This window comes from Gavia stellata, chromosome 39 (genome assembly GCF_030936135.1).
Source record: "Gavia stellata isolate bGavSte3 chromosome 39, bGavSte3.hap2, whole genome shotgun sequence".
Lineage (NCBI taxonomy): Eukaryota > Metazoa > Chordata > Aves > Gaviiformes > Gaviidae > Gavia > Gavia stellata.
Genome location: NC_082632.1, coordinates 415,940 through 483,250, shown reverse-complemented (window position 1 = coordinate 483,250; position 67,311 = coordinate 415,940). Strand labels below are relative to the sequence as shown.

The 67,311-nt window shown below is 52.4% G+C and overlaps 5 protein-coding genes, 1 long non-coding RNA gene and 3 other non-coding genes across 11 annotated transcripts in view; 5 read left to right on the top strand and 4 right to left on the bottom strand.

The window, feature by feature from the left end:
- Positions 1-5,427: 5,427 nt before the first annotated feature.
- LOC104260063 (E3 ubiquitin-protein ligase TRIM7-like) lies at positions 5,428-8,472 on the bottom strand. The gene is made up of 7 exons (XM_059833125.1): positions 8,038-8,472; positions 7,465-7,560; positions 7,151-7,381; positions 7,017-7,039; positions 6,491-6,606; positions 6,258-6,317; positions 5,428-5,969 (listed from the first exon to the last, which is right to left on the bottom strand). Exons 1-7 carry the CDS (start codon positions 8,452-8,454, stop codon positions 5,455-5,457), a joined length of 1,458 nt encoding a protein of 485 aa, XP_059689108.1. The 5' UTR covers positions 8,455-8,472; the 3' UTR covers positions 5,428-5,454.
- Positions 8,473-10,315: 1,843 nt separating this feature from the next.
- LOC104260073 (tripartite motif-containing protein 10) lies at positions 10,316-15,784 on the bottom strand. 2 transcript variants are annotated; one of them, XM_059833127.1, is made up of 13 exons: positions 15,730-15,784; positions 15,448-15,468; positions 15,165-15,185; positions 14,886-14,906; positions 14,449-14,469; positions 14,137-14,157; positions 14,001-14,021; positions 13,840-13,860; positions 13,708-13,728; positions 13,249-13,269; positions 12,727-12,747; positions 12,609-12,629; positions 12,346-12,380 (listed from the first exon to the last, which is right to left on the bottom strand). In XM_059833127.1, the coding sequence occupies exons 1-13, from the start codon at positions 15,778-15,780 to the stop codon at positions 12,372-12,374; spliced, it is 291 nt and encodes a 96-aa protein (XP_059689110.1). In that variant the 5' UTR covers positions 15,781-15,784; the 3' UTR covers positions 12,346-12,371. The 2 variants fall into 2 exon arrangements, with proteins under 2 accessions (XP_059689109.1, XP_059689110.1); XM_059833126.1 differs by lacking the exons at positions 15,165-15,185; positions 15,448-15,468; positions 15,730-15,784 and having other exon boundaries at positions 10,316-12,380; positions 14,886-15,049.
- Positions 15,785-25,178: 9,394 nt separating this feature from the next.
- On the bottom strand, positions 25,179-33,468 carry LOC132320589 (uncharacterized). 2 transcript variants are annotated; one of them, XR_009484570.1, is made up of 10 exons: positions 33,416-33,468; positions 29,464-29,605; positions 28,797-28,869; positions 27,497-28,079; positions 26,429-26,489; positions 26,087-26,107; positions 25,796-25,816; positions 25,688-25,708; positions 25,554-25,574; positions 25,179-25,199 (listed from the first exon to the last, which is right to left on the bottom strand). It is a non-coding gene; the product is annotated as an uncharacterized LOC132320589 (long non-coding RNA). The 2 variants fall into 2 exon arrangements; XR_009484571.1 differs by having other exon boundaries at positions 26,429-26,486.
- A 111-nt stretch (positions 33,469-33,579) lies between these two features.
- On the top strand, positions 33,580-37,570 carry RACK1 (receptor for activated C kinase 1). The gene is made up of 8 exons (XM_059833131.1): positions 33,580-33,744; positions 34,378-34,549; positions 35,119-35,266; positions 35,600-35,695; positions 35,865-35,975; positions 36,402-36,542; positions 36,973-37,083; positions 37,434-37,570. Exons 1-8 carry the CDS (start codon positions 33,636-33,638, stop codon positions 37,497-37,499), a joined length of 954 nt encoding a protein of 317 aa, XP_059689114.1. The 5' UTR covers positions 33,580-33,635; the 3' UTR covers positions 37,500-37,570.
- A 2,008-nt stretch (positions 37,571-39,578) lies between these two features.
- Positions 39,579-45,878, bottom strand: TRIM41 (tripartite motif containing 41). Its single transcript, XM_059833097.1, has 6 exons — positions 44,949-45,878; positions 43,147-43,242; positions 42,480-42,710; positions 41,772-41,794; positions 40,907-41,034; positions 39,579-40,184 (listed from the first exon to the last, which is right to left on the bottom strand). The coding sequence occupies exons 1-6, from the start codon at positions 45,876-45,878 to the stop codon at positions 39,667-39,669; spliced, it is 1,926 nt and encodes a 641-aa protein (XP_059689080.1). The 3' UTR covers positions 39,579-39,666.
- A 1,054-nt stretch (positions 45,879-46,932) lies between these two features.
- Positions 46,933-47,005, top strand: TRNAK-CUU (transfer RNA lysine (anticodon CUU)). The gene has a single exon. It is a non-coding gene; the product is annotated as a tRNA-Lys (tRNA).
- A 163-nt stretch (positions 47,006-47,168) lies between these two features.
- TRNAV-CAC (transfer RNA valine (anticodon CAC)) lies at positions 47,169-47,241 on the top strand. Its single transcript has one exon. It is a non-coding gene; the product is annotated as a tRNA-Val (tRNA).
- Positions 47,242-47,516: 275 nt separating this feature from the next.
- TRNAK-CUU (transfer RNA lysine (anticodon CUU)) lies at positions 47,517-47,589 on the top strand. The gene has a single exon. It is a non-coding gene; the product is annotated as a tRNA-Lys (tRNA).
- An 18,032-nt stretch (positions 47,590-65,621) lies between these two features.
- LOC104264844 (zinc finger protein RFP) overlaps positions 65,622-67,311 on the top strand; it is a 5,576-nt gene continuing 3,886 nt past the window's right edge. Inside the window, exons 1-2 of the mRNA XM_009822069.2 lie at positions 65,622-66,089; positions 67,179-67,271. Coding sequence (XP_009820371.2) covers positions 65,670-66,089; positions 67,179-67,271 — 513 coding nt within the window. The 5' untranslated portion in view covers positions 65,622-65,669. The remainder of the gene's footprint in view (positions 66,090-67,178; positions 67,272-67,311) is intronic.

Genomic DNA, 67,311 nt, shown 5'->3' with positions numbered 1-67,311 from the left:
GGACACAGGGATGGAGAGGACGGGCAAGGAGGGAAAGGGCCGAGCACAGAGACACCGGGGAAGGACCCAACGCCGTGCTGGACATCACGGAGACTCACCCAGTGCTGCAGCTTGTTCCTCTGGAAGGCAAATAAAATAAGAAGAATGTGTGATCAGAGGGGACAGCTTCTCCTCCCATGGCTGCTCCCACAGGAGCGGGCAGAGCTTGGGCAAACCCCAAACTCCTTCTGTTGGGGGAGTGGGAAAAGACCCCCAAACCCCGGGAATGGCTCCCTGCCAGCCTGGACACGTCCCACGGCCGGTGCCCAGGGGCTCTGGAACTCACGGAGACTCACCCAGTGCTGCATTTCGTTCCCCTGGAAAGCAAAACCAGAAGCAATGTGTGATCAGAGGGGACAGCTTCTCCTCCCATGGCTGCTCCCGCAGGAGCGGGCAGAGCTTGGGCAAACCCCAAACTACTCCTTTTTGTGGAGTGGGAAAAGACCCCCAAACCCCGGGAATGGCTCCCTGCCAGCCTGGACACGTCCCACGGCCGGTGCCCAGGGGCTCTGGAACTCACGGAGACTCACCCAGTGCTTTATCTCGTTCCGCTGAAAAGTAAAAATAAAGCAATGTGTGATCAGAGGGGACAGCTTCTCCTCCCACGGCTGCTCCCGCAGGAGCAGGCAGAGCTTGGACCCCAAACTCTCCTTTTTGGGGAGTGGGACACGAGCGCCTTGCTCCCGGGTAGGGCTCCCTGCCAGCTTGTCCCCCCACAGCCCACCCAGGTCCAGTTAATCCGGACTTCAGGAGCCCTCCAAAGCCACGTCCCTCCCAGGGGGCTCCTGTGCCAGGAGGTTTTGCCGGTGGAAGGGGCTGGAAGGACTCACCCAGCTCTCTGGACTGCGCCGCTGGAAAGCAAAGGCAGAGGAAGAGGCGGTCAGGAGAGCAGCGTGGTTCACCAGCGGGAACATCTCAAGAGGGTCCTGGGACCTCCCCGCCAGCCAGACGCACGGCCACGCTCCCTGTCCTCCCACCGCCCGCGTCCTCCGCCCCTTCCCTCCGTTGCCCAAAGAGCTTTTTAACGAAGGCAAAACATTCTTCTGGCACAAACTCACCTTTCCTTCTGAACAGGTAAGCGCTGAGGCCGAATAACACAACGGAAAGCACGAGGAACACGCCCAGAGCTGCCATCCAGGGCCGGGCATTGTGGAAAAAGGGAGCTGAGAAAGAAAAAAGTGTCAGGAAAAGGGCAAGGCAGCAACCCCCAGCCCTGCTGCCAGCGCCACAGGGGCCGGCTGCCGTCGTTGCACCTGAGATCTGCAGGGATGACTCCTGCTCCTGGTTGAGGCGGCTGTTCCTGACCACGCAGGACCATCTCCCATCTCCGTTCCCGGCCACGACGATGATGTTTTCGATCTCAAACAGGCCCCTCTCATCAGAGGAATGTCTCTGGGAGACCGAGGGGAGATGCTGCCCGCTGGGACCCTTCCACAGCACCTCCGGTTGCGGGTACCAGCCGGCCGATCGACACGCCACCCGGATGCCTCCGTCCTCGTAAGCCTCCAGAGAGAGCTGAGGGGCCGAGCCTGTGGCTGGGGGAAGAGCCCGTGGCTGCGGTGAGGTAGGGATGGACTCAACTCAATGGCGAAGACCGAACCCCACGCCAGACACACAGCAGGTCCCGAAGGGGCTGTGGGACCGGGCACGGCACACGCTCCTCACGCCACCAAAACCACCCCAACTCGCACAGGAACCGGAGAGCGCCGATGCCAAATGACCCCAGGTCTCCCATCAAACAGCCTGGCAGAGGAAGACCGAGCTTCAGCCTCAAGGCAGCGTCTCCGCACCGACCCGTCTTTGTCCGAGAAGCCCTGACGCTTCCAGACAACGCGCCAGGTCTCCTACGGCACAAGAAGCAAAGCCAAAGCTGCTCGGACCTGGGAAGAGGTCTCTTCCCAACTCCAGACACAGCGCTAGGTCCCATCCTTGGCACCGTCGGCAGCCCGGGCTGTGAGCCGAGGGAGCTGCTCCGCAGCTTGTGCCCTCTGCCTTCACAACGTCTCGAGGACACCCTGTACGGACATCATGGAGGCCCAGCAAAGCCACCGCGTCCGTGCAGCTCTGCCCCCAAACCCCCTCCAGCACCCCCTGCGTGCTCCCTCCTGGGCAGGGCCCCATGGGAAGAGCCCCTGGGACCCGACCTCTTTCGACGGCTCTTGTCCTTCGGCACTTCGTCGATGGACGAGAGGGTGGACAGAGGTCTGGGAGGGACACACGAACCCAGGGACACCTGCACCATCCCTGGAATCAGCGCACCGGCTACAAACCTGTCACCTCCAGGTCCATCGCAGCTTCTCCATAGGAGGCACCGTCTTGCGCAGTGCAGACGTACTGGCCAGCATCAGACAGTCTCAACCCGGTGATTCGCAAGTCCAGGCTTCCGCTGGAGAGACCATCTCTGACCAACTCTGTCCTCCCACCGTATTCCTCCATCTGCTGCCCGTACAGGTCCTTTCCGTTTTGGTAAAGGTGCACCGTTTCGGAGACCAGGTACCGGATCCACCTGATCTCCAAGCTCCGAGCGTCCATGCTGGGGGACAAGCGACACGGCAGCACGACCTCCTGCCCCACGGTGGCATGGAGAAGGTGGCCTGGTCCCACCACTCTGAAGTCCGCTTGGCGATGGAGAAGGACACAGAGAGACAGAGATTGCGCCTACGTTAATTTACGGCATGGCATGGCAAGGGGCGAGCTTGGCGTGAGCGGTGCTCGCTCCATCCCACGGATGTTGCTTTGCCCTCCCCGCGGTCCAAAGACCCTGAGAACCTGGAGAGGGAGTAGGAGGACTCGAAGGAGAAGGAGGTTTCCCGGGTGTGGGAACCTGCTCCAGAAAATGGCCTCCACCCCAGCCAGCCCTGGTAGAAGTGACAAAGGTCTGCAGGACGGGACGGACGACGTAGCCAGGGCAAGGGACGGATGGCACAAAGAGCCCAAGGGAAAGTGAAACCCATCCGCAGCCGAGCTCTGGGCTCGGCTCCCCCCGCCCCACGGCGGCTCCCCTGCCCCACATCTGCCACCGGAGCGGGCGAAAGCCCCCCCAGCCCTGCAGGATCCCTACCTGATCCCAGCCGGAGGACATGGAGAGCCACGAAATAACTCAGGAGGCCCCCGGGGCTGGCGGGGAACCGCATCTGCGTGTCCGGAGCTGGAGAAGAGGGTGGGAAGGGAGGCAGAGGGAAGGCAATGGGGGGTGGCAGCCCCGCAGAGGCGATGGGGAAGAAGGACTGCTCCTGCCCCGGAAAGAGGATCCGGAAATCCCACCAAACCACCTGCACGAGCAGCCTGAGGTTGGAAGAAACTGTTGCTCAAGGGCAGGACGGGACCATGCGCAGCTCCTTGGCACAGCCCCCAGCGCTGCCCCACTCCCCCTCACCAGTTCAACCCCTTACAAGACTCTAAATTAAATAAATACTCTAAATCCCCTGCGGAAAGGAAAGTCACTGACCGGATGGCTACGAGCCGCGAAGCTGTATCGACTCCTCTAACCTTTGCCCAGGTTCAGGGTGCGGCTTTATGGGCTTTGGATTGACGTCAGGCATCACACCCTACACCGTGAAAAAGAAAAAAAAAAAAAGGAAAAAGAAGGACGGATGGAAGGAAGATGATGTGCATTTGCGCGCCAACGGCTTAAGCTTCGAGCTTCGCCGTGATTTTTGGACGTCCGGGAGGGACCCAGCAGTGTCCCTGCAACGGCTGGGAGCTGGCGTGGAGCCGGGGAGAAGGGGACAAGATGGGGTGGGGGGCTTCAAATGACGGGACGTCCCAGCTGTGCCCTGTCCCTTTGCCCTGTCACCTTGTGGACCTCAGAGCCCTGGGGAGGACGTGTCCCCAACGTCCCATCCTCATCCGTACCCAGTAGAAGGGGTTCAGGGGGCCGAGGGGCTGTACCCATAGCAGGGTATGGGTACCAGGGGTGCTGGAGGGGCTATACGCAGCTCCACAGCCAAACCTGGGGAGGGGGACCGGGGGAAGCCCGTCTCTACCCCGAGGTGTTTTAACGAGCACGTACCCAGCCCCGGGGGGGGGTGGTCCAGGAGGAGCAGAGGGGGTCCCATCCCCACCTGGGTAGGAGCAGCAGGGTGGTCCTATACACAGCCCCGGGGCAACCCTGGCCCCAGCAGCATCCTGCCCCCGGTTCAAAACCAAACCCTGGAGCAGCAGCAACACTTGTTATTGCTAAATATTGATTTAAAATAGCCCCAGGTTGGGAAATTCTTTCTACGCTCCGATACCAGACACATCACAGGTCCCGAAGGGGCTGTGGTACCGGGCACGGCACACGCTCCTCACACCACCAAAACCACCCCAACTTGCGCAGGAACCGGAGAGCGCCGATGCCAAATGACCCCAGGTCTCCCGTCAAACAGCTTGGCAGAGGAAGACCGAGCTTCAGCCTCAAGGCAGCGTCTCCGCACCGACCCGTCTTTGTCCGAGAAGCCCTGATGCTTCCAGACAACGTGCCAGGTCTCCTACGGCGCAAGAAGCAAAGCCAAAGCAAAGGTCCAGCTGCTCGGACCTGGGAAGAGGTCTCTTCCCAACTCCAGACACAGCGCTAGGTCCCATCCTCGGCACCATTGGCAGCTCCGCAGCTTGTGCCCAGTGCCTTCACAACGTCTGGATTGGGCTCACAGTGCGCCGGACAAGGTCACCTGGATGTAGCTGGACGGCTCTGTGCTGGACACCGAGTCCAGTGCATCCCTTGGGTTTGTCCCCAAGCCACTGCCTTCCCAAAAGCCAGTCTGGGTCCTGCTCCTGGGGGTCTCCAGGAGCTTTTTCTGTCCTCCACCCAAATGACAGAGACCTTCTCTCCCCTCTTGCACGTTCCCCAACTTGGGCTCTGCCACCAACGGCAGCTGCGCCCCGGTGAAAGGCTCCCAGAGCCACTCTGAGGGCTGTGACGCCGCGGCCAGATGGGGCTGGGAGAAAGACACTGTCACCCTGTAGCTGCTCCGGACCTGCCTGCAGCCCTCCGGGTCCCCACGGCTGGGGGGCAAGTACCTGCACCCCTTTTCTTGCTGCACGCCGTGGCTTGCTCTAAGGACGGAGGCGACGGTGGGGCATGCAAACTCCCTGCGTTTCCACCCCAGGTCCCTTTGCTCTCTTGCAGGGGCCACAGCATATTCTGCTCCATCCTTCCTGGTGAGAGGAAAGTCCCGCTTTTCCTTAGGGAAAAAAGGGGGACATGATCCCAGTCCCTGCCTGGAGCCATCCCAGGGCTTGGCCCTTCCCACAGCCCCAGGAGCTGCCAGACAACATTAAACAAGGATAGAAAATTCCAAATTTTTTTTTTTTTTTTTTTTTGAGCAAATTCTCCTAGAAGAGATTCTCTTGCAACATCATAAAAAAGGAAAAAGGTGCACAACGAGCGGAAAAACACACCCCGAAGCTGGAGTTGGTGAGAGCAGGGAAAGCTCATGGGCAGAGGCGGAGGTGGGAGCCTCTCCCCACCCAGAAGAAAGGGAAGATACTCTCCCCACCGAACAAGGCTTTTTGGAACGTAAAGATGGGGGGCTCACGCTCGGCGAGGTAAAATGCCACTTGCCCCCCTCCATAGTCCAGAGCCACCCGCACCCTCCCAGTTTCCCCAGTGGCGGGGAAGGTGGTGATGGGGGAAGCGAAGGCGCGGTACTGATTCCCGCACCGCCCCATCGCCCAGATCCCCTTCTCCGGTTGAAACTCAAGCCAGCCCTTCCTGGGCACGGAGCATCGGGCCACCCCCAGCGCCCAGGTCCTGCCTCCGGCCACCTCCACCTCCCAGCAATGTCTCCCCACGGTGAAGCCTCGGCAGCCCAGCACGCAGCAGGAGGCATCGAATCGCTGGGGGGTGGCGGGCAGATCCTGCCCCACATCCGTCCATCTCACCCCCCGCCGGTCCCGGGACAGGATGAGCCGGGTGTTGGCAGTGTCAGGGTCCAGAGTCACGAATGCTGCCCGGGATGGAGAAGAAATGGGTGTTGGAGGAGGACATGACCCTCCAAAAAAGCCCTGCTCCAGCTGGGACAAGCCCCAGCATCACGGGAGCGGAGACATCTCCACGTCTTCCTGCTTGGGAAAGCCTTGCCTCATGCTGGAGGACTGGGCAGAGCTCCTTTGTATCTTCAGGAACCCCAAAGCGAGCTCAACCCCTCATTTCCCAGCCATTTTAAGCACCATTTTAGCTAAAAACCACTTTGCCGGAGCCCTCCCTCGTGGCTGCTCTTCCAAAAGAGCCTCACCTTTTCCATCTCCTCCTAGAGATGGTCCTTGCTCTTTCTCCAGCTCAGATGGCAAAATGTCTAGGGGATGAAGAAGAAGGGTTGGACATCACACTCTCCAGCTGGTAATTCTGCTCACTCTTGCTGCTGTCGTGTTTTTCCTGGGAAAACAGGAAAAACAGCAGCAGACAGAGCTGCCCCCACCCCAAGCAAAGAAAATACCCCCTCCTCGACCCAGTCACGCTCCACGGTACCTTGAAATCTTCCCAGCGTCTCTCTGAGGACATCATTTTGTCGAGAAATGACACGGAGCCTCTGCTCCAGGTCTGAGAAGGTCTCCATCACCCTCCGAGCGCTGCCCATCTCCCACCTGGATGCAAACCTTTCCCCTTAGATACGGGACTCGTCGTGATGCCATGAGACGCTGGGACCATCCCTCCTCCCCCTGCACCCTGGGTGACTTGGGGATGGTGGGTGAGCTGGCTGTCCCCAAAGTGTCCCTCTGTCCCAAGCTCAGAGATGCCAACCAGCTCTGTACAGGAGGACACTTGGGTCCCTGTTGCCCTGATGGCCAAGAGGACCTCCGGTCTTGGGGTGCTTTCTCTCATGGCATCCCCACATTGGGGTTCAGGGGCACCTTCTTGTCTCCACACCTCCCCAAGCCTCACTTCAAGCCCTGCCTGAACTGCCAAAATTTCCACCTCTGTTCCAGAAACCACGGGGATGCTGCCTGTCAGCCTTCCCCCACCATTGAGACGTGGGTGATGGAAGAGCACGTACCTGTCCAGAGTGCTTCGGGCATCCTGGAATAGAAAGAGAGGAAAAAGTCTCAGCCTCCCATCCCAAAATTGGGGGAAGACTCCAGCCACGGTGACGCTGGACCCTCTTCCGTCTTGCCCGGTAGAGCATCCGACCTGCAGGAATGTCCTCGCAGGTTGCTCAAGCATCTTCTCCATCTCGCAGATCAGGACATCGAGGAGTGAAATCTCCCCTGACATCTTGGTCTCCTCTTCCTCCTGCCTCCTCATCATCTCTCTGTCCAGCTCTCCCAGCCGGGCCAGGAGGACGAGCTCCTGGTCCTTCAGAAACCGGCGCAGCTGCCGAAATTCGGACACAATCTTCTGCCTCTCGACTTCCGTCTGCGTCTGCAGGACACGGAAAGACAACACCATGGACCATACTGGTCCAACACCTCTGTTTTTTCTGGGTGATGGCAACAGCTACTTACCAAAAAGTCCTGGCATCGCCTCTCTCCACTTATTTTCAATTCCAAAATCTCTTCCCTTTGTTTCTCGAGCTTCTCCAGGTCACTGTGTATTTGCTCCTGGAAGAAGAAAAATGGTTTGTGAGGGTATCTAGGGGGGAGTGGGGAAGGGATGGGATGCTTGGAAACACTCCCCCCACCACTTGGGAAAAAAAAAAAAATACCGCAGCGTGGGCATGAGGATGGAGAAGACATGGGAGGACAACAGAGGAGCCCGTTTCATTCTCACATAAACCAAATTGGAAAATACCTGTTGACTGATTTGGGGCAAAGGGTTTAGTCTGAAAAGTACTATTTTCATCTTTTTAGCCCAACTAAAAGAGTTGTCTGGTTTTGTTTTGGTTTTTTTTTTTTTTTTCCTAGCTCTCCCCAGTTATTTCCATTTATTTATTTTCTTGGTGGAAAAAACAATTTTAGAGAACTTCCAGGTGGCTCGAAGCCTGTGCTCCCGAGAAGCTCAAAGAAACTACAGCATCCCTTAAGGTGGTCAGAAGAATTTCAGAAAAGGAATAACCCAAACTTGGTCATGGACCTGACTTTGTCCTCTTGGGCAGATTCCTCTATGTAGGCTGTCGTGGGACCTCCGCGAGCCCTTGGTCCATCACGGCTGGAGGCAGATGCTTTTGCACCACCCTTGAAGGTGACCGTCTTCTTGCGCCAGGAGCAGAGATGCTCCTTCTCCTCCCTGCCTCCTTCCAGACCCAGGAGCTTCAGCTTCTCCTCCAAATGCTCCAAATGCAGTTTTGGCTGGAAATTCCCTTTCCTGAGCCGGCTTCGGTGGCTGACTGCCTCGGCATCTCCAAGCCTTCCTCGCTCCGGCCAGGATCGGGCTGTGCTGACTCCGCAGCTGGTAGAGTCACAGCCCAGGTACCCAGGATCCGGCCAATGCTGCAGGACAGTATGGTGGGAGCTTCCTTCTCCTCCTTCCCTTGCTCTAGATGAACCGGAGGCCATGGCAGCAGCTTCTCCAGCCTCTCTTCTTCCTCGTCGCCTTGCTGCCTGCAGCGGAGTGAACAAATAAAAGGTCTCAGCATGGGTAGAGGAAGGAGGAGCAGCAGAGGGAAGCTTTAATCTCTTTTAGACGTTAATTTTAGGAAGGGATGAATTGCCTTCTAGCAAGGCTTGGACTTTAACGTCCAGCTCTCGGGCATTGAGGTTTCTCTCGCCTACGTGCAAGCCTGCACCATGGGCATTGACATCTCAGGTTGGCGTCTCCACTCCTGGGACAGCCAGAGGAGAAGGAGCCAACCTTCTTCCCTCCTGGTGGGAGCTGTCATTTCGTCCCCAAAGCTCAGGATCTAACCTCCCTTGCTGGTACACGACCTGGTGTCCCCCCGTGTCCGCTCCCCACCCTTCAAAGCATGGCCCGAAGCCTTGGGGTGCACTTGCCAATGCAGAAACCCTCCGATGGTACACGCGTGCTCAGAAACCGTGGTGGAAAGCAGTTTTTATGTCTTCTTGCTGCTTTCCTTTTACTTGGAACCAATTTTCATTTATCTACGCAGCCAATGCAGAGCCTGAAAGGGTGCCCGAAACAGGCTCAGCAACATGACCCCCTCGCCTTGACAGCTCGCACTGTACGGACAGACCACAGCAACCCCAAATTTAACAGCCCTTCATCTTTACACTTGGAAAAACATCTCAGCGGTGCCAGGGTGGCTGGGACGCTGCCGGTTCCCCTTGCCGGGACATCCCCAACCATCCCAAAAAGAGACACTTACCCGTTAGGCAGCAGAACAAGGTCTTTGAAGAATTTTTTTTTTTAAGCGTGGGGTGATTTAGTCCACGGGGCTCTTCTCCAGCCACAAGGCTCGGAGTCAGATCACATGGAGGACAGAGGGAAAGTATCAGCCCTATTTAAGGAAACACGGAGAGGAATGCGCTGCCCGATGACTCCCTGCCAAGGAGAAGCTCAGTTACGTCCATCTGCGGATCAGCGTCCCCAACTTGGATTTTTCAAACCAAGATAAAGCTTGGATTGGAAATACCTCATCATTTTCAGCTGTAGGATAAAAGATCTTTGGCCGTTGGGCAAGATGGGGCATCTGCCACCATGCAAGGCAGCGACCATCCAAGCACAGCCACCTCCTGCGGGCTCACCACCCGCCTTGGCCGTCACCAGGGCAAAAAATAAGTACAGTGGTCATCCAGCTGCTTTAAATAAAGACGAAAAAGCTGCCCAGCTCTTGTGTCCAGCCTCCTTCATGGGTTACAAGCAGCACAGGAACACCTTCCGGATTGCAATGTTTTAATTATAGCAAACGCAGCTTTATAAACTCGCGCTTCAAAGTCGCTCGTGGTGATTTCCAGGGCGGAGGAAGGGCAGTTTCTCCTCTGTGGTGTTTCCCATATTGATAGTTACTCAGAAAAGAGGATTTTTTTTTTAATTATTGCATATTATTATCTATTTCCCCCCAAATTTCTGTCTGCTTCTGTCTGCGAAATTTCCTTCTGTCGAAGGAATGGTATTTTGAGCTGCTACAGCAAGCGTACTTCCTTAGCCAACACACGAGCATCTTGAAGCCCTCAGACACGAATAGTCTGTCCCTCCCCTCCCTCTTCCCCCTGTTTGGGTCTTCTCCTGCCTACCCTGCCCCGGTGCCACCACAATGTGGGTTGCAAGGGCAATAACGAAGGTTTCTGGCCTGATGAACTGCCGAAAGAAAAACTCAAGACCGCAGGACTGAGCCCCTGAGACGCTCCAGCCGTTGCTCGTGGGTGGGAGATGAGAGCATCCCTCCCTAACGGGATCACACAGTGGGATCCACCTCAAATGCCCCCCATGTTTAGGGGGGTAAGCGGAGCAAGATGCTGCGAGGGGAGAGCGTAGGGGCTGCAGGCATCACCTGAGAGGGCCAGGGGGGCTCTACGTCGAACTGGCTGGGAAAAGAAACCAAATGCTCTGGAGAGTCTCAAGTGGTTTATTGTCAGACGGGAACTACCAGTTGGCCATCCCATGGTGGGACAAGAGACAAGATTTATGGCTTTACAGGTGGCTAAGAACAAGCAGGGATTAACGAGGAATTCATCAGTGCTACCAAAGTGCAGTGAGATGTCGTGAAAGGTGAAGACCATGGTGTCCATCCCCTCTAGCAGCTTCGGTGGCGTCCCTAATCGCCTGCCTTCACGGACGGCTGGCCCCATGCTGATCTCAAGCACTGGCTTGACCCCCTCCATGAATCTATTTTTAGAGCTCCCAGTACCTTACTGGAAGCTTTATGGCAACACGATGCAGAGCTCCATGCTGGCTGAGCCTCTTCAAAGCGTTCATCCATGTGGTCTGGATGTTTGGCACCCCGATTTTCACCTGAGGGCATCATGCCAGCTTGGTCTTGAATCCCAGCTTCTCTCTTCTCCCAAAGGCTGAGCTAAACTCACGGGCTCTGGCTAACCCAGCTGGAATAAGATCATCTGCCCAGGCCAGGTTTAGAGTCAAATTTAGTCCTGCCGGAGGACATGGCTGCGTCCAGCTCTGGTATAAAGGATTACAGCAGCAATGCCTTGACCAGCAGCACAGTGGCCGGAGCATTTGGGGAAGAAACCCGTGGAGGTGTTGGTGCATGAAGCTGACAGCCTTGACCAGGTGCCTTGGAGCTCTGAGGATGAGCGCGGAGGGTTTGCCACGTCCTTTCTCTGGCCAAGGGCCAAGAGCCTGAATTTGTATGCAGGTTGGGCAAAGGCGAGTTGTTTAATCTCTTCCAAGTGTAGACGTCTTCAACAGTTGATGAAGAGAGTCCTTCAACAGTTGACCAAGAGAGATAAGCACACGGAAAGCACGATTTGCCTGTCCTGTTTCGATGTCTATGTCTAGATGAGATGAGTTGCCCACCAGAAGTGCTTATTTCCCTCTGCCTACTATAAAAGCGGCTCAAACGGTTGAAATCTACACGTCAACCACCAACCAACGAGAAGAAAATGCTGGTGGGAGCCCGGACTCCCACTCGGGTGATGCAGGCAGTGTGAACAGTGACTTACCCTGCTGCCCACCTCTTTCCATCAACTGAAGGAGGAGCCTACATCTCTCTGCGGGTCACTTGGTGTTCCTGTGTGCTGGAACTACAACTATGAGACATTGGGCCAAGGGCTGAGGCTGGCCAGACCTTCTGCCACCTTATGTTGAGGACATGCAGGATGGGCTGCCTTTCCTTTGCACGATGACAGTTGGAGCACTCGACTGGGAATGGGGGAAACTGAGGTTTGACGCTGCTCTTCCCAAGAGCATTTCTATCCTGGTCTCTATCCTGCTGCTCTTAACCACCTAGCTGTCGGTGTCTGGATGGAGTAAGGTGCTTCCACCACTCCTCCTGCCCCTCAGGCCACCCGCTCACCGCCGGCGCTGAGCTCTCTGCACAAGGAGGAACGCAAGGGTCATCGGACCAGAGAGAGCGAGCCCAACTCCACCCAGAACCACGGCCGGATCCGCTCCCCAGCGAAGGAAGCCGGAGGAAAAGTGAAGATCGGTATTTTGTTCTCGACGTCAAAAAACGCCACCTCTCCCCATTCGTAGTCTAGAGAGATGCGGATCTTTCTGGGGACCCGCGGCAGGTTAAGGAGGGTTGGAGGGGAGGTGAGGGCGCGGTTCTTAAATCCCCATTGCTGCACTGCCCAGATCCCTTCCTCGGGATTAAAGTTGATGGGTCCCTTCCTCTGCAGAGACTCTTTGCTGACCCCAACGGCGCAGTACTGTCCCTCTGCCAGATCCACCACCCAGTAGTGTCTCCCGGAGGTGAAGGCTTCGCAACCCAGCACGCAAGGATCGGCATCAAACCGCTCGGGGCTGTCAGGAGACTCCTGCAGCATGTATTCCCATCTCACACTCTTCTGATCCTTGGAGAGGATGAGGCGGGGGTGGGCTGTCTCTGGGTCCAGCGTCACGTTTGCTGTGGAAGAGGAAGAAGAGGGTGAGAAAGAGAATTAAACTTATTTAACCTGCCTTTTGTCCAGGGACCGGTGTCTTCTTGGAAATCTAATAGGGCGTTTTGTCTTTCCGTAGTTCAAGGCTCGATAATTCGTGCGACTTTCCCTACGCATACACGTGACACCTTTCAGCAAACCAGAGTACCAAATTACTTACCCATTTTTTCTTCATCTTTCTCTAAATTACTTACCCATTTTTTCTTCCTCTTTCCCTAAAAATGTACAATAAAAGATAAGTTATTAACAGTGACGTAAACTTAAACCCAAAAGCCAAACAGGTATTTGTAGAAGGGAGAAAAATGCACTTACTGTGCTCTTCAATGCATTTTCCTTAAAAGAAAAGAAAAAAAAAGTAGTTTTAATGAGGGGTTTTTTATTCCAAAGATGCCTCCAGTTCATGCTAATTTTTTATTCCCCTCCTTCCCCTAAAAAAGTGCTCCCCCCCCCCAAATTGTTGTGAAATGAGGCCTCATTGATACTTGTGTCTGTAACATGACTTGCCATTTAGATTAAACCTCAGGAAAAAAAAAAATACAGCTGCTTTAAACTAACAGGCAGAAGTCACCGCACAGAAAAAAAAAAAAAAGCTGTAATAGGTCATACCAGGAATTTCTGCTACAATTAGAGGGCATCGCTTCTCCAGTTTGTGGAGGGAGGAAGGTGCGTGGGCGCTCCAGAAAGCCATGACCCGTATTTTCACCTTCCGTGGGCAATTTCTGCGGCGCTGAGGCCCACCGCGGTTACCAATACAAAAATCTCACCTATTGCAAAATGCCCCCAAAACCTCACGCATCTTTTGCTGCTCCAGAAGGCGAGGAAAAGGACACTCACGCATTTTTGCTTTGTATTCCTCTGAAAAGAGAAGCGATAGAAACAGTTATTTGCACATTTCTCTTCCTTTTTGTGCTATGACTTTCTAAGACTTTCGTGGCTCCCAAAGCAAAAATATATTTCTGCGCCTAGTGATTATTATTGTTTGATTATAACTGTATTAATAATCTATTACTATATGCAATATAGTCATAGATAATTACAAAACCATTATATATTTTTATAATTATCTTAGATTGCATGCATCACAATTATAATTGTATATAAAATATATAATAATTATACATATAACTATAATTCTAATGCATATGCATCTTTTGACTTTATCCCCGTTAGCCCAGGTTTCCACAAAATTCCCCAAAGTAGCTCAGAAAAAGGCATAAGAAATTAAAAAAAAAAAAATACAGGAGACAAACATAGACTTGTGTATCTTTCTTTCCTGCAATCAAAGTGACTTACCAAGCTCTGCAGTGAGTTCATCTGAAAAGAGAGAAAAAAAGAAAGGATTTCCATTACGATTCACGCCAAGGCGATCATACGGATCTTACAAACACCCACAGTTCATGTCTCGGGAAGAAGTCTGATACTCACCAATTCTTCTATCGCGTTTTTCTAAATAAAGGAAAACAAGAAAAATAAAAAAATCAAAGTTTTTGTAATCTATTTTTTCCTTTATATAAAAAATAATACCAAAATACAGATCAGAAACTGCGTATATTTGTTTTGTTGGACGGCAGAGAAAAAACACTCACCGATTTCTGCAGACAGTTCATCTTAAAAGAGAAAAAAAATACTGGTTTTTCAGTATTATCATTATTATAATTGAAAGAAAAGTCATGATTCCATGCACCGCGTTCCATGGGATTCGGGAAGGGGATGGACACGTACCGATTTTGGTATCGCGTTCTCCTAAATAAGGAAGAATAGAAAGGAAACGGGGGAAAAAAAAGTTATTCCTAAGTACTCTCCCCTTCGCTGTGTGTGTTCGTCAACTGGAGATAAATCTGATATTTTTCTGTCCCGTATAGAGAACTATAATTGTAATTTGCATTTTGCTTCTGATTTTATATAGATTAACCCATCCCCAACTGACTTTCCTCATCTTAAAGCAAAGATCATGACTTGCTCCTACCAAACCCCAAACTAAATATAAACAAGATACTTCCAGAAATTTGATTCTTGTTTTTTTAAAGGACTTACCCAGCTCTGTAGTGAGTTCACCTAGAAAGAACGAAAGGAAAACTGGTTTTAACGATGCATATTTTTTTCCCTACAGATACGCACTAAATGGTTCACTGGGGGATTCTATGTTCCTCTTGAAGAACACGTTTACGGATTTTTAATTTTAATTGCTCTCAGTAGAATTAAGCAACACTGAATTGAAGGGAGCACTCGGCAACAGAAAACCAACCCAAAATATCTCCTTATAATCCCAAACGTAAGACAGAAGGGCATTTGGGCTGCCCAGGGAGAACAGAGGGAAGCAAACAAGTAGCATCCAACGGATGTGAAGTTTTTGAACAGTCGTTTCAGCTCATATTACAGGAAAAGACAACTGTTTCAGAGCAATATTTGCACCCACACGTGCCCTCCCCTCCTATTAAAGGCAGAAGGCTCGTGGAGATAACAAGGCTTACCGATCCGTGCGGTCTGTTCCGCTGAAAAAGGGGAAAGAAAGGAAAAAACAAACCTTAAAAATGCCCCCCATAATTTTTCGTGGTTTTGCATCACCTACAAACTGCACCTTGACAATTTCCCCGCAACATTGTTGGTTATGGTTATTATTATTATTTTTACTTTACCCATGATTTTTTTTTTTCTGAACTGAGACAAAAAAGAAAACACAAGACTCAAAACAATGTAAAAGAGTAAGAGGGAGGAAAAAGCATGGGAGGAAGGAAGGAGAAAAGACTTACCGAGCTCTTCAGCGATTTCCTCTTAAAAGGAAGGAAATGAATGAAATAATTAGGATTTCTTTGCTCAATTGGTACCTCGGGAGGGCTGAAAGAATACAAGATCTCAACAGAAATCTCATGAACTCTCCCAATATTCAAACAAACTTGGTATTTAGGGGTGGAAAAGCAGCTCCCTCGGCGATTCCGGGGATTGGGATTACACAGCCAGCATCCCTCCGCGCCGAACCCACCCAGAGCACCCAAACGTGCCTGAAAGGACCTGGGAAATGAGAACAAAACTCACCTCTTTTTTTATCACGTTCCCCTAAAACCAAGGGAGAAAACCAAGATTAAAATAATGTAAAAGTATCTGTTGATGTTGTATCAGAGACAGGACTTTTCCCCAAACACCGCTGCCTTATTAGTAATTTGTTATTTGAAATCTCATTTGCTGTTGGCTCGCATTTCCCTCTACCCAAGCCTCTATTTCTTGTTATGTTAAAGTTAATATCTGGGCAACAAAGAAAACTCAGAAAGCTTCAGAAAAGCTTTTGTTAAGGTGAAAAAGAAGAAAATAATCACATACCAAGTTCTTCAGTGACTTCGTCTTACGAGAGAGAAAAACATGGATTTCCATTAGAATCTGTCTATTCCCCAGATACTTTCTCCTTCTCTACTATTATCAATCTCCTTCACTATTCGAAGACCCAAATTTCCTCCACTTTTACAGTGAAGTTGTGGAGAAATGTAAAAAGCTGCTTCTGATGATGACGTAAAATTCGGCTGCTTTTTAAAATTTTCAGTATTGAACTTTGCTGACGTTTGCCTCACTTATTTATGGTGATAACAGACCAGAAAGCTTCTGACCAAACTCAAATTCAACAAAAACATTGAATATAAATGTTGGGTATTTGCTGTTGGCAGAGGAAGGAAACGACTTACCAAGTTCTTCGGCGAGTTCGCCTTAAGAGAGGAAAAATTGAAAATTTTCATCATGTGAATTAATTAATTAAGGGCCATTCCTTCAAATCAAGGGTTTTTCAGCCTTGGCGGGAAGGAAGATGATGCTTACCCCTTTCTAGATCACTCTCCTCTGGGAACACAAAAAAGAGGAAAAAAAGAGAAAAAAAATCAGAATTCTTCTTAGCTTCTATCATTTTAGCGGCATCCCCTTCCAGACATTATCTGCATTCGTTACTATGATTTGAAATGAGTTTGCAACTTATAACAAACACGCACCATTTATTTTTTTTAAAACAGAAAAAAAATCCAGCCACATCAACCTAACGGGCACGCGACAAGATTTATACCACAAAACTTGATCCATCCCTTTTTTATCAAATTAAAAGGAAAAAAGATTTACCAAGCTCCTCAGAAGATCCACCTGCAAAAGGAAGGAGAAGAATGAGTTTGCACCACCAGCCCCAGATAACACACCTTCATCCCGGCGTTTTACGTCCTACCGCTTAGAAGGTGTTTTAAAAAAAATAATCCTGACTCCCACAGATTTTGTTTCAGTCCCATAATTAAATTAGATTTTTAGTCTGGACTCTAGCATGGAATATACGTGTGTATATATATTTATTTGTACGTACACACACGGATATTTTTTAATATATATACACAGCCCCATATATGAATAATATTTTATATACTTACAAACTCCCTTCAACTTTCTACATTTTTTAAAGGGGAAGGAAAATAGCACTCACCACCTTCCCGATCCTGTAATTCCTCTAACAGAAAGAAAAGAGACGAAAGAAAAAGGTGGAGCACAGATTTGCCTTCATACCCCAGAGTTTTGTATCGGGATAGAAGCTCGTTTCTCTTCCATTGCTATTTTTTTCTGTGCGTTACTGTTACTATTTTATTTTTAAAAGTCATCTGCACTCGCCCTTTATCCATCTGCTACAGTTATCTCAAAAACATACACAACCAGCCAACCCGAATCACGAGACGAAACCCAAAACCCCCCAAAGAACCCCAAATCAGTTTTGTGAGAGGAATAAAACTGGCTTACCAAGCTCTTCCGCCAATTTTCCTTAAAAAGGAGAAAATAAAGTTCGTTCTAATCGGTGCGTCTCCTTCCCAAGGACGCGAGAGGGTCGTGACGGGGGAACTCAAGGTACCCAAATCCTCTAAGATGGGCAGATACTTTATGCCTCTTAATTAGATTTTTTGTTTTAACTTAATTCAATGAATTTACGGTATTTCGACCAAAATACTAAGCAAAAACAGGAGCAGCAACATCACCCTGCTTGTGACCCCCACGCAGCCCAGGGATTGCGTTTCTCAGAAAAAGACACTTACTAATGACGGCATCCTGCTTTCCTAAAAATAAACAAAAAAAGAGAAAAAAAGAAGTTCATAACTCCTGTTTCTCTCCAATTTTAGGTTTTTACTACATTACAAGCTCTGCAGAAGACAGTCACCGAGCTTGGCAAAACAGCGCTGGTTACGCACACGTAACTACGGATATTTCTCTTTTTATTTTTGCATCAAGGGCACTTGCCGGGAGGGGACTCCAAAATTTTATGCGTATCGCTCCATGGAATGGCAAGAAAAAAAAAAAATCTCCGAGATCAAACCGTGCAAATAAAAAATGAACAAACTCTTAGAGTAATTTGGGACAGAGAATCAGATCTCCGGGATATTTTCCTCTAATACCTGATGTATTTTATGGAGTATTTTCTCCAAATACATGTGTATATTTGAATTAAGAATAAATCAAACATACTTCTTTGGTGAAAGTGAGCACCAACACAACTCATTTTAGGGGATCCCGCTTCCCACGGAGGATTCACTTCTCCGAGACGCACAAATAGACTTACGAACTTCCGAATCCCGGTCCTCTGCAAACGGAAAAGAGTAAAAATTATGTATTTCCTAGCTGTTATTTTTCCCCAATTACATTTTGATAACTCTGGCTGCCTTTGGCATAGCAGTATTTCTGCTAAAAGGGATACAAAAAGCCATCGGTGCAACCAAGTCAGCCGGGGCAGCGCCTGCACTCTCTGTACGCTGAATTTATTGATGGGGAGGGGAAGGAAATGCACTTACCGAGCAGCTCAGTGAGGCGCCCTTGAAGCAAAGAAAGACATATTAGCTCAAAGCAGAACTTTCTAATGCCAGAATTATATATATTATGCTATTTATAATTATATATTTACAATACACAAATTATTATTGTTATTATTGTTGTTTTAATTATATGTTTATAATATACAAATGATTTATAGTTATACGCTTATACTATGTAAATGATACATACTTAAAATATAAAAGCATAACACATAAATGTACCATCTGAAATAGAAATATTATTAATATAGAATACAGACAAAAAAGGTCAGGGACCTGCTGGGGTCGTCCCCCAGCTGAGCCCCGAAGCCAGTTTGACAGCGGCAAAATTCGGGGTCCCCTGTGCAGCCCCAACGCCATCTCACAACCGAGTCACAGGAAAAATCATAATTTTGGGGTTTTTTTCCCCCTCTTCCCATTCACTTTTACTCTTTAGCAAGGAACTGAAACAGCCTGGACCATTCAAGCCACAAACTCTTGGTTTTCTCATTCCTGTGTATGGCTTTCGGAGGGAATTTCCGCAGGAAAAAAACCCCTTTTTCTATTCTGATTATTGGATTTTAAACCGACTCTCGTCCAGCGTTTGGGTTAAGCAAGAGACCCCCTCAGCCCACGGAGTATGGAAAATGACACTTACTTATCTCTGCTTCATTTTCCCCTAAAAGAAAAAAAAAAAAAAAGGGAATAAATGACAAGGAACCACCGCTTTTGTCTTCACGTCGTGTCCCTAGATTAGCAGTGCAATATTTTGGGTCTTTAAATGACTTTATTCTTTCCACCACCATCACTGCCTTCTGCTTAAAAATGCAGCTAGCCTCGGCTAAATTAATATCTGCGGTGAAAACCAGGCTTGAGCAACGCCACAAATTCAAATATGATGCAATAAGTGTCCAAATGGGTTTTCACGAGAGGAAAGAAAATGCTGTATCTGGCAAAAAAAAAGGCGCAAATACTGATTGTCGCTCGGGTTTTTCATCTGCAGATTTGGTTGTTGCTTTCTGCAGCCAATATTTTATATTTATTCCCTTCCTCCTGGGTAGTTACATGCTCGTGTTGCCTATGAGCTCATCCACAAAAATAGCAAACGAGCTGCCGGGATAACATCGAGCCCAGCCGTGTGGCTCGCAAAGCGGGGTGATACTCACTGATTTTCACGTCCCGTTCCTCTAAAAATGATAAAGAAATAAAAATAAATTAGCGCGTAGTTGTGTTCTATAAGCCTTGAAGTCCAGCTCTGCCAAGGGTTTATTCTGGGGCTGGTTTTCTATCTATAACGTTGCTTGGAAATTGTATTTTGTGGCATGTTTATTATATTATACGTATAATCTCTATCATCGTATAATCTCTATTATAATAGGATATATTCTATCTTAGCTTTCGCATGCATCTGCTAAACTTGATTAAAACAGGAATTACCCCCTTAAAAACTTCAGATATGCAGAGAAAACTGAAAAAAAAAAAAAATAAACCATTTTGAGCAAAGCAGGGAAATTCCTTACCAAGTTCTGCCGCACGTTTCCCTTGAAATAGAGAAAACAACAACAAAACAAAACAGGAATTTCATGATGTTTTCTCGAGTATGTAACAGATGACAAAATTCTCAGGGTTAAATCTCACGATTAAAAAAAGACACTTACGAAGCTCTCTATTGCAGTCCCCTAAAAATACACAGAAGGAAAGGATGATGACATTGCTCAGTGCTTATCTTCATGTATCATTGCCACCTAAACCAAGACGAATGGGAAAATCACTTACCGACGTCCGCAGTGAGTTCACCTAAAAAAAGAGGGGAAAAGAAATAAAGTTAGTTTTAAGGCAAGGTTTTTTCTTTCCCTGTAAATGCTCAGGCAATGGCCGATGAGTTCCGAGTCTGATTTCCTCCCGAGAAATTCATCCAGAGATTTGCCGGGCAGAGGAACGTAAAACCCACCTATTTTTGTGTGCCGCTCTCCTAAAAATAAGGGAGAAAACAACCACATGTTATTTCTCATGGTTTCTGCCTTTCACACGTTACATCGCGAACTCTGCTCACATAATTTGGAATACAAGACGATTCCTGTTCCTACCCACGCTACCCCCGTTTCCAATTATTTTGGGGTTTTAAATTTCTCTACTACTCCCTCTAAGATGCTGTTTTTCACCAGGTAGATGAAACACAGGGAAAACAGGCAGAAATAAGTTTGGGTTTTGTTTTTACAATTGCTTTTTTCTAAATGCAATTTAATCAGGTTTTTTGCAATGTAAGAATTTTTTTGTAATTTAATTTTTTTTCAATTTAAGAATTTTAAAAATTTAATTAAAAAAATGCAAAAAGGGAGGAAATGGACTTACCAAGCTCCACCGTAAATATTCCTTAAAACAGAAAATAACAACCGTTCCCGTTAGATTTCCCACACGCAACACGAGTCAAACCCATCTCGGCTCTTCCCACGGGAGTTCTCCCCCGTTAGATTTTCCTTTTTCCCCCTGAACTTCGGCCTCAGGCTCCCAGATTTTCTTTGATATACGAAATTCCAGCATCCCTTCAACGCTGGAACACCACCCAAACCAGCCCGAGGCATACGAGGAGGAGATGTCACTTACTAATTGTTGCATCACATTTTGCTAAAAAAAAAAATAAAGAAAAATAGATATTGATCCATTTTCTGGCTGCTCTTTCCCCCTTTTCCCCGTAATACTGGAAAGGAAATTACTCACCAAGTTCTGCAGTGAGTTTCCCTAATGAACAAAAAAAAAGAGAAATACAAGTTTATTTGAAATAGATGTTTCTCTCTCCTCTCTGGACAGAGTGTAAATAATTCTCTGGTTTAAGCTTACACAGTGTATTAGAAAATAATACAATGTATATATAATGTATACATAATGTATAGCTATTATAGTATAAAGTAGATAATAAAAATGTATAGCCTGATAGTATAAAATAAGACAATAAAATATAATGTGGTGTAATAGTGATATGTGATACATAAAGTAAAATAAAATTAAAAAAATAATAAACCCCCAAATAATAAAAAAATTCCTAAAGAAATTCCCCCAAATAACCCCCCAAAATAATAAAAAAATCCCTCCCAAATACCCCAAAAATAATTTAAAAAATCCCCAACCCCCCAATAAAATATGTATGTATTAAAAAAATTATATATATTCGAAAATATATATTCCAAAATATATATGTATAAAAAAATAAAATTAAAAATTTAAATAATAATAAAAAATGATAGTGAGGAAAACCACTGATTCTGGCAATACATCCGTTTAGGAGCGGTATGAGGGGTTGGATTCAGAAATGCAGGAAAAATGAGAAAACCGCAGGAAAAATGAGGTTCCCGGGAGGAGAGACGGACTTTTGGAAACACACCAGCCCGCTGAGGAAGATCCACCTTTAGCCCAAGATTTTACGCGCCAGGAGGAGAATGTCACTTACGAAGCCTCGAGTCTCGGTCCCCTGGATGAAAAAGAAAGAGAAAGGCTAAAATTGAGCCTTTTTTTGTGGTTCTTTTCACACAGCACTGCCTCTCCCCCAGGCCAACAGGGTCTGAAGCCAAAGCTCCAAGACCTTCTGTGCAAAGCGCATTTTCCTAATTATCTTAATGAGAAATTTTATCCATTTTATTTAAAAAAACCCATAAAATCTGCACGCGGAGCTGACATTTTTGTACGGAACAAGGGAAACGCCCGACTCCGTCTGGGGAGAAACTGGAGTCGTCCAGCTGAGGTTGGCCCCGAGCAACGTGGTCTCGCCTCGGCACGAGCCCTCCAGAGGTTCCTCCAACCTAATTCCATCAAATCACGCAAAGATTTAATTAAAATAATCCTCCCAGGAGGTTCTGTACAAAAAATTAGACTTACCAAGCAGGGCAGTGAGTCTACCTTTGAAGTAAGAAGAAAAAAAAAAAGGTATTAGTTCAAGTAAAGCAACAAAAATTGACCCTAGAAAAGAGGTTTCTAAGCCTAAACCCATCATTTTTGTTCCAAAAAGGAAGAAAAGGACTTACGTATTTCTGCTGCGAGCTTGGCTGCAAAGAGAAAAAATAATATTTGTATTTATTTGGGTGTTCTTTTCTCTGCGGGAAATGCAGAAGCCCGGGCTGAAACTCGGGAAATCAGAAATAAATGTTCTTTTTGCCACTTTTCACGGACGGGGCATCGGAGGGGTTCCCCCTTCCCCAAAACAAGGGGGTTTTACCCCAAAAGCACAATGAAGAATGACACTTACTAATTTTTCGATCACGTTCCTCTGGAAAGAAAAAGGAGGGGAGGAAAAAGAAAAGAATCAGAAAAATTATTATTAAATATTTCCTTCTTTTCTGTGTATTGGGTCTATAGCATCCCTAGAGCGCTTAGAACAGGAATAGCGCTTTTTTCCCCCCAGTATTGCCTTTACACTGATAATTATACTTTGAAATTACGCTGTTACGAGTGCTCCTCAATCTCCAAAAAGAAATCCTCAGGTTTCCAGCAGGAGACCCCCCCTCCACCCCCATTTTCACAGATAGCATAGCAGGCACGTAGGCTCCTCGGCACCCACCCCGAGAGCGATCGCACTTACTGATTTTGGCATCGCATTCGCCTAAAAACCAAGAAATAATCGATAAATACAGAGAAACGCAAAGCGACTCCTCCTGCACCCACCCCCTCCCGCGGTGCTCTGTCATAAAACTCAAACCTGACGGAAATTTTATGCCACGGACACCTTTTCCTATAATATTTTTTAAAAAATAACGTTTGTTAAGGAAGAAATCCCCCTATAAGCCACCCATTCTTAAAACCCCCACAAAATATTCTATTTTTAAAATTTTTTATACCCAGCACTTTTGTATGATTAAGGATAATTTTAGTTTTAAGGAAATAAAACTCCTTACCCAGGTCTGATGTAAGCTTGCCTTAAACCAAAAGAAATAAGTGAATATTAGCTTGAAACCGTCCTTTATTTCTCCGCGATCACAACCCGGCTTGCGCCACCTTTGACGTTCCCCAGGGCCAAATTATAATATAACTGCGCCGTGGTGATGCTAATGAGACCAACGAGCCAGTAATTAAGAACAGGGACGGGATTGCTGACCACAGCTTTAAATTATGGGTAAAGAATCGGTCCCTGCACCTTCGGCGCTGATGGAAATAAGGAAAAAACGGGGCTGCCTTTATACTGGAGACAGATCAGAGAGGCGACACGTAGCCAAAAAGCCCAAATTCTGCAGCTTGGTGCAAACCCCAAACCTCCCACATATTCAAAAAATAATTTAACAACCGGATCCGAAACACACAGGCGCCCTCGGGGTGATCCGGCATCGCCCCAGGCTTTTATTTCTACAGAAAACGACACTTACTGATTTTTCGATCACGTTCCGCTAAAAGAGAAAATAAAGAGGAAATATCGATGGTCAATAAGCGCTCGCCAGCTCTCCGTCATGCTCGTCAACCTCACATCACCCTCCGCCTCCAAATTTTGATTTTACTGGTGATTATCATTTGAAATTACACTTTTTAAAAAAATTAATTGACTTTATTTCTAGCCCAGCTTGGACATATGTGGGGTTATGTATGTGTGGAGGGAATAACCACCTCTTTCCCCGAAAAACCTGTGGTGAAATAAAGACAAAAAGGAAGGAAATCACTTACCAAGCTCCGCAGTCAGACTGTCTGAAAAAAGAAAAAAAAGAGAAAAATAAATACCGGTTTTCTCAAGGATGCCAGGGACGTGCCATACCCCATTTGGACCTTCCTTTGCTTGGAAAATAAAGCTATCCTGCACCTAACACTTGACACATCTCCCCTGTTCGCAACATCTACCACGAAAGAGGGGACAATCGGAACCGGGAGAGGAGTTTTTGCAAAATTTAAGTATGTTGAGAGGGGTGAAGTCTTGCACTTTGCACGTGCCGGATCTCAACGGCCCCAAATCCCCCAAGGCGCTGTCCTGCATCGCAGGGCTTCACATCAACCGTGTTCGTACGTGGCCTTGGCTCAGAAATTCCCTTTATTCTCTTTATTACTGCCTTCCCAGACACAGCAACCCGCAAGCCCTCTGTTTTCTGTACTGTTGGGTTTGGGTTTTTTTTTAATACGAGTTCTTGTTAAAAATGAATATTCCTCCTGCTTTTTTAAAAACAGGCAAGAGAGAGGGAATAAACCCCAGGCAAATCAGCTAAAACATGACTCAAAACTATACGGAAATATATCGGATGGGACGTAAAGATGTGACTTACCGATCTCTGCTGTAAGTTCGCCTTCAAACAGAGAAATAAAGGGGGGTGCATGTTAAAGGACGGCTCGAATCTGTCCTCTGGCTGCCCTCGAGCCTGTCATTTGCAGGTTGGGCATTCAAATAACCACACAGGCTCAAGGGCAGACCCCAGAGCGGACGGGACCGTGGACGTACGTGGCATCCCGGGTACTCATGCAGGGTTCATGAAACAAGAAGTTTCCTGATCAGAATCAATTTGACAAAGATAAGAAAGCGATACTTACCTATTTCTGCATTTCGTGTCCCTCCCCCCAAAAACAAAAAAAAGAGAAAGAGAAGGGAAATGGCTTTAAGTTATTTTTCACCGCTTCCGTATATTTATTTTGTTCTTAACATTAGAGATGCAAAATAATCTCTGTTCTATCTGGACTTATTCTATTTATTACAGGCATTTCCAACTAGTTTTATTTTTTAAGACCATTCCACTTCTGCGCTTTTTGAAGCTGGAATGAAGAAACATGCATAAACTGCAACTTGCGCTCAGCAGCCCTGCCCAAAGCACGCCTTTGCGGAAGGAATACGACTCGCCGAGCACGGCAGTAAGAATTCCCAAATACAGAGAAAAGCATTTACTTAAAAAATAAAAGGTCTGTATTGTAAAAGTATGTATTGCAAAAAGTATTTTATTCCAGCAATGTGTGATTGAGGCTGTTTGGTTTTGAGGACCACTATTATTTAGAAGAACTTGTAAATCGAAGGATAAAACTTACCATTTTCTGTGTCACACTCCTCTAAAAAAATAATAGAGAAATAAATACGGGTCAGTCCTCAGAGCTCTCCGCCTCCGACATGCTTCTACGAGCGAGCAAGAGCCCGAAGAAGAGATTAGGGAATGCCGCTGGATTGCGGGGAGACAGCGCGTCTCCTCCAAAGCGAGATGCCTAGCGTAACAGGGATAGATGATGCTGCGCTAGTGGTTTGGGTCCCTTCTCCTTCAATTGCACATCTTGACTATCTCTGGGTATAAATTTAAGATCTGGAGGATCATTTCTGGTTTAAGAAGCCCATCCTCTATACAAAGGAACATTTTCCATCTTCAGAAGCAGCAAAAAGCCCCCCACACACAACCCCAAAACCCCACTCACCGAGTTCCGTGTCGCTTTCTTCTAAAGGAAATAAAGAGAAAATGTACATAGACGCGTCGGTCATTGCTAACGCTACAGCTACAAAAACACGCGCATTCAAACGTAGGCATGCGGAAGGAAGGTAAACGACTTACCGAACTCTTCCGTTAACTTCCCTTAAAATGAAGTAATATTAGTTCAAGCCTTTAGCACCAAGGTTTTCCCATCAGGAGGAAGGAGGGGGAAAAAAAAAAGGCACTTACTGATTTTTGCATCCCATTCTTCTAAAAGAGAAAGAGAGAGAATTTAGCCCCCAGTGGGTCCTTCTGTGGTTTTTTTGGTTTGCACTATAGTTGTTGTCTTAAAAATGATTATGTACTGACTTTTTTCCCCTTATTGACCATAATGTTCCCAAAATTACACCATTATGAGTTTATCTAACATGGTCTAAAATATATGATAGTGCAAATATCGAGCCAAGAAAAGCCCACAGGAGATGTATGTTAACGAGACTTGTTTTGATGGAAGAAGGAGAGAAAAAAAAAATCACTTACCAAGATCCGCATTCCTTTTCCCTTAAAAAAAAAGAAATAAAGGGAAAAAAAAATAAAGATAGGTAAATGTTTCTCGCACTGGGTACAACTGGAGTGGCTCCCTAGCCTAGCTGCATCCCTCCGGAGTTAAACATTAACCTTCCTTTCTTGAATGAGCACAACTCATGGACAGCCAAGAAGAGCATCAGACTAGAAAAGCCGGCTTAGGGAAACATCGGAAAAGCAGCCCGAAAGCGAGCAGAGCAAGGACTGAACACCCGCAGGCACGGCAAAGCTGGGTTTTGGGTGCCAAAGCAGCCAGGACGTGGCACGCGCTTTGTTAATAAGTACGTTTTCAGGTACCTGACTCCATCATCGCGTTTGCTTCCTAACCGGGACCACCTCCGAGAGCTCTGTCAACCTGCTGGGACGAGAGGGAACATCGTTAAGTCACATCCAGGGAAAACCAGGCCTTCACAGCGGTGCAGCGTGGAGGAAAACGCGTTTTCTGGGAAGACGTGCTGATGCCTGGGATATTTCTGCCCATGTGAGTAAACACAATAAAGGAGAAATCCATGGAGTCGCCGAGGCTTTTTCCTGGTTATTAGACTTCGTTATTTGTGATGTTTTCTGGGCTACATCTGGATGGATGGTAGGAAAGAGGGATCTACTACAGGTGTGATGAACCTCCATCAACGTCTATCACCCCACGGATTGCAGAAGGGGTCCAGGGCAAATAGCTCAGTCTTAAACATCTAATTTTAGTTGATGAAGTAGCACGAGCTTAATTTCCTCTCCGTGTTTCACAAATTATTTAATAATAACGCTTATCACTGCTGTTGACACCAGGAGAACCAGCCCCACACGTGGAGGATGTGGTGCTACCATCTCTTTTGGCCCAAAAAGCAGCACTTGTTTTAAACTGAATATTACCCTTAGAGCTTCCCTCCTCTGCTGTGTTACCGCTCTGTTTCTCCTCACTGTGTATGCGGTGATTTCTAGTCCACGCTAATGTTTTGAATTGATTCTTTTTATTAATTAAAAAAAAAAAAGATTGGATTGCCATGGGAGATGGTGTAGGCTGGGTGAAGGGACGCAGGTTTTGTGCAGAAAAAGACAAACAGAACAAGGAAAGCGGCACCAATCATTTCTGTACAATACTTTCCTGAAAGGAAAAAAAAAAAATTAATACCATTCATTCTTTTAATCCTTTTCCTGTTTTTCAGTATCGTCAGGTTTATGTTCAGGAATAAAAGATCATTTTGTTCTAGGCTTCTTCCAGCTATCCCGAACGTATCGCGTTTCTTCTGCTTTCTAAATGTATCTCCCAGCCTTTCACGAAAGAGCCCACGCAGCCAGACCGGCATCCAGGAATAGGATACCCACAAATTATGCTTTCCCCGCCTCTCCGGCGCTTGTGGAAAGACTTACCAAGACCTGCAGCTGATTTTCCGTAATGCCGAAATTGGCCTAACTGGGGCCCTTTTGCTCCCGGGGCACGCGGGCTGCGATGGTTGCGTACGCGGGGGTTGTCCGTGCTAGAGATTTTGGCAGGTCCTGGGACCACGGTGCCCCGGGAAGCAGGTACCCAGACTCGCTGGAGGCTCTGTGCGTCTGCACCGAGCTGGAAGAGCCGTCACGGGCACGACAGCTGTGCTGGCAGCGGGGAGGGGACCTTCCCACCGCCTAATTTTAGCTGGTTTAAATGCCGAGATGGAAGGGAGGGCTGGAAGATCCCGATATAGTCATGGCAGGAACAGGATCCTCCAGAGGAGGAATAGAAACAGAGGCCTGACCTGGTGACATCGGGCCACCCTCCAGAGGTGCCGGCATCTCCCACGGGTTGTTTAGAGGACACGGTCTGCGAGCGAGGACCTGCGGGCTCAGCGCCTATAGACAGCGGTGTGGATAGCACCCAGCATTTTGGATGCGTGGTGACCCCGAGGAGCTCCTGTTTGCACAGAAATCTTCCCTCTCCAAAGGGGGACGGCATCGATTTCTGGTTTGCGTTGCCCTAAAATAAAGAGAGATGTGAAATAAGCTCGTGCTTTTCTCCTTTCTGTCTGTTGCTGCTGCTCACCAGGACCAAGCGAGAGTGAATCTCCTCCTGTGGCCAGGATTTCTCATCACTTTGGATTATTTTTAAAAAAAAAAAAAGCCAGCTCATGAAATGCATCCAGCTTAGCCTCTCCCCTGATATCTCGGCTTGCTTCAAAGACACACAGCTCTCCCACTTCCCCCATAGTGACGAGACACAGATTTGAAAGTGAAAATTTGTTTTCTTCTGCTGGAGGGGATTTTTTTTACAAAGCTCTGCAACAAGTTTTCCTGAAACCAGACAAATAAGCATTAAAACATAGGCCACTCCCATAGATATATCCCTAGAAAACTAATTTTCACCCGTTAACTCTGGCTTAAAGCAGCGTGAAGTTAGTGAAAGACATCTAAAATTGTTGATCTCTCCCTGAATTAGTCTCCCGGTGCTTTTTTTGGTAGTCAACAGAGAGAAAATAGTTTTTGATGATGCTGTTCACCTGATCTGTCTCAGATGTCTCCGAGTCAGCTGCCTAAACTCTCAATACAGTTAACAAACGAGACATTTCCAGAGCATTATGACCCAGACTGGGGCAGATGTCTAACTAGGAAGGAGCATTCTGGGCTTGGCTTTCGCCAAGTGATGTTTCCCACCCCAGAAACGCTGAGAAAATGGGCTGAAACAAAAAAACCAAACCTCATTCAGTGCCTCGGAGAAGTAGATGTCAGTTCTTCAACCCAGGACGCGGTATCTTTGCCGGCAGCTCTGTCTGCAAGACACACAAGCTGGCAGCTTCCTTTGCAAAGCCTGAAAATTAAGGACTTAAGGACACGGGAACAACACGTGAAATTCAGAGGGGCCTCCTTGATCTCCAAACCCCAAAGGCCACGGGCTGAAGGAGAAGGGGCTTGTGGTGATACTAGAAGGGGAATCATAGGAGTGTTCTCCCTTGGAAAAAAAGGGGCATTGCTCCACGGGCAGGCCTGGTTTCAAGCCGTGAAAAGGGCAGGCGATGCCGAGGATGGGAGAGGGCGAGGGTTAAGGTTAAAGCTGAGGACAAGAGCCTGTGAGCTGGCACCAAACTCCGGTGACTAAATCCTCTGGATTTGCAAGAGGAAAAAACATTGCCACGGGGTAAAGAAACAGAAGGTGCTTGTCTCGGGGAAACCTGAGCAAGGGAAAAGGGGATCGCGGCGAAGGAGATGCCAGTTCTTTTTTGGCAGAAGACATCTGGCATTTGGAGAAGACAAAATAACCGGCATGCTCCCGGGGGCTCTGCCAAGAGAGAAACCGTGCAGCATGACACGATGTATGTCCAGGAAGGTCAGCAGCACCTCCAAGACATTTTGAAGAAGTTACTCACCAGTCGCACCCTGACATGGGCTCCTAAATTGCTCGTCGGCGTTGATAAGCAAATCCCCCAAAGGCAACCCGGGCAACACAGCCAGAGAGATTTCTTCGGCGTGAAAAGCTGAAGCGCCTTCAGCCTTTGGCATCTGAGGACTCTGAATGACACCAGTTAGGAATGTCTGGGCTGAAAATTAAGACGCCAGGCTCGAAGGGCTATGAAAAATCAATGGCGGACGGCTTTTTGTCTCCGGGACTACCTAGCCAAATTATTTTCCCTGAGGCCTGTTCGTGCCTGTCGAGCTGTGTCTATTTTCTAAGCAATTTTCTTATGCACCAGGATTTTTAAACATGCAGGAACTTAAAATTGCTTTATTCCCTTAACCCTCTGCTCCACCGCCAGCCCCCCAAGGCCTTCCCTGTCCTCCACAGCCCCCTACCCCACCTCCAGCCCCCCAAGGCCTTCTCCGTCCCCCTAAACCCCCCTACCCCACCGCCAACCCCCCAAGGCCTTCCCCGTCCCCCACAGCCCCCTACCCCACCGCCAGCCCCCCAAGGCCTTCCCTGTCCCCCTCAAACCCCCCTACCCCACCGCCAGCCCCCCAAGGCCTTCTCCGTCCCCCTCAAACCCCCTTACCCCACCGCCAGCCCCCCAAGGCCTTCCCTGTCCCCCACAGCCCCTCTATACCACTGCCAGCCCCCCAAGGCCTTCCCTGTCCCCCTCAAATGCCCCTACCCCACCGCCAGCCCCCCAAGGCCTTCCCTATCCCCACAGCCCCCTACCCCACCGCCAACCCCCCAAGGCCTTCCCTGTGCCCCTCAAAACCCCCTCTACCCCACTGCCAGCCCCCCAAGGCCTTCTCCATCCCCCTCAAACCCCCCTACCCCACCGCCAGCCCCCCAAGGCCTTTCCCTGTCCCCCTCAAACCCCCTACACCACCTCCAGCCCCCCAAGGCCTTTCCCTGTCCCCCTAAACCCCCCTACCCCACCTCCAGCCCCCCAAGGCCTTCCCTGTCCCCCTCAAACCCCCCTACCCCACCGCCAGCCCCCCAAGGCCTTCTCCGTCCCCCTCAAACCCCCCTACCCCACCGCCAGCCCCCCAAGGCCTTCCCTGTCCCCCTAAACCCCCCTACCCCACCGCCAGCCCCCCAAGGCCTTCCCCGTCCCCCACAGCCCCCTACCCCACCGCCAGCCCCCCAAGGCCTTCCCTGTCCCCCTCAAACCCCCCTACCCCACCGCCAGCCCCCCAAGGCCTTCCCCGTCCCCCTAAACCCCCCTACCCCACCGCCAGCCCCCCAAGGCCTTCCCCGTCCCCCTAAACCCCCCTACCCCACCGCCAGCCCCCCAAGGCCTTCCCTGTCCCCCACAGCCCCTCTATACCACTGCCAGCCCCCCAAGGCCTTCCCTGTGCCCCTCAAACGCCCCTACCCCACCGCCAACCCCCCAAGGCCTTCCCTGTCCCCCTCAACCCCCCCCTACCCCACCGCCAGCCCCCCAAGGCCTTCCCTGTCCCCCTCAAACCCCCCTACCCCACCGCCAGCCCCCCAAGGCCTTCCCTGTCCCCCTCAAACCCCCTACCCCACCTCCAGCCCCCCAAGGCCTTTCCCTGTCCCCCTAAACCCCCCTACCCCACCGCCAGCCCCCCAAGGCCTTCCCTGTCCCCCTCAAACCCCCCTACCCCTCCGCCAGCCCCCCAAGGCCTTCCCTGTGCCCCTCAAACGCCCCTACCCCACCGCCAGCCCCCCAAGGCCTTCTCCGTCCCCCTCAAACCCCCCTACCCCACCGCCAGCCCCCCAAGGCCTTCCCTGCCCCCCTCAAACCCCCCTACCCCACCGCCAGCCCCCCAAGGCCTTCCCTGTGCCCCTCAAACGCCCCTACCCCACCGCCAACCCCCCAAGGCCTTCCCTGTGCCCCTCAAACGCCCCTACCCCACCTCCAGCCCCCCAAGGCCTTTCCCTGTCCCCCTCAAACCCCCTACCCCACCTCCAGCCCCCCAAGGCCTTCCCTGTCCCCCTAAACCCCCCTACCCCACCGCCAGCCCCCCAAGGCCTTCCCCGTCCCCCACAGCCCCCTACCCCACCGCCAACCCCCCAAGGCCTTCCCTGTGCCCCTCAAACCCCCCTACCCCACTGCCAGCCCCCCAAGGCCTTCCCTGTGCCCCTCAAACGCCCCTACCCCACCGCCAGCCCCCCAAGGCCTTCCCTGTCCCCACAGCCCCCTACCCCACCGCCAACCCCCCAAGGCCTTCCCTGTCCCCCTCAAAACCCCCTCTACCCCACTACCAGCCCCCCAAGGCCTTCTCCGTCCCCCTCAAACCCCCCTACCCCACCGCCAGCCCCCCAAGGCCTTCCCTGTCCCCCTCAAACCCCCCTACCCCACCTCCAGCCCCCCAAGGCCTTTCCCTGTCCCCCTCAAACCCCCTACACCACCTCCAGCCCCCCAAGGCCTTTCCCTGTCCCCCTAAACCCCCCTACCCCACCGCCAGCCCCCCAAGGCCTTCCCTGTCCCCCTCAAACCCCCCTACCCCACCGCCAGCCCCCCAAGGCCTTCCCCGTCCCCCTAAACCCCCCTACCCCACCGCCAGCCCCCCAAGGCCTTCCCCGTCCCCCACAGCCCCCTACCCCACCGCCAGCCCCCCAAGGCCTTCCCTGTCCCCACAGCCCCCTACCCCACCGCCAACCCCCCAAGGCCTTCCCTGTCCCCCTCAAAACCCCCTCTACCCCACTGCCAGCCCCCCAAGGCCTTCTCCGTCCCCCTCAAACCCCCCTACCCCACCGCCAGCCCCCCAAGGCCTTCCCTGTCCCCCTCAAACCCCCCTACCCCACCGCCAACCCCCCAAGGCCTTCCCCGTCCCCCACAGCCCCCTACCCCACCGTCAGCCCCCCAAGGCCTTCCCTGTCCCCCTCAAACCCCCCTACCCCACCTCCAGCCCCCCAAGGCCTTCCCTGTCCCCCACAGCCCCTCTATACCACTGCCAGCCCCCCAAGGCCTTCCCTGTCCCCCTCAAACCCCCCTACCCCACCGCCAACCCCCCAAGGCCTTCCCTGTCCCCCTCAAACCCCCCTACCCCACCGCCAACCCCCCAAGGCCTTCCCTGTCCCCCTCAAAACCCCCTCTACCCCACTGCCAGCCCCCCAAGGCCTTCTCTGTCCCCCTCAAAACCCCCTACCCCACCGCCAGCCCCCCAAGGCCTTCCCTGTCCCCCTCAAACCCCCCTACCCCACCGCCAGCCCCCCAAGGCCTTCCCTGTCCCCCTAAACCCCCCTACCCCACCGCCAGCCCCCCAAGGCCTTCCCCGTCCCCCACAGCCCCCTACCCCACCGCCAGCCCCCCAAGGCCTTCCCTGTCCCCACAGCCCCCTACCCCACCGCCAACCCTCCAAGGCCTTCCCTGTCCCCCTCAAAACCCCCTCTACCCCACTGCCAGCCCCCCAAGGCCTTCTCCGTCCCCCTCAACCCCCCCTACCCCACCGCCAACCCCCCAAGGCCTTCCCTGTCCCCCTCAAACCCCCCTACCCCACCTCCAGCCCCCCAAGGCCTTCCCTGTCCCCCTCAAACCCCCTACACCACCTCCAGCCCCCCAAGGCCTTTCCCTGTCCCCCTAAACCCCCCTACCCCACCTCCAGCCCCCCAAGGCCTTTCCCTGTCCCCCTCAAACCCCCTACACCACCTCCAGCCCCCCAAGGCCTTTCCCTTTCCCCCTCAAACCCCCCTACCCCACCTCCAGCCCCCCAAGGCCTTCCCTGTGCCCCTCAAACCCCCCTATCCCACCTCCAGCCCCCCAAGGCCTTTCCCTGTCCCCCTAAACCCCCCTACCCCACCTCCAGCCCCCCAAGGCCTTTCCCGTCCCCCACAGCCCCCCGACCCCACCTCCAGCCCCCCAAGGCCTTCCCCGTCCCCCACAGCCCCCCGACCCCACCGCCAGTCCCCCAAGACCCTCCCTACGTCCCCTCATTACCAGCACTCACCCCTACACTTCTTTCCGTACAGTGCCATGCGCGCCGCCATGTTGCCCCGTATCCCTGCGCGCCGCCATGCTGCCGTACAGCTCCGACGCTATTTCCGCTTCCGCCGGAAGCCACCTCGGTCTCTTTCTCTCCCCGCGCTGGCGGCTGCTGTGGGCGGCCGGACGGGACCGGGCCGTGGCCTCCGTTGAATCCGCCGCCATCCTCCCGCCCCGCCGCCGCCATGACGGAGCAGATGACCCTGCGGGGCACCCTGAAGGGCCACAACGGCTGGGTGACCCAGATCGCCACCACGCCGCAGTTCCCGGACATGATTCTCTCTGCCTCGCGCGGTGAGGGCCGCACCCGACCGGGGCGCGGGGGGGGGGGGGGGGGGGGGGGGGGAGGCGGGGAGAGGGTCGGGGGAGACCATCGGAAGGGAAGGGGGGGGTCCGGAGGAGACCATTGGCCCGGGGCGGGGGGACACCATTGGCCTGGTTGAGGAGAGGAGCAGGGGGAGACCATCGCGGGGAGAAGGGGCATGGGGAGACCATCGCGGGGAGAAGGGGCATGGGGAGACCGTGAGCCCGGAGGGGAGAGGCGCAGGGAAAGGCCGTGGGGCTTGGGAGGAGAGACCATGACCTAGGGGAGCCAGGGAGACTGTGAGGCTGCAGGGGGAGAGGGACAAGGGGACACCATGGGCCTAGGAATGGGGGGACAGGCTGGGGCCCCCCCATTGGGGCAGTCTGGCCTAGGGATGGGGCTGGGGTGTAGCAGAGCAGAGGTGCTGAGGAGGAGGAGGGGAGAGGAGGCAGGGCCCTAGCCTTCGCGATAGGCAGGAGGGGGCAAAGGAGCAGAGAACTGGTCACCCCATTTTCTTTGGCAGCCCCCCCATTCCCGTGGGTGAGAAGGACGGGCTGGGGGTGGGCAGAGGGCTGCGGTCCCCGAGAGGACCCCCACCTTACCTCTCTTTGCCTCCCCTACAGACAAAACCATTATCATGTGGAAGCTGACCCGTGACGAGACCAACTACGGGATCCCGCAGCGAGCTCTGCGCGGTCACTCGCACTTCGTCAGCGACGTGGTCATCTCCTCCGACGGGCAGTTTGCTCTCTCGGGCTCCTGGGACGGCACCCTGCGGCTCTGGGACCTCACCACGTGAGCTGCGGGGATGCGGCAGGGATGAGGGGGTTTTGGGTGGGGGGGGCGTAGCGTGTCTCCCTGCTTCGTTTGGGCGCTGGGGTCATCGACGCACCTTGGAAAGGGGATGATTTGTTCTTGGGTTGGAAGATAAATCCCAGCGGGGAGGAGTTTTCTGTGGCCTGTGCCACGATTTGGAACGGAGGCGGGAAGGATCTTCGGCTGCTCCTCCTCGGCTCCCTCTCCTGATGATTAGACCTGACACAAAGTCTGCTGATCCTCCGGGGTCTGAAGACACGTCCTGCAATTATGATGGGAGAGAAGCAGAGGGGAGGCTCAGGCTCTTCTTTTGGGGTCATTTTGGGCTGAATTGGTACAACCAGGGTTGGGATTTGCAGAGCCAGGTGTGCACGCGGGATAAACTCATCCCGATCCCCCCGCTCCTCTAAAGTTCTTTTGAGGGAGAAAGGGAACCTTCGCTTCTTGTAGACTACTCTGTCTTTCTTTTTCCTCCAAATATTTGAATTTTTCCCCCTCCTTGGCGGAACTCATGTGTGAGATCTCCCATTGTCTCCGTTTTCCCGCAGCGGCACAACCACCCGTCGCTTCGTGGGCCACACCAAGGACGTCCTGAGCGTGGCCTTTTCCTCCGACAACCGCCAGATCGTTTCGGGCTCCAGGGACAAGACCATCAAGCTCTGGAACACCTTGGGTGTCTGCAAGTACACGGTGCAGGTGAGCCGGGGAAGGTGGGCTTCCGAATCACACCTCCATGAGGAAGGACCTCCGTGGATTTGGTTTTAGGACCACTCCCACTGCCTTTGATCGGGAATCCAGGTCTCCCAGCCCTGTCCTAATGATTAGAAGCGAGATCTTGCGTGCTGACCTCTCCCTGGGGGGGCGTCTGAGGACAAGTCCTGCAATTATGAGGGATGGGGGACGAGGGAGGGGGAGGTTTGGGAAAGCTGCGGATGCGGCAGGTCTGATCTTGCAGCTCCCCGTGGACGGGGCGGGGAAGACCTGGCCGCGTTTCCTCGCCGTGAACCCGGCGTCGTTCCTCTTCCCCAGGACGAGAGTCACTCGGAATGGGTGTCGTGCGTGCGTTTCTCCCCGAACAGCAGCAACCCCATCATCGTCTCCTGCGGCTGGGACAAGCTGGTGAAGGTGAGGTGGGATCAGCATCCCCCAGCTGATCTGCAGTGGTGGGGGGGAGGATCGGAGCAGCCCGAGTGTTCCGGGGAAGGGTTTTGCCCCCCCTGTATCCCCAGAATTGGGGTGCAGCAGCGGCGTTTAACCCCCTTTTCTTCCGCCTCCATGTTTTTCCCCCACCCAGGTTTGGAATTTGGCTAACTGCAAGCTGAAGACTAACCACATCGGGCACACGGGCTACCTGAACACGGTGACCGTCTCCCCCGATGGCTCCCTCTGTGCCTCCGGTGGCAAGGTACGTGTCACGGCAGGGAAGGCTGAGGCCCCGAGACCAGATCTTGGCGGCCTACCAGCAGATCCACCTCGTTGCGGTGTCTCCACACTGTGCGTGGGCTCCATGTCTCCGTCACGGCTCAAGTGGGGTGGTAACAGCCCAAAGATCTGGCCTGACGTGGTGGTCCTAGGAGGGGAAGACCACAGCAAAGATGCTCGCCCAGCTCCGGGGACCTTCTTTAGCTCTTGCATTTCAGCCCTCGATGTGTTCTCTTCGAATTTTTCCTGCTGTGTCCTTGAATTTTTCCGTATCTGCGCTGGCTTGTGGCAAAGTGCTGCAGCCTGACCGCGGTCGGGGTGGAAAAGGGCCCCTTTGGGGTGGAAAAGGGCCCCTTTGGGGTGGAAAAGGGCCCCTTTGGGGTTTGCTCTGACTACCTTCTCCCCACAGGATGGCCAGGCCATGCTGTGGGACCTGAATGAAGGCAAACACCTCTACACCCTGGACGGAGGAGACATCATCAACGCCCTGTGCTTCAGCCCCAACCGCTATTGGCTTTGTGCTGCCACCGGACCCAGCATCAAGATCTGGGTACGTCACCGCTCGGTCCTCAGCCCCTTTCTGTCCCCATCTGGGCAGGGTTCCTCCAGAAGACTCACTTCTCCAGTTTTTGGGTTGTGTTGGGTTTGGCGTCACCTTGGCGGTCGAGATCCTCGCTTTGGATCGCAGATCTTGGAGGAGGAGCTCCTCCAGAGGAGTGTGTCCCCACCGGGGCGGCCACGCAGCAGTGCCGGTGGCCTCATCCCCTGGCCCAGGAGGGTTGCGGTGGCTGTAGGGCAGAGCCACCACGCCGTGATGAAACACTTCAATGCCATCTGACTGCATCTCCGTGCGGAAATCCAGAGGCTGTTTCTGAGCGATCCTCTGCTCCCTCAGGGCGTTCCGGACTCAGGTCGGATTCGGTCGTAGGAGTCTCCCTGCGGGACCCCCTCATTCCTTCATGTTGTTCTTTCTCCTGCAGGACCTGGAAGGCAAAATCATCGTGGACGAGCTGAAGCAGGAGGTGATCAGCACCAGCAGCAAAGCTGAACCACCCCAGTGCACTTCCCTGGCCTGGTCCGCAGATGGGCAGGTAAAAACCATCCCCTCCTCCCTGCCCCGGCATCCCGGCCCTGGGGAACGAGGATTTTGGGGACCCTCCTGCTGCTCTTGGAGCGTAGGGACTGTGAAGACGCTTGTGCTCCACGCCTGGAGCCATCTCTGCCAGCAAGGGCGAGAACTTCCTTGGGTCCCTTCCTTCCCTGGGTCCCTTTTCAACCTTCGAGCTCTTCTTCATCTCCCCAACATCCGGGGATGATGGTGGTCCTTCTCTCCTTTGGGATTTGCCCTCTGAGGACCGTAGTCCCTTGTCCTCGTGTCCTGGGGTCCCACCTTGCCGGCCGTCCAACCCTTCCCATGACCTGACTTCATTTCTCTCCGTAGACCCTGTTTGCCGGCTACACAGATAACCTCGTCCGGGTGTGGCAAGTCACCATCGGGACCAGATGAGGACGCGGTAACGAGAAACCATAAATTTTCTGTACAAAAAATTGAATAAAAGAGCGTTCTATCGAGCTCTTGGCCACCTCGTGTCCACTGTTGGGTCATCCCACAACCTGGAGGTTCATGGAAGATCTGGGGTTGGAGCTTTACTCCAGCTGGACACAGACGAGGAACCTCAAGGGAGAGGCAAAAACCCAACATCCCTGATGGGGAGGGCTTTATCTCCACCAGAACTTGTCCCCACACCTTCAAGGTTGGGGACACGGTGGTGGGATGGGGCTTGGGGATGAGGATGGGGTGACCAGCAGAACTTTGAGAGCTACGGGAGACAACCCCGAGTTAAAACCCGTGATGCAGAAAAATAGTAGCAGAGGGAAATAAATACGTGATCGCAGGCGGCCTGGTAGGACTCGGAAGACGTTCTCTGACCTGGTTAACGAGGGGCTCGGTGTTTCTTCTCCTGTGCGTGGCGTTGCTGCGAAAGCCCTGGGGACCTGGGAAAACAAACACAATTCCCCGCGAAAACCCAGAAAGTAGATACATTTGAGAAGCGGTGGTGGTTACAAAAGTGAGGCCTTGGATTTTCGGAGCGGCCGCTAACGGAGGAGAGGTTTTCACGTGGAACTTGTCAACCCACCAGCCTCCAGGCACCGGGGCTGTGCACAAACAAGCCATTTTCTACAGATTTTGGACTTTTTTACTTTCTGGCTGGCAGACCCACCAACCACCCGCGTCACCGAGCCGGGAGGGACTTAGTCCCTCAGTGACGCCAGCTCGGCTGTTGGATGCTGCTTTGGGAAGGGATCGGACACACAGCTCTGGGTTTGACCTAATCTAATTAGGAAGGATTAGGTCAAGATTAACGAGGCAAGATTTAAAGCACATCTGTTCACCAGGAGGCTGGTGGGCGATTCACTAACAGGCCAGGCAGGCTGGGGGGGACCGGGACCCCGATTCCCGTGCGCAGTTTAAGATGGACTTGTTTGGGAACGGCTCCCAGATCTTTGAATCCTCCGCCGGGATCTCAGTAAGCCAGAGACTGGGGTTTACAACCTTATTCTTTATTATTATTATTATTATTTCTTGACATTTCATAAAACTAAATCTCCATTTAATTCTCATTTTAGCCAAAAATATTTTGAACTAGCTCTGTAATGCCAACAGAAAAAAAAATAATAATACCAATCCACCAACAAAAAAAAAGAAGAATAAAACACAACCGGTGCGGTCAGAGTCTCTCGAGTGGGACAGGATTCAGCTGGAAACTCAACAACAGCCGAGGAAAACAAAAAAAAAGGGGGAGAGAAAATAAATATCCCCATCTCGGAGAGCTCTCAAGCTGCAAGGGGAAAACGGGAGGCCGGTTCCTACCCCCGCAGCTGGGATGTGGCAGCTCCGGAGGAGGAAACCGGCTCTTTGCACCCTCCTCGGCCCCGAATAAAGTGCCAGGCCCACAAGAAATGGTTCCGAAAGGAATGGGGGGTGCAGTTAGGAGATCTGAGACCGCCCCCCCAAAAAAAAAATGACGGGGAAGGCGAGGAAAGAACAGGAGAAGATTGCAGGTTAAAATGGGTTCGACTCCGGGTCCAAACACCAGTTGGGGGCTGAAGATGCTCAAGAAATCCCAAGAAATCCAGGTGCCTCGGTGCAACCGGGATGCGAAAGCCGGTGATTTTTGGAAAGATGATGGAGCTTCGAGAAGCCGAGAGGACTCGCTCCTGGATGTACGACCCCCCCCAGGAGCTCGAGGCCTTGAGCTCTGCGTCTGAAAAGAGCAGAGACGCACCTCAAAACCAAACTGTGGGCACAACATGGGCGGAGAGCGCGCCGGAAAGCTTTAGGTGTCGACCGGGGAAAGGGAGAGAGGAGCTCCTAGCAGCGAGAGCCGAAGTGAAAACGCCTCCCGGGCAGATCCTTCCCTATTCCAAACAAAACCAGCTTCGGATCGGCGCGGCGGCGAGGAGCTCGGCAGGAGGGCGAGGGAAGAGGCCTTGTGAGCAAGCGGGTGCAAGAAGACAAGTGCAGCGTTGGATCCCAAAAAAACAGGATCCGAGGGAGGGGGTGGCAAAAAAAAAAAAGAGCGTGGCCGTGTGCAAGGCCGGATCCCAGGGTTTTTGAGGCCGGATCCGGCACGGGTAGAGGCGGCCGGCGGGGAGGACGCGGGATGGCCCGGTCAGGCACAGATTTTGATGCGGGTTCCCTTGGCTAAGATGCGGAAGAAAGGGAAGATGCGCTCGTGGAAGGAGGCGTTGAAGGTGTGGATGTGGGTCATGCTCTCGGCGTTGTAGAAGCAGAGTTGACCCCGCTCGTAGTCCAGGTAGACGCCAAAGCGCCGGGGCCGTTCGCTGGGCGACAGGGCCGTCTGCTCCGTGGCTGTCAACGCCTGGTACTTCTTCCCGTTGGTGCCCACGCACCAAATTTCTCGTTTTTGGTGAGGACCCACCGTTTTCTCTTTGCGACGAGCCGTTTCGCGGGCCGCGCCCACCGCCCAACCTCGTCGGCCTCCCACCTCTACCTCCCAGTAGTGACGGCCGGTGGTGAAACCCTGGGAGCCCAGCACGCAATAATCCGAATCGAAACGTTTGGGGTTGTCCGGCAGATCCTGGCGGCGTTCACCCAGCTTGACGCTGCGTCGGTCCAGGGAGAGGCTGAGGCGCGGGTGGGCAGTGTCGGGGTCCAGGGTGACGTCGGCTGGAAGGGACACAGGGACGCTGGGGGGGAGGCCGCCGGTCCCCCCCATCTCCCCGCAGATCCCAATCCCAAGATTTTTTCCCCTCCTCTTAGTTCCCAGTCCCCAAATCCTGACCCACAGGTATACCTGCAGCCCCTGCCGGGGGTCTGTGCTGATTTTGGCTGGGATAGAGTTAAAACTCCCGCCCCCCCATTCCCTTTTGACCCCTCTAGTACCCCCCTTTCCTTTCACCCCCTCTTTAGCCGCCCCCAATTCCCTTTTGCCTCCTCTTTAGCCGCCCCCAATTCCCTTTCGCCTCCTCTTTAGCCGCCCCCAATTCCCTTTCGCCTCCTCTTTAGCCGCCCCCAATTCCCTTTCGCCTCCTCTTTAGCCGCCCCCAATTCCCTTTCGACTCTGGGATGAGTCCCATCTCAGCTCCACTCGGAACTGTCAGCGACTCTGGATCCAGCTCCGCTTTTGGGACGGGAAGAGGAGGCAGCCGTGTTAGGGAGGAACCCGGATCAAAGGATGGGCCAAGGCGTGGAGAGGAAGGGGAGAAGAGGCCGGTTTTGAGGGGACCGCCAGAAAAACGGGGTGCAAATCCTGGAGAAGGCAGAGCTGGAGGGAGAACCCAAGAAGCGATCCCAGCCTGGGAGGGTGGGGAAGGCCCAGCGTCCCCTCCCCAGGACCCCGCTGAGAAGCCGCGTCGTCCCCTCGGGCAGAGGAGCCGGGTCTCGCTCACCTTGAGGGACTTTACTGAAGACTTTCTCCATCTTTCTCATCACCACGTCCTGCAGAAAGTAGTTGCGATATTTTTTCCCCACGTCCACCGGCACCATCTCGGGCTCCTGGAATTTGATGTTCTCGCATCTGCCGGGGGTGAGGGAGGGGAAAAAAACCAAAATGGGGGTTCAGTGTGCTCAGCGGGGGACGTAAAGACACAACAGGAGAAACTAGATGCCCTGCACGCAGCCAAAAAACCCAGAGCGGGGCAGAGATCAGCCGAACCGGTTACACTGGTACAGCCGGCGGTCCCCACCCTGTCTCGGCCACAGGAAGCGGCCGAATCTCCGGCAGGGACGGAGCCGCCTCTGCCCAGTGCCAGGGACAGCCAGGCCGTTGCTCCGACTCGGCCCCGTTACCTGCCGGTGAGCGGCTGGGGGCCGATTTAGGAGAGCGGCTGCTTGTCCGATGTAAAGATGGGGAAAAAAAAGAAAAAAAAATGATCCCTCCAGACTTGGCAGCGGCTCCTGCTTCCCTGGGGCACAAGGTCGGCGCAGGCACACCCAGCTCCACTCCCAAAAAGCGTCTGCCAGGTGCCACGAGGGACTCTGAGATCTCTTCCCGGCCTTTCTCCTCTCTGGTATGTTCCCAAAAATCCCATTTATACCCTGCCAGGCCATCAGCCAGGAGTTCCCACCGTCACGTTCGTTTTGCCACCAGCCGTAACCGAGCTTTCCCTCGCGTTACCCAACCCCAGCATGGAAAAGCACCCACCGCACGCACGGGGTTTAAAACCAAAAGCTCGCGGTTTTGGTTTTTTGGGTTTTTTTTTCTCTATACAAAAGCTGTTTACAACAAGAAGATGCCCACGGAAAGTCACTGACCTGATAAAAGTGCCTTTGATGTCCTGCAAAAGGAGGCAGCCGGGTGGGAAGAGGGGGAGAAGGAGAAAGAACAGATTAGGGAGGACTGAGGCCAATCCCACCGTGGCTCACGCTAAATCCTTGTAGCTGCAACGAGCCGACCACCCCAACGGGCAGGATGAGTTCCCTCCCACGGTCAGGCGATGGGAATATCCCAGAGAGAGACACACCCCACGGATTCACCCCTTGGTGGGGGATTTTCCCACTAATACAGGCACCCTAGCAAACCCCAAATCTCTTGGGGCGTCCCCTTCTCGTCCTGATTTTACTCCTCCGATCCCGCAGACATTGCGGGATCCCTGACAGGAGGGACGGGGACGGATCTTGCCCACGAGGTAAGGACACTCTCCCATGAGGAAGACCCTTTTTGAAGCAAGGTCCAGTCGCCTCTTGGCAGCTCGGCCTAATTCCTGCCGCTAACGTTATCTCCTCGCCATAAAGCGGGGCCAGAGTTCCTCCAGCTGCTGGCGCGGAGCCGAGCGAGGGTTCACGGTCCAGAGATCAACTACGTGAATCATCTGAGTTTACAGCTCTTTGGAAAGGTTCAAAAACATCTGGGAGAGGCCCTGCCCGGCACGGCAGCAGGGCTCTGCCCTCCTCCCGGCATCCCTGATCGCGACTTTCCCCTCTTCCCATCCCAGGGAAAAAAAATATAATTAAAATAAATACCTTGAGCAGTTGCAGCCCGTCCTGTTTGCTCTTGTCCTCCGCCTCGGCGATGAGCCGGCTGAGGGCAGCGCTCTGCTCTTCCAGCTGGCTGATGTTGCTGCTCTGCCGGGCCAGCAAGCTCTCGTAGCGTTCCTCCAGCTGGTGCAAGAGCAGGACCTGCTCCCCGATGAGGAACTGGTGCAGCACCTCGAAGTCCGACTCGAATTCCTTGATCTCCAGCTTCATCTTGTCCTGCAGCGCGGGGAAGAGGGAGGAAAGGCATCCTTAGCTCAAGCGGCAGACCCAAAGGACGGCAATTTGTTCTCCCTCCCAGGCTACCAATTCCCACAACACATCCAGGCACAAAACCCCCTTAATTAAGCTCTAATTCAGCAGGGAAACAGCTTCCAGCCCTTGTGATCCCAACAAGGCAGCAAAGGGACCACAACGCCTCCGTGAGAGCTCAGATCCGCGAGGCAGAGGGGGAAAAGCTTCCCTGCTCATCTCCCTCACCAGCCTTCGGGCCAAGAAACGCTCCCAGTGCTGGCGTTCCAGCATCCTCCTTAGCTGAGGGCTGATTATTTTTTGGCAGGGTGAAAGGTGGAAGGCAAAGAAATGGGAAATGAATAAGCGTGGAAAGGAATCACGCGCAGGATCACCCGCTGCGCCAGGAACAGCCGGCTCTTACCCTCAGCTCCGTGATTTTCTCCTCTTCGTTGGATTTCTGCTTCAGGACCGCATCCAGCTTCTTCTTCAGTGGCTCCAGGTGGCTCTGGAGTTTGTTCTGGGAGAAAGAAACGCATCTCAGGCATCCCTGGCACAGGCAACCCCCTCCCTCCTCTCCTCTTTCGGTCCCTAACTCCATGGCAGGGCTGAGAACAAAACCTCCTGCCCAGATTTCAGACCGCTTTCCTTCCGCTTTCCATAAGTGCTCGTTCTGGGAGCCGGTTTTCATCGTAAAGTCAAAAATCCTGCCCCGCTCGGATCGGGGAACGCCCACAGACACCAGATCCACAGTCACCAAGCGCAAACCGTTCGATGCGTGGCTTGAGCCATCGCGCACGCGTGCCGCTGGGTTGGGATCAGGACCTAGAGAGGGATCTGCGCTCCTAAACTCAGCGCAAACCTCGGGTGGGCTCAGACCATCCTTTCAGGCTGCGCCTTCCGGTAGCAGCGTGGTCCTAGATCAAACGAAACCACTATCTGCTTCATCAGTCGCAATTCCCTGCGCCGAATAAGCTTTGGCATTTCCAAAAAACCAACCGCTTCTGCCTTGCCGCCCTCCCAGGACGCTCCCTCTGCCCTTCACAAACAGCTCTGCCCTTTAGGAATTAATTTTTCTGCCTCCTCGAGTATTTGCAGCGTCTTCCCCACGGCAAAGGAAAAGGGAAAATGGACTGAGCCAACCCAAGAGCAAACAGCACTGCCGGCCACGCTCCGACAACCCACCAGGAAACAGCTCGACGCAGGGACGAGACACCCCGTCGCCATCCTTCCCTTCTCCCCAAGCCTCCTCCCAGCTACCAAACCCCCCCAAAAATCTTGAGGGGTTCAAAGGGCACCGACTCCGATGGGAGCTGCCAACGTATCAGCCATGGCCAGAGCTCCAGAGAGCTTCCAGCGAGGGAGGACAAGGTGAGACACAACCATGTGCGTTGGCAACTCCTCCAAGACGCCTTTGGATATTAAAGGAAGCAAAAAAACCTGCTCCTTTCTTCCAGAATACCCCAAAAAGTGAGGCATGACCTTGTGGGGAAACTGAAGCTGCAAGAGACAGGCTGAGCAGCTGCCTGAAGGGCTCAGCGGCCATCGTCCCCTGTCCTCCCATCAGGTTTTGTTTGAGGGTCCCCGGTCGCATCCGGGAGGGAAGCGATGCCTTTGAGACAGCAAAGCTGCCCCGTTAAAGCCCCTAACGAAGGGTCGCTGCCGCTGGGGATTCGGGACCCTCAGGCAGGTATCGCCTGGGCTGAGCGAGGCCGGAGAGCTGCTCGGGAAGGGCTTTGTAAGGTGCGGACCCACAACGTGGGTGCTCGTTTCAACCCGCCGCAGCCTGGAGGGGTTTCACCCAAAACCAGCCCGGTGGGACCGGCTGGGCTCACCCGCTCCTCGGCAGGACGATGTCTCCACGATCCAGCCGGCTTTGCCTTTGTTACCGTCGCCGCCTGGTCCCCAAACCTCCCTCCCCGCGGTCAACCAGACCCTCCCCATCCAAACCAACCCAGCCGCCGGCTTCATGGCTTCCCGGCTTCCTGCACCCCAACCCACGCAGCCCGTTCATCTGTGTGTCCCCCCCACCCTCTCCGCTCGCCGAACCAGCCCAGCGAGACCCACCCGTACGCCGCCTCCAAGCGCCCAACGCCGTCTGCCTGCCGCCAGCACGACCCAGCCTGCGCCATCGGCTCCTGCCAGTGCCAACAGCTCTGTCCTCCCACCCCCAAAAGAAAAAAACCCCGAAACCACCCCGTTATCCCGACCCCGAAACCTTCGTACCTTGTAATCCTGCACGACCTCCTCGAGAGGGACGACGCTATGATGCTTGTGGCTCCGCGACTCCCTGCACACCACACAGATGGCTTGTTCGTCCACCTCGCAGAAGAGCTTGAGAGGTTCCTGATGCTTCTCGCACAGATTCGGTGGCCCCTGACCCCCCACCGCTACCAGGACGCCCGGGACCCCCGCGGCAGCTCCCGAAACCGAGGGACCGGCGGCGGGCGGCGCGAGGCGCTGGGGGTGCGGGTGCAGCTGGCGGATGATTTGCACCATGTTGGCCAGCTGAAGGTTGGGTCGGAAATTCCTCTGGAAAAAGGTTTTTCGGCATTGCGGGCAGGTGAAGGTCTGGAGGCGTCGAGGCCGCGTGGCCAGGACAGGGGGAGGAGGCGTCTGCACCTCTTCTTCCTCTTCTTCCACCTCCTCCTCTTCCTCCACATCTTCCTCCATCACGTCCTCGTCATAGTCCTCGTCCCCAAAGTAAAGCTCTCCCCCGACCCCACCGTCCCACATGTCCTCCTCCACGGGATCTTCCCACAGGTCGGCGTCGTCTTCTTCCTCGCTCCACATGTCGTCTTCCTCCTCCTCCGCGCCGCCATCCTCCTCCTCCTCCTCCTGCTCCACATCCAGCTCGTCCTCATCCAGCTCATCCTCCTCATCCTCCAGATCCTCTTCCAGCACGTCGCCCATCCCCACCTCTCCGCCGCCCACCGCCGCCGCCCCCGGGGCCACCTCGTACTCGGCCTCGCCGCCCCACAGCTGCGAGATGCAGACGCGGCAGAAATTGTGCCCGCAACCGATGGAAACGGGGTCCACGAAATAGTCCAAGCAGATGGCGCAAATAGCTTCCTCCTGCAGCGTCTCCACCGGGTTCAGCCGCCCGCCGGAGCCCCCCGAAGGGACCCCATCTCCTAAAACCGCCGTGGCCGCCATGGGAAGTGGGGGGGGGGGTGCTGAGAGATTCTCCTCTTCCTCACAGGGCCCTGAGCTCCCTGTCGACCCCCAGGCGCTCTCCACGCTGGGGTGGGCACCAGCTCGAACCTGGAAGGGCGGCCGGTCCCCACCCAGGTGCCACCAAGGCCTTGGGGTGTCGCTTCCTCCTTCACCCCCCTTTCCCCCGCCCCCAGGGCCCGGCACCGCTCTACCCTTCGCTATTCCTTCGTTTCAGCACTCCCCCGTCCCCCAAAACCGGGGGCTGGCCCCGTTCCTGCCCGGTCCCGGCCGCCCCCCAGCCGGGCCTGGCCCTGTTCCCTACGCCACAACACCCCCAAGGCCCAACCGGGTCCCGGTGGAGGCCTCGCTCCTCTCCCAAGCAACGCCCCCCCCCCCCCCGCAGCGGGGCCGGGCTCTAGGCCTCACCGCTCCCCACTGCGATCCCTGCCGCCGGGCCTGGCCCCAGCCTCAGCCCAACCGGGCCCGGAGGTGCCGCCCTCGCTAGGCCGCTGCCCCGTCACCGCCCCGCTGCTCGCCGACCCCGGACCGGGCACCGGGGAGACGCTCTATCCCCTCTCCCGCCCCCGCCGCCGCCGCTCTCTATGGTGCGAGCTCCGCCAACAGACGGGAAACGCCGCAACGCTTCCGCTTTCCGGCCCCCCGCTGCAAGCCCCGCCCCCTTACCGTCACCTGACCGGAAGTGGCGCGCTAGGCGCCGCCGGCGGGTTGCTAAGTAACCGGAGGGACGGAAGCGGAGCGGGCGGCCCTTCCGCCGCCCCTCGTCTCCGCTGCCTCCCGCGTTGCCGCGGGAACGAGGCGCCCCGTCGTCCGCCTGTCAGCGCGGAGGGAGGCGGCGACGGAGGCCACGGCGCCCGCGCACTCGGTGGTCTCCGCCCGGCGGCGGGCTTGTCTACCCCCCCGCCTCGCTGGTCTTGGAGGTCTGGGGCGGGCGGCGCTGTAGGGGCGGGGCCTGAAGGGCGCGGGCGGGGCCTCCGCCGAAGGGGGCGTGGCTGCCCGGGGCGCCACCTGGAGGGCGGGCGGGCGCTCCCCCGCAGCCCGGCTAGCTCAGTCGGTAGAGCATGAGACTCTTAATCTCAGGGTCGTGGGTTCGAGCCCCACGTTGGGCGACTCCTATTTTTTTACCCTCCCTACGTCTCTTTTCGCTGCCCCACCGGACTCTTCCTCCGCCGGAGCCGCGGGGCCGCCGGTGGGACTCCGGCCCTCGGTGTCCGCCGCACCGGAGGGACCCGCAAGGGCCGTAGCCCCGCGGGGCCGCCCGCTTCGCACGGCGTTTCTGTAGTGTAGTGGTTATCACGTTCGCCTCACACGCGAAAGGTCCCCGGTTCGAAACCGGGCAGAAACAGCGGAATTCCCTTTTTCCTCCTTATTTTTTCCCTTTCCCTCACCTCCACACCGGCACTTTTAGCTCTCACAAGCGCTTTGCCCCCCCCTTGCAGGAGGGCTGGGCAACAGCCCCCGGGTAACACACGGGTCCCCCCCCGCCCCATCGAGCCGCTGCTCCCCGGGACCGTGCGGGCTCCCGGTACCGCTTCCCGGTGCCCTTAACGGCCACGATCGCTCCGGGACCCCGCACCGCTCCCGGGGACCGGTTCCAGGGAGGGGGACTCGCTCCCAGCAGCCCGGCTAGCTCAGTCGGTAGAGCATGAGACTCTTAATCTCAGGGTCGTGGGTTCGAGCCCCACGTTGGGCGCATCACATCTTTTTTCCTCCCCCTCCCTCGGGCACAAAACTACATTTCTCCCCCCAAAAGCCGCTCGGGAAAGCGGCTGAGCCGCAGCTCCTCGTGGTTTTATTAAAAGCAAAGGGCTGGATTTTGTGAAAGGAAGGAAAAGGTCTGGAACCAGTGGTGAGAATCACAGCCCTTCTTCTGTCATTTTTCCTTTCTATGAGTTCCAATCACAGCCCTTCTTCCATCATTTTTCCTTTCTATAAGTTCCAATCACAGCCCTTCTTCCATCACTTTTCCTTTCTATAAGTTCCAATCACAGCCCTTCTTCCATCACTTTTCCTTTCTATAAGTTCCAATCACAGCCCTTCTCCCATCATTTTTCCTTTAGATCCGTTTTAATCACAGCCCTTCTTCCATCACTTTTCCTTTCTATAAGTTCCAATCACAGCCCTTCTTCCATCATTTTTCCTTTCTATAAGTTCCAATCACAGCCCTTCTTCCATCATTTTTCTTTAACTTTTAATCACAGCCCTTCTTCCATAACTTTTCCTTTCTATAAGTTCCAATCACAGCCCTTCTTCCATCACTTTTCCTTTCTATAAGTTCCAATCACAGCCCTTCTTCCATCATTTTTCCTTTCAATCCGTTTAAATCACAGCCCTTCTTCCATCACTTTTCCTTTCTATGAGTTCCAATCACAGCCCTTCTCCCATCATTTTTCCTTTCTATAAGTTCCAATCACAGCCCTTCTTCCATCATTTTTCCTTTCAATCCGTTTAAATCACAGCCCTTCTTCCATCACTTTTCCTTTCTATGAGTTCCAATCACAGCCCTTCTTCTGTCATTTTTCCTTTCTATGAGTTCCAATCACAGCCCTTCTCCCATCATTTTTGTTTAAGTTTTAATCACAGCCCTTCTTCCATCATTTTTCCTTTCAATCCGTTTTAATCACAGCCCTTCTTCCATCACTTTTCCTTTCTATAAGTTCCAATCACAGCCCTTCTTCCATCATTTTTCCTTTCTATAAGTTCCAATCACAGCCCTTCTTCCATCATTTTTCTTTAACTTTTAATCACAGCCCTTCTTCCATAACTTTTCCTTTCTATAAGTTCCAATCACAGCCCTTCTTCCATCACTTTTCCTTTCTATAAGTTCCAATCACAGCCCTTCTTCCATCATTTTTCCTTTCAATCCGTTTAAATCACAGCCCTTCTTCCATCACTTTTCCTTTCTATGAGTTCCAATCACAGCCCTTCTCCCATCATTTTTCCTTTCTATAAGTTCCAATCACAGCCCTTCTTCCATCATTTTTCCTTTCAATCCGTTTAAATCACAGCCCTTCTTCCATCACTTTTCCTTTCTATGAGTTCCAATCACAGCCCTTCTTCTGTCATTTTTCCTTTCTATGAGTTCCAATCACAGCCCTTCTCCCATCATTTTTGTTTAAGTTTTAATCACAGCCCTTCTTCCATCATTTTTCCTTTCAATCCGTTTTAATCACAGCCCTTCTTCCATCACTTTTCCTTTCTATAAGTTCCAATCACAGACCTTCTCCCATCATTTTTCCTTTATACAAGTTCCAATCACAGCCCTTCTTCCATAACTTTTCCTTTCTATAAGTTCCAATCACAGCCCTTCTTCCATAACTTTTCCTTTCTATCCGTTTTAATCACAGCCCTTCTTCCATCACTTTTCCTTTCTATAAGTTCCAATCACAGCCCTTCTCCCATCATTTTTCCTTTATACAAGTTTTAATCATGGCCAGTTTTCCCTCATTTTCCCTTTATATATGTTTTCCAAGCCCAGTTTGCATCGCGCAGGGAATCGGGGCCCCATCACGGCCCATTTCTTATTCCGTTTTTGAAGCAGAAAGGACTGCAGCGCAAATTCCCCTCTACATTCATTCCCTTGGTAATTCAACGCTGAGCGTTGGAACCCGGCGTCCAGCTGGGTGGCTTTGCCAAGGGTTGGGCTGTGCATAAGCCTGTCGTGAGCCTGGTGTTAATAAATATTTCCCCAAAGCTTCGGCTGAAGAAGGTGGGATTGTTGGATTCGCAGGTCGGATGCAGAGGGGAGGATGCTGAAGGTTGGGATCGGAGCTCACGTCGGTGAGCAGCACGGGCGGGTGCAAGACGAACCTTTATCTGCTACCGGAGAATACACATCCCATGCTCGAACACATAGACAGGAGTATTTTTGGCACGGGAAAAGCCTTTCCCCCGGGTGGAGAATTGCCCGTTGGAGAAGAGCGCGGGGGTGTCTATAAAAGCATCTCGGCCGAAATCCTTTCAGGCTGGGTCCAATCCTGGTGCCTGACCTCGGGGCAGGGAACGACCGCAGTGACCCTCCCAGCACGCCCTGACTTATCTCGCCGAGGACATCTGAAGCACTTCTCTCATTTTTTCTCGGTGCTGCGTGATTCATTTCCTCCGTCGAGTCACTTCTCACCGCTCGGGAGCTGCAGGCATCCCGCGCAGCCAAGGCTGCAGCTGCAGAGGTGGCCAAGAAGAAAGCAAAGCTTAGATTACTCATTTGCAATTTTACTCATTTGCAATTAAACCAGCGACTCCTTGGCTTGAGCACGTACGGAGGAAGGAAAGAGGTACACGACGATGCATGAATGTATCGCAGGGCTGTAGCCTGATTTGGCCGATCGGCCCCAGCTGGAAATTAAAATATACACCGAGCTGATTCAGCTTGGAGATCCCTCAGACCGGGTTTATTCCCGGTCCCAGCGGTTACGTGGGATCACCTCCTAAATGAGCGGTGAGGATGCTGCGCTCTGTAATACAGAGTCATCCAGCGGCAGCGCTGAGCCCGGGTATTGCCGATCAACCCCATGGCTCTTTCTCCAGCTGGGTTCAAAAACACCCGGGAAAAAGAGGGAAGAAAGGGGTTTTTTTCCCCGTAATTTTGTGTTTTGGCTGCACAGAGATGCTGGCAAGGGGGAAGGAGAGAGCGGTGGCGTCCGTGAGCTGTTCTTTCTACCAAATGCTCCCCGCCGTCAACTCATTATTTGGGACTCGGTGGTCACGGATCAGGATGAGGAGCTTCTTTTCCCTCTTCTATCTTTAGCAGCAAACTTTTGAAGACCTTGAAACGCCTTTTGGAGTGACTCAGGTTTCAGAGGGGTGTTGCAAAACTGCGTTTCGCGCAGAAAACAGCCTGAAATTCCCCTTTCTCCGCCCCTCCTTCCTTCTACATCCTTGACGAGGCTGCACTTTTCAAACAAGACCTCCCCGATCAGATAGCAAAGGCTAATCGAGAAGGAAACTCCCAGCTGCTGCCGAAAGAAAAAAATAAAAATTCAATGAAGCGAAAGTAATCGTGTCATTCTTCTTCAGCCATGGCTGAGTGCGACCCGCTGGAGAGCCTGCAGAAAGAAGCATCCTGCTCCATCTGCCTGGATTATTTCAGCGACCCGGTGTCCATCAACTGTGGGCACAGCTTCTGCCGGGACTGCATCACGCGATGCTCGGGAAAATCGGACCGGAGGTTCGCTTGCCCCCAGTGCCGCGGAATTGCCCAGAGAAGAAAATTTAGACCAAACCGTGAGCTGAGGAACCTGGCGGAGATCGCCAAGAAGCTGAACTCACGGGCAGGGTACGCAGCCGGAGCGGGCAGCCTGTGCCTGAAGCATCAGGAACCTCTCAAGCTCTTCTGCCAGGAGGACCGGACGGCCATCTGCGTGGTGTGCGACCGCTCCCACGCTCACCGCGCTCACACCGTCGCCCCCATCGAAGAAGCCGCCCAGGAGTGCAAAGTAAGAAATCAAAGCGCAGTGCTTTGCTCTAATATTTTGTGCGTTTTGGTTTTTTTTGGTCCATCAGAGGCTGAGGTCCGCCAGCCAGGGGCTTCTCCACCTTCCCAAGGATATGGGGAAGGATGTCCCATAGGATTTCCCAAGATTTGGGATGCAGCCGGTTGGGTTGAGCTGGTAGATCATCTAGCTGGGGTTGCTCCACATCGCTGCCTTGGCTCCAGCCCTGCCTGGACGTGATGCAGCCACCCCGGTCTGCAGGCGCCCAGATGCACAGTGAGGGGCACAGCCCGACTCGCAGACATGCAGGGGCGAGCAGAGACCTCAGGGTGCTGGGTCAGACCAGCAAAATCCCCTCTCAGGGTCACCCCCAGACAGCAGGAATTTATTAAAGCCTGATTTTCACCGCGACCTCCGAAGTGGGATTTCAGTTTGAGCTTCTCAGGGTGACCTTGTCGCCTCGGATGCCTTCACAAAAAGCCACCGCTTTATTTGCTGTCACCCTCTCCAGGGACCACAAAGGAAGCTGAGGCCGGTATCTCATCGAAAATACCCAAATTAGCAGAGCTGGACCCCACCTTCACTCACTTGTGCACAGGCAGGGCTCTTGCTGCTAATTTTTGTGCAAGAATTGCCCTGGAAATCCCAGATGGGTCGTCCTTTCCGCTGTAAATCTCTCCCCGAAGGAATTTCTTTCTGAGCAACTCTCTCAGGATAACCGCGACGATGCTGGGAGGCATTTTTAATTCCCTTGGGGGAAGATGGGGTCAGGAGGAGGAGGAGGTGCGTGTGCGGAGGAAGCTCAGTGACATTTCATCCTGCCCGCAGGGGAAGAAATGACTGGGAATTGGGGAGGTGAAAGGTGACATTAGTCATGCCGTGAGCACCAAACAAGATGGGGGGGGAAGAGTAGTGAGAGGCAGGAGGGAGAAAATAAGCTGATAAAAAATAAGAGGGGGTCAGGGTGGGATGCGCGCGCTGCAAACGTCCGTCGGCATTTGTCACGGGAGGGTCCTTTAGGGGTAGATGTTAAAAAAAGGGCATTTCTAAGGTGCAGTTCACCTCTAAAAACAAACTCCGGGGACGTTGCTCGTATTCATTATTCCTCGGTCTGCAGAAGGCGCTGAAGGTGACAAGTTTGGGCGGAAACGCCGATTCTGCAGACGAGGGGAAGTTGCAGCAATATGGGGGACCTGATTGAGGGTAAAAATTGGATGTCATGCTTATGAGGGGATAAAAAGAGCCAACCAAAGCAGAACAGATTATGGTGAATGCAGAAAATAACTGACCACAAATACACTGGGAGAAGGAACTGGCAAAGACCAGAATAGAGGTGTAAATGAGGCTGCAATATTAAATACTGCCCTTGTTTGACTCTTCATTCACAAGATGCTTCATAGAAAAGGTCTGGGGTGAAGAGGGGCAACAGAATAAAGAATATTTAAATATTTCCAAGTTCTGGTGGTCTCATGCTCGAACACACCGGGAATTAGCTAGAGCAACACTGAAGCCGTGCATCCCTCTCCCCAACAACTTGCAGATTGATATTATTTTTTTTTTTAACGCCCAGGAGCAAATCCAAAGCAAACTGAAGAGCCTCAAGGATGAAAGAGAAAGACTCCGAGGATTAAAACTTACTGGGGAGAAGAGAAGCCAGAAGTACCTGGTAGGTACTCGCTGCTGCTGTTTGCGTGGAGGGGTCTTCTGAAGGTCTGGTCTGCAGGTTAAAAGATGTTGGACTGAGGAGGAAGGAGGAAAACACCTCCAGCTGCTTCACCCAGATAAGCCCACCTCTCTTGGACTTGCTCCATCTCAGTGAAGCACCCGTGAATGAAATGCAGATGTTTCTCAAGGGGAAATCAGCAGCCACAAAACGCTAGTGGAGAGCGAGGTGGTTTCCGAATGGTTGAAGGGAGGTGCTTGCAGCTTAGCTGAGGCACCCCTCGGATCGAGGAGACGGGCTTGTGGGTCCCCTTGGGGAGACTGGCACGATGGGGTGGTGGGATGGTGCTCCAAGACCTCTCCATCTCTGCTGCAGACCGCTGCACCCCAGGAGCTGCTTTCCACCATCCGGTCCTGGAGATGGGTCAGCCACACCAAGCACGAGGTCCGTGGGGGTGCTGGTGTCCAACTCGGACCCTGATGGGGCTTTTCGACTCCTGCGTAGCCGTCTGGGTCCCGCTGAGGGTGGTGGCTCTCGTTGGGGCATCCAGATGCAGACACATCTCCTTCGGAGAGTGCACCACGCCAGATGTTTCCACCACCTCCCAGCCCTGTTTTGGGCTACCAGAGGTTGGGGGATGGATCCGTAGCTCTCAGGAAGTGAGAGATGGTGATTTCCTCAAAAACAGAAGCAGAGAGTGTGACACGTTTCATTGCAGCGTCATGAGAACGGGGAAGGCTGCTGGGGTGGAGGTGAGCAGAGACAGGCAATGGTTTTCCTGCTAAATAAAGTGGGGATGGAAGGAAAACACCATGAACGTGCTGCTGGTTGCTTGTGCCGCAGTCCCTGGCCTGGATTCGGTCCTGTCCCATCCAGCTGCTGCCCTCAATGCCAACACCGGGGAGTTTTGGGGAATTGCACGTGCCAGGGAACCACTTCCAACCGCCTCCGCAGGATCTCCCCAGTGAATCTTCCTCTCACCCCAGTACCCTCAAACTCCATCCCAGCAGGATTTATCCCATCAAACACTCACAGATGCCTGCATGCAACGCCTGGTCTTCTCCAGGCTGTGGGAAAAACGTGACGCAACACCGCCCTCATGTTTCTCGAGCTGAAAAAATAAAAACCACCCCCCAAAAAGGCCAGAAGTATTTTATGACTCCACAGGGTATCACATCACGTAAAGCTCAAAGAGGACCCAGAGCCATGTGCTATGGACTTAGACTGGCCTCAGGGCTAAAGACCAGTCCTTGCTCCTGTTTTATTTAACCAGGTTTTGTGGGTTTCGGATTTCTCCTGTTCTCATCCCTCCCCATCTCTTCCTTGCAGCAGCAGACAAGAGCCGAGAGGTGGAAAATCATGTTGGAGTTTAAGCAGCTGCACCAGTTCCAGGACGAGCAGGAACGTCTCCTCCTGATGTGGCTGGAGGATGTGGAGAAGCAGATAGTGCAGACCCAGACCGAGAACGATAGGAAGATCTCCATGGAGGTCTCCCACCTGGGCAACCTCATCCAGGAGCTGGAAGGGATGAGCCCACAGCCAGAGAATAAATCCCTGCAGGTGAGAGCAAGGAGTTGGGCAATGGCGTTTGCAACACTCCAGATGTGCCGTTGAGGTGGTAGTCTCTTCCCCCTCCCCCCAATCTCTTTGCCTTGACATTTTGAGTCGTTTATTTAGATGCTCATTTCACAAAGAAGCTGTATTGTACATTGTACGTCAACGTTAAAGAGCTATGCCATGTCATAGCCAACCCACGAGGAGGAGGACCCCAGAATTAGTCTTTCAGCACCTTGGAGGTGTCCACTCTTTCCCTCCCAACCCCAGGCAGAGCAAGGGAGATTGATGCACGTCTTGCAGGACCGTGGCAAGAGCTAATGAATGAATCCTGGCTTAAGTCCAGGGTGAGGCTACCCAGCGTAGGACCACACTTTCCCGCCCCAAGAGACCACGTCAGGCAGGACACAAGCAGAAGCAGTGTTTGGAAGTGGACGTGATATTCCACCAGCTGTATTTGAGCATTTCTTCCAGCCAGGGTCCAAATGGGCCACTGTATGAGTACAAGAGGTCCCTGACCTTGCTCTGTGCTGGCACAAGAAAACCCAAACCAAGCAAAGCGTGCTTGCAAACAACAGCGGAGGAAGATAGGAGATATAAACAGGCCTGAAGATCGCTCAAAGTTTAATTGCCATCTTCTCTCTCCTTTAGGATGCCAGGAGTGCCTTGACCAGGTACGTGGCTCTCCCGTTCCGGAGGGGATGGTTGTCCCCAGCACGGTGTCACAAAGCAGACAGGAATAGGGGAGCAGGAGGGGTTGCCCTCTCTACCAGGGTCCCCAGCACTCAGGGTGAGGAAGAAGCTAGGGAGGAGATGGCTCTGGGGCGAGATCACATCCCCACCACCTTCCCCATTCAGCTGGAGGAAGCCAATAGCCACCATCGAGGAGGTCCAGAGCAAGTGGGTGTCCTCCACAGGGACATTGGGACCACTGATATGCCCAGCAATGTCTCTCAACCTGGTGCTTGGGGAGAAACAAGGTCACCCAGCAGCTTTTCCAAGCAGGGTTTCTACGTAGCTCGTTCAGCAAGGAAGGAATACAAAAGTCTTCTCCTTCCAGGTGTGAAGCAAAGACTTTCCAGCACCTGACAGAGAGGTTTCCCAGAGTGGAAAAGAGACTCAAGGATTTATCTCAGAAAAACATCATTCTGAAGGAAGCCCTGAGGAAATTCAAAGGTACAAAGGAAGGGGAAAAGCTAAACACACTTCTGCAGCTGGAGAGGAGTGGACCAGTGGACCAGCTGGAGAGGAGCCAATTACCAGCATAAAGCCCCGGTTAAGGAATGCTAACGATGAGTTACTCAATAACCCTCCTATCTGGGGCTGGGGCTGGAAAAGGGAGGGTAACTGCCGTCCCTTGAGTAATGCGAAGGACAAAAGCGAGTCCCTCCCTTTAGCTACACGAAGGAAATGAATCAAATTCTTGATTCCGGGCCTATTTAAACCAAACAGGCTGTAGGTAACATCTAGTCATGCGCGAGGGAGTCAACATGCAAAGTCAACATACTGCAAACGCATGGTGGTTGTACATAGATACGCCCTGAATGAGCTATTTTGAGACCGTTCTCCATGTCCAGATAACTGTCCCATTCCCTCCTCCGATCTCCAATGAGTAACTGGTGCAGCCAACTCTGAATTAAAGAAATAGCCTCCTTCAAGCTGGTCATATTGGGTTTGAATGTCCATCTGTCCACGAGCTGAACTTGTTCACCTGGTGATTTCACTCGCGTTGCAAGGGGAAAAGCGCACGTCCTCATATTTACCCATTTCTAATACACTCCCTCTCCCCCCCAGACAAACTAACAACGCTTCTCTCCTCCTGTCTCTTTCCAGAGAGTCTCCCGGTTGAACTGGATGTGCAATGGGGTAAGTCGCGGGAGACTGGAGGTATACTGGGGTGAAAAAGGGAACCCAAGCAAGAAAAGACAGCAAAAGCAGGGAATTCACACTGTCCTGGTGGGTTGGCAGGATGAATTTCTATTCCCCTTTGACTGGAATTAAAAATGGTACAAATCACTAGAGCCTTTAGATAGGTCTGCATGGCATATTTCATGGAGAAAGCCTTTACTGAACAGCTTCGGTCAGGCCAAGGTTTCATCCCTGGACAAAGCCAGGAGGGTGCAGATGGAGAGAAATATCCATCACCTTTTCCCTCTAACATGCTGTTTTTCTTCTCTCATGCTTTCCTTCCCATCAGCAAACGTGACTCTGGATCCAGACACAGCAAACCCCCACCTCGTCCTCTCCGAGGACCGGAGGAGTGTGAGGTGGGATGAAACGCCCCAGAATTTGCCCAACAATCCCCAGAGATTTGATACCTACTGCTCCGTGTTGGGTTGCGAAGGCTTCACGGCAGGGAGGCACTACTGGGAAGTGCAGCTGGGGAGCCGGGGATTTTGGGCTGTGGGGGTGGCCAGAGACTCAGCGTGGAGAAAGGGTTGGATTAACCTCGACCCTTCCCAGGGGATTTGGGCTGTTGGCATCTGTGGGGACAGGTTTCAAGCTTTCACCTCCTTTGAAACAGTTCAGCCTCTGAATGGGAGGCCAAGGACTATCCGTGTCTCTCTGGATTACGAGAAGGGACACGTGGCTTTCTTCGACGCCGATAACGAGACCTTGGCTTTTGCTTTTCCCCCGACTTCCTTCAATGGAGAAAAAATCCTGCCTTTCTTCTGGGTTTGGGAGTCCAGGATCCAGCTGGCTCCATGAGACAGCATGGGCAGCAAGATGGACATTACACGCTCTGGACAAGCCTTTGGTTTGATCCAGGAAACCACACTATATTTTGGGACTCTACGGATGGTAGAGAATAAAGCGGAGTAAATGAATCCCGGTGTCCACTTTGAATCTCATTCTCACGGGGTGTTGAAGAGTAGCAGATTGAGAAGGGATCATCTTGGGCAGGCCTCTGGATTTTTAACATCTGGGGACTTTCCAAGATTTTGCTAGGGAATACCACCCTGGGACGAGCAGGAAAATGAAGCCTATTTGTACAACAGCCCCTGGGACACCAATTTCACGGCTTTAATCCCTTCTACTCTTCTCCCATGCTTTCCAATTTTTCCTTACCTTGACATTCAACAATGTTGACTGTTGACATTCAACAATGACGTTCCTGCAGGGCTGAAGAAGCTGGCTCTGGCTCCTGGTTTAGTTGCTATAAAGGAAAAGAGGATACCACTGAATTAAGTGTAAAATCTGCTCTTTTCCCACCCAGACCTCTTATGAGCCCAAAAAACCTCACAGTATTGGTGAGAACATATGCATTTTAAGGCTTTGGTCTTGAACCCCATGGATTTCAACTGCCTTTCTCAGAGTTGTGGGGTGGGAGAAAGCAGAGGTTGGAGGAGTAAAGATGAACAGAAAGAGCTTGACCTCTGCCTTTCTGCAATTTATATATATACATTCAGGTCAGGAAGCTTAGTAAACAGTTTTATACAGATCTTTATATGCAAAATGACTGTATTAAAGTGTCTTCCTATATTTCAAGGGCTGTTTTCTCTTTCTTGTTAGAGAGAAACTGGGAAAACGGTGCTGTGCCACCACCAGCATGGCAAACCCTGGTGGCTTTGCTGCCCTCTCTTGACCCATTTCTTGTAAAGCTCAAATGAAAGCACTTAAGGAAACCTTCCTTGCTTCATCACAGCTGTGATGGGAGAGAATAGCGATGACTCTTCCTGCTTATGTGCCTGAAAACCACCTGGACTGGAAAACAGTTGAAAGACAATGGCAAATGAATGATGCTGGAAAGAAGGGACAACAATTTTTGAAAGTAAAGGCATTTAAAGAGCAGGAAAAGCATCAGTCCAGACTATCAGCTATGTTGCTGCAGACCGGAGAAACCTGCTGGGACCTTGTAAGGTCTTGGAGGCACCAGCAATCTCCAGGGACATGCGAGTGTCCTTGATCCATAGCAGTCTTTGCAGGGTGTTAGTCTGATGTCCCAGGGGTCAGGAGTGGCAGAAATTTCTTCTGCCAGCCAGGAAGGCCCTGCCCTGCAGCCAGTTATACATTCGAACCCTTAGGGACACCCAAGAGATGTTGGAGTCCTCCCAAACAGCTCTACAGATGCTGTCCTGAAGGGTGCTGAGCTCCTTCGCAAGCCCTGGCCAGGTCCTGTCACTCCTGATATCTCAGAAGCATTTTCAGCCGGCGGTTGTCTCCCACCCCAGCTGCACCAGAACCTCTCTTAGGTGCTGGTAGGGTGTGAAAGTCCTGCTCTAGCTGCTGTCGAGTCACCAAATCCACAGGTCTCCAGTGATTCAAAGGACAGGCTTTGGAGACTGAAAAATCCCAGTGCCTTCGGGAAAGGGTAAAAATGGGATGGGCAGCTCCAGTTGTCTTCCTCCCCAGCTGTCTAACGGATACTTCCCAGCACCGGCAGAACAATACGAGTGAATATATTGCGTAAAGCCCCGCTAGAAAGGGGCTGGATCTCAGTTTAACCAATGGCTTAGAATCAGGAAGAGAAATCTCTCTCCTTCCCGATCATCCAAAAGTGAAACAAACTCAGTTATTCTCCATGGCAGCCAGGATATCTGTGGAAAGACTCCAGGATGAAGCCTCCTGCTCCATCTGCCTGGAACTTTTCCAGGACCCCGTGTCCATCCACTGCAGGCACAGCTTTTGCTGGGCATGCATCACTCAGAACTGGGAAGGACTGACCATCAACAACTTCTGCCCCCGGTGTAGGGAGATGGTGCCTCAGCAGAGCCTCCGACCCAACTGGGTGTTGGCCAACATCATTGAAGTAGCCAAGAGCTTGAAGCTGCAACCAGTCAGAGAGGTGGAAGGAGGGGAGAACTTGTGGAAGGAGCATCAGAAAGCCCTGAAGCTCTTCTGCAAAGATGAGGAAAGGGTTATCTGCGTGGTATGCAACAGGTCTAAGGTGCACCGTAACCATTTTGTGGTTCCCATGAACAAGGCTGCCCAGGAGTACAAGGTGAGAGTTTATGGGCACATGGACGCACAAAGAGCCAGAAGTTCCTGGTGGTGCTGCTCTTGATGGGTGCAGATACCTGTATAGCCTTTGGGCTGTGGGATAAACTACCTGTGGACTCACCCATCCTTGTCTCTTGATACCAACTATTGAGGTGGCATTACCTGCCCTGAGGAAGAGGTGGACATAGGAGCACCACGCTCTTGGGGACCAAAGGGTCATCTCCCCCAGGGTTCAGCCATGAGCAGAGGTTTAGGGAAGAGTGAGAAACGATTTCTCACCACCACAATTCCCATGTAACCTTTTAACATCATGATTTGCAATGTGGGGGTTTGTTTATCCAGTGTGATGGGGTTATCCAGCATGAGGGTTTGTTTATCCAGCAGCCATAAATGGCTTTCTCCTCCAGGATGCGGGTCCCTTATCAAGATCAGCTATGCTGAAGATTAGTAGGAAAAAGAAAAGGATATCCTCAGCCCTTCTCTTACCCCACAGCTCCTTGAAATATCCTTGACCCTGGTTAAAGAAAAAAAAAATATAAAGGGGGGGTTAATAGCATTGAAACAGTCATGGCTGTCACAAAACTTTCCCAACACTTACTTCAAGAGCAGTCAAGAGTTCCCCATTGTTTCTGCTGAGCATGGCATGTTATGCCAAAATCCTTGAGACTGCAACCCCGACTGAATTTCCAAAGAAATTGACTTCCCCACCCCAATCTTTTCCCTCGGCTCCTCATTTTATTTTTTTTTTTTTAAATTCTAAAAGCTTTACATCAATTACTAGCATCTGACCTAAGACTAAGCTAAGAAAAAACCCCACTTTTCAAATGAAGGTGGTGTTTCTCCCAGCTAAACGGCCCTGCTCACAGCAAAATGCCATCCTCCAGAGACCGAAACTTTCTTACATCAGCAGCAGATGCAGGTGCCAGACCCATCTGCCTCCTGCTGCTGTGGACCAGCTGGCATGAGATGTGAAAGCTCTTGCAATCTGGAATGAGCCTGGCTCTAATTTTGTACTGAGCTTTTTTTTTTTTTTAACCCTGGCTTCACCCCTCACGAGGTACTTTCCGGCAATGACGCATCTGCGGGCAGCTGAGGCCAACCTGAAATCAGTTTCCTCCTGCAATAGAGAAGCTGGAAAGACCCAGAATGAGTTTTGAGCCAGCTGTGGACCAGGACACACCACTGGTGTTGCAATAGCAAAGAGCCTACCTCTGATGCCAGACAACGATGCCATTAAACAAGGGACTTGCTTCTTTCCTCTCAGGAACGAATTCAGACCCAGCTGCGGCTTCTGAAATTAGAGCAAGAGGCGCTTCAATCTTCCGTGAAGGATAGAGAAGACAGAGCCCAGGACTACGCTGTAGGTGCCCGTCAGTTTTCCTTGGCAGGGTATGGGGGAAGAAATGAGGAACATCTCCTCTTCCTCTCTCCCATGAGTGGGTGATGCTCAAAGGGTGTGAAGAAGGGGGATTGGATTTGTATCCTCCCCAAATGCATCTTTTCGGTGGATCCCACTAATGCATGACCCACCGTTGACTCTTGATGCTCTTGTCCCGCTCCCTGCTTTCCTTTACCCGCGTTGGCTTGCCCTTGGCAGAAGAGGAGCGAAGCTGAAAAGCAGAAGATTGCAACTGAATATAAGCAGCTGCATAAGTTCCTGGAGGAGCAGGAGTCCTTTTTGCTGGCCCAGCTGGACACAGATAATGAAAGCACATGAAGAAATCCTCACCAGGCTTTTGGAGGAGACCACGAGCCTGGGCATGCCGACTGGGGAGTTGGAGAGCATATGCCAGCAGCCAGACTGTGAAATCCTGAAGGTGAGACCCCAGGCTTCCCAAAGTTGCTGTGAAGGCACTGGTTGAGCACCAGCTTGGTCTCCAGCTCTCATTTTTATACCCCAACATGCTAAAAGAGGGACTTCATTACAGTGGGACCCCGGTACTCCAAGGGGAGGTATTCCAGGTCACTAAAGTCTCTTTTTCTCTCTCATCTAGGACACCAAAACCACTTTGAGCAGGTATGTGGTCCTTCTCCTATCAAAATTGCACCACAATAGAGAAGCTTTGTGGCAGGACACCAGGAGAAATCATGTAGGGACAGGCTGGCCCTTTGGACTTGACTGAGGACACTGGGGTTTGGAAGGAGGGCTCTTCCTCTCTACTTAATCAATGATAAATTCAGGCACGTACTGGAACCGACCGCCCAGTCACCTGCACGAGCTGAACGAGGAGGACAGGGCTCCATTTCTGAAGGGCACAGGTTCCTACCCTCTCAAAGGGAATATCTGGTGGGGGCACGTGGGGAAGAGTCTTAAGCCGCTGCTGAAGAAATAGCTCAGCGTAACAAAAATGAGCATCGCCCTGGAACAAGTTGTCAGGGTGCAGCAAGGGCTGGTGGCTCCCTACGGAGCTGCACGCAACCACACAGGGAGCGGAGACACCACCAGCCATAGCCCCATTCCACATACCTGAGCAAGGAGAGCCAAGCAGGGCTGGGAAGAGCGGCTGGGGGCAACCAGAGCATCAGGTCCCTGGGCAGGAGGCAGGGCTGGGGGCACGCCAAGAAGGCAGCCCATGGGGTGGATCAGGAGGGTCCGTGGCCATGCACAGATGTTCCTCCAAAGCAGCTTGTGAAAGGGCTCAATGCTTCAGGGCTGAGCTTAAATAGAGCCCCTGGACCATGGGTGGGGGTGTGGGGTCCCAGGTGGGTCTGCTCAGAGACGTTAATTCCCTTTAGGGCCCTGACACAACCACCTCATCCTTTCACAGCTGAAGCAAATCAATAAACATCTACAAGAGCGATGCGTCATCATGTGGTGTAATTTGCTGCCTAAGATGTGCGATAACGGTGCAGACCCTTCATCATCCTCCCTCCGCTAATTCTGCCTGCTGACAAAACGTTGAGTAGCAAACTACAACCAGGCGTAAATACATCCCCTCTTTCCTTCCAGGTGCGAGAGGGAAACGTTCTCAGAGCCGCTCGATATTTCCCTTGAGCTGGAAGAGAAATTCTGTGATTTCCCAGAGAAAATCTCGGCTGTCAAGGAGGCCACAGAGGAATTTCTAGGTACTGTGCGCAGGTCCAGTAAGGAAAATGTCATCCTGCTTCTTGGTGGGGAGGGATGGAGTGAAGCCATGTGAAAGAACTACATCCTGGTTGTTGAATGAGGGATTTTTTTCAAGATCCAATAATGAGATTGCAAATGAGCAGCGAGCGTTAGTCCGGTATTACCTGCCTGCTGCTGTTGTTGCCTGTTGCATTGTGTCCCACATATTTCACATTAACTACGCTGAGAAAGCGTCTTGCTGTTCTCCTGTGCTCCTCGTCGCAGACGCGCTCCAAGGCATCGTTGTATTTGTTGTCTTGGAGCAGCCCCTCTGTGCGTGGGTGAATTTCATATGTGTAGTCCTGTTTTTCTCCTCTCCCTTCTCAAGTTTCTCTACATTCCCCCCAAGCTTGTTCCCGACTCTCTGGATTTTTGCAGAAATCCAGAATCAAACCGATTAATCTTTCTGCCTCTCACAATTTTCTTTCTTCTAGGCACACTGGAGTTCAAACTTCCTTTAACAAGTAAGTGAACCAAACACGTGCCCAACCAATCCAGCATATTAAGTACAAAAAATATCGTAAAACAAGCTCTGCTGCCCCCAAAGAGTAACCTAAACTCCTCTGCTGCCTCCGTTCCTCCTTCTCCCATCCTGATCCCACCACGAGGCAATGCCTGGAGGGGTCCCAACTGCATCGGATGGACGGGAAGGGAGAGAAAAAGCCCTGTGCCCCCCCAAAGTCTTCTGCAATGAGCCTGACTCTCCACCTCCAGCACAGATGACACTGGACCCGAACACGGCCAACGCCAAACTTTACCTCTCCGAAGACTGGAGGGTGGTGCGGTGGAGAAGCTGTGAGCAGGACCTGCCCTCCAACCCGGAGAGGTTCAAAGTCCATCCCTGCGTGCTGGGCTCGAGGGGCTTCGCGTCGGGTTGGCACTGCTGGGAGGTGGAGATCTGCAGAGAAAGCGTGTGGGCCGTCGGGGTGGCCAAGGAGTCGGTGCTGAGGAAGAGTTGCTTTCCCCTGAAGCGGGGATATGGGCACTGTGTCACGTCAGAGATGAGTACAAGGCTCTGACCTCTCCCAATACCACCCCCTTGACCCTACACAACGTCCCCCAACGGATACGAATCTGCTTGGACTGTCAGGAAGAGAAGGTGGTGTTTTTTGATGCTATGAGCAAGGCACGGATCTTTGCTTTTCTGCGGGCTTCTTTCAAAGGGGAGACAGTCTACCCATGGTTCCTGGTGGCAGGGGCTGCTCACCTCAAACTTTTTTCCCCAAGGCACAGGAAAAAAAACATAAAACCCCCATCCACTCACCCCCGGGAAGCAAACCAGGGGCTGAGTTTTGTCCCAATTCCGCCATGAGCCTCTGCGGCTCTGGGTGCTACAACAAACGTAGGATATGCAAAACGTTGCGTGGAGCAGGAGCGCTGCAAAGCTTTTGCACGGCTCCGAGCTCTGATGACCCTCCAGAAATTCCTTGCCTGGAGGAAGCGGACAACCTTAGACCCATCTTGCCATCCCAGGTGCTACCATAGCTGGAGGTGGAGCCACTGGACAGAAGAGAATTGGTGGGACCAGAGAGACCATATGCCAGGGACAACCTAGAACAGGGATTGAGGGAAGGGGGACTCCCCAGGCATATCCCAACCTCAATGATTGTTTACATGTTTAACGCCAAATACAGACATAGCTGCCTGCCATCAAGGACAACCTCTTCCTTCCAGCCCAAGCCTCAAACGGAAGGGTAGCAGTGTTCAAGTTCCTTTTCTTCAGTGGAAAACAGGGCCATTTCCATGCATTAAAGTGTATTTTGATCTTTTAATCCCTAAATGACTGTTCCTGGGTGCCTGCAAACTCACACTAACGGAGAATTAAAAGTAAATGTGCAACTCTAAGTAATTTCTGCCTTGCGTGGTTTTTTTTTGTTTTTTCCACCAGTTTTCTTTGGAAGTTGCTTAAAATAACTAGAGGAAGGAAAAATCATCCTCGTTCCTCTCTAAAACCCACTGCATAGGGAGATGATAAACCTGAGCTTTCTGCACTGTCAAACACAGCAAGTCTGTGGAAGTAGAGGTGGTGAAAAGTCAGCAGCAATCCAGGTGCTGGAGTCATTTGCAGCTCGGTTGGATCCTGACTCAATGTGTAAGGGGAGTCAGAATTGGGAATAAACACATAGAGGTGGGACTGCTCCTTTCAGTGTTGGCTCGACAGGACCCCTGACGCACTGGGCTTTAGTCAAGGAAGAGACTGGACTTTTTCCTTGAGAATATACAACGGACACAGGGGTTCAGATGAAGGTCCATCAAGTCCTGTCCCCAAAAGTAGGTGCCTAGGAAAGCAGATAAAAGTAGGGCAAGGATGACTATGGGCCCGGGAGCTCTGTTTAAGCAGCCTAAATGGGTAGTTAAACAATTAAAAGGGTATAATGAGAGGCGTGGAGAGATTTGATGTTTGGCCCTGTCCTCTCTCTGACCCTGTTGGGCACCTGCAGTGATTTGATCCTTCTCCTTTCCAGGCTGGATAATCCCAATCTCTCCCCCATCCATTCTGGGCTTCAGTTTGGTGGCCCAGACTGGTCCCCGTACCCAGATATGGCCTCGCATGTGCTGATGGAAGGGAGCAACCCCTCCCCTCTCCACTTTTGCTAATACAGCCCTGTACGGGGTTGGTATCTTTGGTGCATGGTCCCACCGTTGACTCATGGACAACTTGTCACCCCCAAGACCCTGAAGTCCTGTTCCATGGTTGGTCCTGGTACAGGAGGATATCCCACCCTGAGTTCCATGAGATTTCTCCCCAGCCGCTTCTCCAGCCTGTCCTGGTCCCGCTGAAGAGCAGCCCTGCCCTCCAGCCTCCTATCTGCTGACTCGCATCTGGCTCGGAAAGTCAGCTGAACCGAAACCGGTGGGAGGCTGGCAGGAGGCGAGGAGGAAGCTTCGTGCGTGCTCACCCTCTTCTCGCTCCTCTTCGAGCCTCCCGTGCCGCCGTTTCGTGGCGTTAGGGCTGGGGGTTGATTTCCCCCGTTTGCAACGAGAAAACGTCCGAGACAGAAGAAGGAACGTCCTCCTCTTCTTCCTGCAAAGCGAAGCTCACTTGATCCCCTCCTGGAGGTAGGTTGGGAAGAGCCATGGCTACGCAGAGGCTGGCGGAAAGCCTGCACAGCGAAGCCTCCTGCTCCATCTGCTTGGGTTATTTCCAAGACCCCGTCTCCATCCACTGCGGCCACAACTTCTGCCGGGCGTGCATCACCCGCTGCTGGGAAGGGCTGGAGGCACAGTTCTCCTGCCCGCAGTGCAGGCAGACGGCTTTGCAGAAGAGTCTCCGTCCCAGCAGAGAGCTGGCAAATATTGCTGAAATCGCCAGGCAGCTGAGCCCGCGGGCAGGAGGAGGAGCAGCGGGATGGGAGAATTTGTGCAGGCAGCACCAGGAGGCTCTGAAGCTCTTCTGCAAGGAGGACCAGCAACCCATCTGTGTGGTGTGCGACAGGTCCCAGGCTCACCGCTTCCACGCCGTGGTCCCCGTCGAGGAAGCTGCCCAGGAATATAAGGTAAAGCCCGGGGATGTGCTTGCACCTCCCCACCTCGTGGAAAATCCCTTTCCAGGGGCAAAGCGCAGTCGTTCGGCCGTGTCTGCTTTCTGTGCGCCTCTGTCATGCAGCTGCAAACAGGAATCTTTGGGTGTCGCTTACCCACGTGCTTTCTGTTTGCATTTTATTGCACGGACGTTTGTTTTCCACAATGTTCCTATTAGGGCTTTTTCTCCCCTCTTTAATTTATCATCTTTGCCGATAGCCTGGGAGAAATAAAAAAATACCTTGTTAGCCTTTTTCCTCTCTGAACTCTGCTATTGACTCGACTGAACTGAAATACTGACAACGATAAATATTCAAAACACGAAAAAAATGAATTCTTGCGCATTTTTACATCATTACATCACTTATTGAGGGCAATTTTGCATATCTGGTTCCCCTATTCACTGTTTCTTTAGTTCCAGATTCAGAGAAATAACTTTTTCCCGTCTCTTCCCCTTCTCTGCTTGCGCTCCTTTTCTGTTTTCCTGCCAATCCAAACCTGTTCTCACCATCTTTCTCACCAAAAAGTCGAGCGCTTGGCAGAGCCGGGCAAACACAGCGCAACATCGCGCAGCGTTAACAGGAGGAACTCCTTGCTGCCAGATGTTGCGGATGCTGAAGGTTTGTGTGGCTTCAGAAAGCACTTACATAAATGCACGCTAAATAAATCCACCGAGGGTTATTAAATACCGAGATATTTATCTCAGAGCCACCAATTTCTGGAGGCTGCGAGTGTTTTTGAGGGAAATCTCACTACGCACTTATCTTGCTCTTACATGCTTCCCGGGACATGGGCTACTGATTACCGTTGGTGTTTCGCTCTTCTGCTGAATTTTTCCCCGTGCTTGCCGCGAGTTTGGCGTTTGCAGGTTGCGTTTTCTTTGCGCAGATCTTCAGGGCAACGGAGGTCGCTTGTGGACCTTCCTCCTCTCCCAGCTTGGCTCCTTGAAGAGGAGCCAGTGTTTAGGCAAAGCCTCTCCCGTCTAAGATGAGGGCAGAAGTAATTTTAGTAGAAAAAAGGGATTTTTCTCAGTTTCTCCGAGAACATCTCTTTTTTTTCCTTAGGAAGAAATCCAAGGCTGCCTACAGGCTTTAAAGGAGGAGAGAGAAAAATACCTGGAAAGCAGAAAAAACGGAGTACGGAAGAGCTCGTACCTGGTAGGTGCCCTCCAGCGCCTCGGGAAGAGGGGGTCTCTCC

Excerpts from the sequence above, each read along its gene's own strand:
- LOC104260063 (XM_059833125.1), bottom strand. The coding sequence starts at position 8,454 with ATGGCCTCCGGTTCATCTAGAGCAAGGGAAGGAGGAGAAGGAAGCTCC. Across the intron at positions 7,561-8,037 it reads AATCTGCCCAAGAGGACAAA|GAGCAAATACACAGTGACCT; the intron begins GTCAGGTCCATG and ends TTCTTCTTCCAG. Across the intron at positions 6,318-6,490 it reads GACGCTGGGAAGATTTCAAG|ACATTTTGCCATCTGAGCTG; the intron begins GTACCGTGGAGC and ends TTCATCCCCTAG.
- LOC104260073 (XM_059833126.1), bottom strand. The coding sequence starts at position 14,976 with ATGCAAAACCACGAAAAATTATGGGGGGCATTTTTAAGGTTTGTTTTT. Across the intron at positions 14,470-14,885 it reads GGAACAGACCGCACGGATCG|GTGAACTCACTACAGAGCTG; the intron begins GTAAGCCTTGTT and ends CGTTCTTTCTAG. Across the intron at positions 12,630-12,726 it reads AAAATGCATTGAAGAGCACA|GGAAAGAGGAAGAAAAAATG; the intron begins GTAAGTGCATTT and ends GTACATTTTTAG.
- RACK1 (XM_059833131.1), top strand. The coding sequence starts at position 33,636 with ATGACGGAGCAGATGACCCTGCGGGGCACCCTGAAGGGCCACAACGGC. Across the intron at positions 33,745-34,377 it reads GATTCTCTCTGCCTCGCGCG|ACAAAACCATTATCATGTGG; the intron begins GTGAGGGCCGCA and ends CCTCCCCTACAG. Across the intron at positions 35,976-36,401 it reads TCTGTGCCTCCGGTGGCAAG|GATGGCCAGGCCATGCTGTG; the intron begins GTACGTGTCACG and ends TTCTCCCCACAG.
- TRIM41 (XM_059833097.1), bottom strand. The coding sequence starts at position 45,878 with ATGGCGGCCACGGCGGTTTTAGGAGATGGGGTCCCTTCGGGGGGCTCC. Across the intron at positions 41,795-42,479 it reads ACGGGCTGCAACTGCTCAAG|GACATCAAAGGCACTTTTAT; the intron begins GTATTTATTTTA and ends CTCCTTTTGCAG. Across the intron at positions 40,185-40,906 it reads CTTCAGTAAAGTCCCTCAAG|CCGACGTCACCCTGGACCCC; the intron begins GTGAGCGAGACC and ends TGTCCCTTCCAG.